The sequence below is a fragment of the Cupressus sempervirens genome, chromosome 5 (assembly GCF_028749045.1).
Source record: "Cupressus sempervirens isolate cs-2001-9-10 chromosome 5, ASM2874904v1, whole genome shotgun sequence".
Taxonomy (NCBI): domain Eukaryota; kingdom Viridiplantae; phylum Streptophyta; class Pinopsida; order Cupressales; family Cupressaceae; genus Cupressus; species Cupressus sempervirens.
Genome location: NC_143122.1, coordinates 863,063,927 through 863,136,015, shown reverse-complemented (window position 1 = coordinate 863,136,015; position 72,089 = coordinate 863,063,927).

The following is a 72,089-nucleotide window of genomic DNA, read 5'->3' as shown; positions in this document are numbered from 1 at the left end:
ACAATAGGCCCAGAATCAACAGAAATTGTATGCTGATCAGCACCGAATAGAGCGCAACTTCGAGGTAGGGGATATGGTTTACTTGAGGCTACAACCATATAGACAGTCATCGCTCAAGAAGAGCGGAGCTGAAAAGTTGAAACCTATATTTTATGGTCCATACAGGGTGATTCGCAAAGTGGGCAAAGTCGCCTATGAGCTTGAGCTTCCAGAAGGCAATCGAGTGCACAATGTGTTTCATGTGTCTAGGCTTAAGAAAGCCATTGGTCAGAGTGTAGTGCCTTCTGCAGATTTACCCCCTTTGGATGAGGAGGGGAAGCTTGTGTTAGTACCTGAGGCTATTCTGGATACCAGAGAGAGGAAGCTTAGAAGCAGGATAGTGAAGGAGTATTTGGTCAGATGGAAAGACCTGCCGGAGGAAGATTCTACATGGGATAGTGAGCAGGTTATTCAGCAGGCTGGACTGAGATTGCTTGAGGACAAACAATTTCAAGGGGGGCGGACTGTAATGTCCCCATTTTAGCAGTTGACCAAGTGTGTGTGCGTTAGCCTTGTTCTACATGGTCCCGAGGGCTAACGAAGGGTTTAATGGGATCTTGGAGTGTTTTGGCCTAGTCATTTCCAGTTTGGGCCAAAACGAAGTTGATTTACTCAGTTTCAGGCATACTTACTATTTTTAGTAAGTCGGCAGGACACAGTGCAGGTCAATTTTGGTGATTGGATTCGATACTCCTCGGTGAGAGCTTTCCGATGAGCTATCACTCGCATTATTCGGAGTTCGATTGCTAATACATTTTAATGCCTGAAGTTTTATTAAAGTAACGTCTAATTTAATTGTAAAATATTAAAGTGTTACTTTAATATTTATTTTATGGTGATGTGTACCCAAGGGAGACATAAGGGGTATTTTAATATATGTTTTATATTACACATCTTTTATCCCACATTGCCCATATGAGTTGAGTGGACCCGTGGGAATAGAATAAAAGGAAGCATCTGTGGCTTCATTAGGCAGGTTGAATATGAGAAGAAATTGGTGTGTGAGTTGCAGCTTTGTTTTCGACGTTTGAGGACGTCTATCCTCTGTTGTAACATTCTAGACGTCATTCCCTTGGGGTTTGGCCTTTGGAATTCTTTCTTATTGGCTTCATTATCAGACAGTTTAGTTGCATTTCCGGCTACAGGCAGATTTGATATTTTGCTCATATCTTCTTCACTACTTGTCCGACGCTTATGCCGCTTGGAGGGAATGGTATTATGAAGGTAGTGGACTGATTGGAGGACAAAGTATTGTAGCAGCAAGTTCGTAAGCATGGGCTGGAGTATTATGACAATATTGCTGAAGTAATTAGTGAGTTGATAAATCTGCTATGTATTTGATTTTATGAATACTGAAAATAACATTTTATTAGCAGCAATTCATTTCCACTTTGCATATCATTGTAGTTGCTTTCTTGTTTATGTTGTATGATACCAATTCCATGCACGAAACACAACAAACAATAAATGTTTGATTTCCGGAATTTTAAGGGGTTTAAAACATTAAACGGAGAAATAAGAAGTTGAATGCAAACTGTTTGACATAATTCCTTTCAGCAATTTGGTTTAGTTTTTTGGGACATCCAGGGGTGCCCATTACAGAGGAAGAGGTTTCATAGATCTTCTATGGAGCCGCCTTCTGGTGACATTGAGACTTATACTTCATTAGCACAAATTTTGGGAGCTAACTTACAGGACATGTGGTTGGTCTTAATGATGTTCATTTGCAGTTTGTTTAATATGGATATCACATATTACTTCAATTGGGATCCAGGTGGAGGTTGGAGTTCATTATGTTACTTAATTGCTTGAGGACAAGCAATTTCAAGGAGGGTGGACTTGTAATGATCCCATCTTTTGGCCTTCACATTCTCCAAAGTCTAAGTGGAGGATAAGAAGAAATTAAATTAATTTCTTATAAAGTCATTCAATTAAAAATTAAATGTGACTTTGTATTTAATTAATTTAATTATTAATTACAAGGGAGTAGCTTCTAGGGTATGTATTAATTATTGGAAGGACGGAAGCCTCTCGATTTAATTAATTATTGCCAGGGAGGAGTTTGTAGAGAATGCATTAATTATTGGAAGGAAGAAGCTTCTAGCCCTTGCAATTAATTAATGTTTTAGTTCCTTCCAGAAGGATGAAGAAAAGGATAAATAAGGCTGAAAGTTTCATTGCTGATCATCGGATGATTATAACTTGCATTTGATAAGAGCTTGGATGTGTGAATCACACTCTTTTTTGGCAATAGGGGACGTTCAATCTCTGTTGTAACATTCTAGACGTCATTCCCTTAAGGTTTGGCCTTTGGAATACATCTCTTTGTACTTGATTGCAGTATTTTTTAGAATTAATATAATTTCAGTAGTTGGTTCAGCTTTTGGGCATTCCTAGGTGTCCATTACAGCTACTTTGCTAATGGCAAGATGCTTAGTTTTTCCGATAGCGAGGCATCGAAAATATCTTTATTTTGGTGCCGACTTCTGGCTGCTTCTACTGGGCCCCTTATCTTGTTTTGACGGTACTTACAAGGTGCACGTGACTGAAAAGTCGGCTATAAAACAAATCCCTGACTGCCGTACCTTCATTTTACGGTCCTGTTTTATAAGCTTTTTGGCATTCGCTACCTCGCTATGTATAAAAAGTGCTCATCCTTTTATTGCGAGGCAACCACAATGGTAGATCTATTCAAATTAGATGATGACGAACTTGAGAGGAAAGGTTACATGAGGGCGCGAGAAAATTTTAAAAGAAAATAGAATATTTGCCCAATTAAAAAAAAAAAGGTTTTGCGTCCGAAAATTACAAAATGAATGAGACAAAGGGTTTTAACGAAATTTTTCAAAGGTTAACAAATCTGGATGACCAAAGACCATAAACTGTATTCAGCATTAATGGATACAATCTGAATTTTTATACCTGGACAAAGGAATTTTATCATGTGAAAATTTAGACCAACAGTGGCTCTGTCTGGGGATGATAAACTACTTGAGTCTATGCAAGAATTCAGAATCTTTGGGAGAGAAAACCACATACTTGGTACAGGGATGACAACTTTTTTAGAGAGCACAGAGCAACACAGAAACAAGAAACAAGAAACCAAACTATACAAAGAGACTACTTACATGGATTTACAGAATATACAGGAAAACCAAGAACCCTAAAACTATTGTTCATGGAAAACAGATACTTTTGAGAAAAGTACCTCTTCAAGAATTGTCCATGAATTGGCAATTCAAGAATAACTCTAGTTAAATCCTTCAAAAAATATGAATCTTCTCCATTTTTATCACAAATGTTATATGGGCCAAGCCAGATTGGGTCAAATTTACCATGCTTTCCTTTATCTTCCAATCTAGCATTCCACATTAGTACCATGTTACCTATTTCAAATTTCCTGTTACTGGCTCTTTTGTCATATAAATGCTTCATTTGTGATTGCTACTTGGCATTTTGAACAACAAATTCTCTCCTTGTTTCTTCTAGTTGCAATATATCATCCATTCTGAGTTGCATTCCATCAATGATATTATCTTCATACAATTGAACAAATCTATACATCTCCTTGAGGTTATTTTGTGGAAATGTAGCCCGTATACCATAGACCAAATCAAATGGGGCACATCCAATGGCTCTTTTCACAGTAACCTTGTCAGTCCACATAGCTAATGGCAACTTTGAATCCCACGCCTTCTTGTTTTCCCCTAGAATTATTTTGATAATTTTTAATATACTCTTATTACTTGATTCTGCCTGGCCATTCCATTGAGGATGATAAGGTGAGGATGTATATTCTGTAATGCCATATTTCCTGTAGAATTCTTTATACTCATAAGATCTAAAACACATAGCATTATCAGTTATTATCTTCTGTGGACAACCAAATCTAGGTATAATATTATTTAAAATGAAGTTGATCACCACTTTGCTTGTTGCATTTTGGTAGGGACTGCCTCAACCCACTAGGTGAAATAATCAGTGGTCACTAGGATCCATGAATGACCACCACTGGATTTATTTGTGATCTCACTTATAAAATCAATTCCCTATTGTTGAAAAGGTGCCTGCACTTCAACTGGTCTTAATGGCAAATTCCCAGAGAATTTTAACTTTCAACTAAACCTTTGACAAGCATCACAAGCTTTTACTAACTCATGAGTATCTTTGAAGAGTGCAGGCCACTAAAAACCAGCTCTCAAGATTTTATGGGTAGTAGTTTTTGCCATATAGTGACCACCACATACACCTTCATGCGTTTCTTTTAGGATCCGTTTAGATTAATTTTCATCTACACACTTCAAAAGTACCCCCTCCATATTCCTCCACCATAATTGACCTTGCACTATAACATACCTTATAGCCTGCAACTTGAGGGATCTTTTCTGGTTATGTGTTAACCCTGATGGAGATTTCATGTTTTGCAAATAATAAATTATGTCTTTGACCCAGTCAGATATCCATATCACAAGGATTCTCCCTGCAACTATCATCAAATTGATTAATTTGGTTTGCCTCTAGATTAGCTTTTGTCATCAACTTAGCCAAACCTTGACCCCTAACTAGTTTAGTAATATGAATATCAATGTTAAACTCTTGTATCCTATTAATCCATCTACACCTCCTACCAGATACCTCATGTTGTGAAAAGATGTCCTTCATAGCAGTAGTAGGAACAAAAGCAATGCTAGTAGCTCCCATTAAGTAACATCTAAAAGCTTTCACCCTTTTACCAGTGCATATGCCTATTTTTCATTGATGTCATACTTGAGCTCTACTGCTTGCAAAGACTTGCTGAAGAATGCAATAGGCTGCTGATAACCTTCTTCATTTTTCTGTAACATTACTGCAACAACAATGTGAAATGAGGCAAAAGAAAATATATGCATTGGTTTGTCATAATCCGGAGCTCTAAGAATAGGGGCATCTTTAATAGCTTGCTTAATTTTTTGAAATGCAATACTAGGTTCACCCTCCCATTTTATCTCGGATCCCTTCTTTAGCATTCTTGATATAGGCCTACTAATCTCTGCAAAATTTGTCACAAATTTCTTAAGAAAATTGATCTGTCCAAAGAATGACTGAATGCCTTTAACACTCTTGGGTTTCTGAATCTTATCTATTGCTTCTACCCTTTCAGGGTCAATCCTTACTCCATGCTTGCCAACTAGATGTCCTAACAATTTTCCTTCAGTGACACCAAAGTTACATTTCCTTAGATTTAAAGATATTCCATATTTAAGGGCTCTGATAAATACCTTTTCTAGGTGCATGCAACGATCATTTTCATCCTTGGAGTAAGCAGTAAGGTCATCTTGATACACAACCAAAAATTTGTCAATAATATCAGCAAAAGCCACATCCATAGCCCTTTGAAAAGTAGCTCCAACATTAGTAAGCCCAAAAGGCATCCTGACATAAACATAAGTACTCCATGAAGTAGTGAAAGTAGTTTTAAACTATTCTGATTCTTTAACAACAACTTGATTATAACTTGAAAACCCATCCATCATTGACATAAGCTCTGAACTAGTGACCCTTTGCAACATGGCTTCCATATTTGGCAATCCATAATTATCTTTTAAGGAAGATATATTGAGATTTCTGAAGTCAACACATAACCTTATGTCTCCATTTTTCTTCCTAACAGAAACTAAATTGGATACCCAAGAAGAATGTCTGATAGGCTTTATGATCCCAACATCTCTTAACTTGATCAATTCTTCTTGCATTTTGGGAGCCAAGGTTGGGTTTATTAGCCTTTGTTTTTGTCTGAAAGGCTTAGCATCTGGTTTCAAAGGGACTTCATGTTGAAAAAGATCTTCCCTATAGGCCTTCAAATCATCATATGACCATGCAAATACGTCTATATTTTCTTAGCAGGTTTATTAGATCTTTCCTAATTTTAGGAGGCAATTTCTTACCAATATATACCTTTTTAGGTGTTTCCTGAGTTCCCAAGTTCACCTCCTCTAAATCCTTGGCACTATATCCATTAGTGTCAATTTGTGACCTATCTTGGTTGTCAAAAACGGTTTCTAAAACAACCAGACCCTTTGGAATTTTATTTGTCTTCAATTGCACAACTTCCTGCCGAAAAACAATATCTTTTCCATCTACATTTTCCACATAGGCTGCACAATCAATTTCTTGTCCTGACAACATATGCTCACAATTCAAAAATCTCAGAATATCCTTATCATCTTCAAACACTTGCCAATTCTGAACATTATCAGGGACAAAAGGTCTAGTTTGAATCTCAATTTTAGACACACTAGCAAATGTGGTATCATCAGGTTTTATTGCTATATTTGCTAGTAAATCTGCCATTTTATTATTTGTCCTATCCTTCTAAATTATTCCAAATGCATCAAAACATTCAACCATGTCCCGCGCTGCATTTCTATACTGTTTCAATCTTTTATTCCTTGACACATAAGCATTTCTTACTTGGGATACCACCGATTCAGAATCTCCTACAACATGTAAACACTTTATCCCATGCTTATGAGCTAATCTAAGACCTGACAATAAAGCCTCATACTTTGCTATATTGTTAGTACAAGGGAAACTTAAAGTAAAAGAAAATTTGTATGTTACCCTTGCTAGAGATATCAACAAAATGCCAACACCAGATCCATCTTTGCAACATGCATCATCAAAAAACATAGTCCATAGATTACCCTTGTCTATTTTTTTGTCAACTTCCACTTCTAACTGAGACTTATGCTTAGATTTCCTCAAAGATAAAACCTCAGCTCTGAATGCATTAATATTTGTATCCACAAAATTTGTCATGTTGTCATCTTCCTCTATCATGTATATACTCTTAGGCTCCCTATTTACTTTTATCAAGTTTCCCTCAATATTAAAAGTAGCAAATGACAAATCACACTGTAGACTCCCACCCATAGAAGCACTCCACTTTCTTGATAACAACATGCAATATTGAGGTGGAATATCAACAACCAATACACTTATAGTAAATTCTTTGTTAGGGCAGGTTGTTAATCTATATGGCAAAGAGTTTATAGTGCCTATGACTGTCACTTCTCTTTTATCCATAGCACAACATCTTCCTTGAGTAGTATCCACCTTTAAGCCTAATCCCTTCATTATTTCAAAAGGCATCACAGTGTTGGAAGCACTAGAATCAATCATGCAATTTTTTAATGTTTTACCATTTACTAAAATGCTCAAGAAAAATGGTTCAACATTTCCCAAACACTGATTTACAGAACTATCCAAAAACATTTGAGGAATTTGAGAGACAACTCCTTCAGCTTCATTGTCCTTTACTTCTTCTTTACTGCTTTCTTTGGAATTGTGATTTTCATTACAATCCTGACTTACCTTTACATCTCTATTTGCCAACCATGCTATAGCTTTATTTCGGTGTTCAGGGATTCTTAGCAATTCAGACAATGGAACCTTAACAGTAATCTAAGACAAAACAACAAGCATATCTATAGAAGAACCAAGAGGATCATCATTAGTCATATTCCTTTTCTCATCTTGTTTATCCAAAATGTTCAGAGCATTTTGATGATTCTTATCATGTTTTGTGATGATCTTTGACACCTTCTCATCTGTTTTTCTGGGGACATTATTTGAAAACTCCATGTCTTTAGGATTTCCTCTCTTTTGTTCCCATCTTCTATTAGTAATTTTAGCCTTCACAGCAGGTGCTTCTTTAGGTTTCACAGTTTCCCCCTTCTTAGTATCAACCCCTTTTATGAAGATACTACCTACCTTATTACTTTCATGTCTCTGAGCCCTGTTTCTAGTCTAAACTTGAGCTATCATATTAGCAGTAATTTGATCAATCTCTTAGAAGGTTTTCTCAGTGTTACTTCTTCCTTTGCATTTACCATGTTACACACATTGTCTTCCAGATCACTCTCATCAGAAAATACTTGCTGTTGTATGACATTTTGAAATTGTCTTTGGTCATACACATCTCTATCATAATCTTTATAGTCAGAATAATGTGATTCAAACATATTGCATCCTACATCATCATTATTTTCTTCCTGCTCATGACAGTTTTCTATTACAACTTGATTTCCTAGGAATGACAATGCCATTGCACAAGATTTAGGAGAATGGGGCAATTGACATGCAAAGCACCATGTAGGTTTAGCAACAAACTCAGGATCATCTACCAAATTTATATATTTTTTTGACAAAGGATCAGGGGTCACGTTATTGTTGTTGTTCTTGGGAAGAGGGACACTAGGCTGACCATCCTTCCAAGTAGTGTTGTAAGGGAAATTTTGTAGCCTGTTTTGTCTATTGAAATTTGATTGATAAGGGGCCCTATTATCAGTGGAGTTCCTATCATTCTTCATCTGAGGAAGATTCAGACCTTTTATAGCATTTAGAATCTGACTCATTTCACTAGGTTCTTTCTTTTTTCCTCCTATGGCTTTATTTTCTTCCTTTCTATTTCCCTTATTCCCAAATAACCTAGGATCATCTCTTTTTCTTTCTAATCTCCCTGAAATCCTCAAATTATTTTCTATATTAATGGCAATCCTGAAAGCATCTCTTAAGGTCCTAGGCTCTTTATCCCTAAGTTGGTATGCCATTTTACCATCAAAAGCATTGAGATAAGTGATCAGACATACATTGTCATCAATTCACATGGCTTGCATTAGCTTGTACATCCTTTTTTGAAATCTAGTGTTAAATTCAGTAACATATTCATTAGGCAACCTCTTGATATTATTGAATTCACTCAAAATATAGCTCTGATTTTTCTTGTCACCATATTGCTCTTTGAAACAATACTCAATATCTTTCCAATCAACAATAGACAATTCAGGAAGTCTCTTGAACCACTCTCTAGCATCTTCAGTTAATGACTGCACAAACAACTTCATAATGACATCTTCAACTTCAACCTCATAATCACTCATCATATCAAGAAAACTCCTTAAATGGTCTTCACAAGAGAGAGCATTATTTCCATCAAATTTAGGCAATTTGTTTCTCATTTCTTGTGGGATAGGATTGGGAAAACCAGGGATTCCATCAAAACATATTTGCCTATAACCTTCTAATTGAACAGGTCTTCTTTGTAAACAAATCTTGGGGTGATTAGCATTGTCTTTCTTAGCATTATTCATACTATTACTAGTGCTAGCATCACCAACAGATTTGTTAAGATCTACTTTTAGTGAAGATGAAGACAAGAAAGAAACGAGTACCTTAGTAGTATTCTGATTTGCATCATTAGATCCATCATCATCTTTAGGCATAGTTGCCGACTGCTTCTTAGTAATTTACTCGAATTTGATCTTATTGTTCATCTCAGCTATAGCAGCCTCACTTTCTGCAATCTCCAATCTCTTGGCTAAAGCATCCCTTTCTTTTCTTCTCTTTTCCAATTCAATATCAGAAAGTGACATGGAATCATGGATTTGAACTGTCTTCACTAGCTCATTGATCTTAATACCAATCTCCTTTTATTTTCCTTTGTCCTTAGCCCCTACAACAGGTTCCACATTTTTTACTCTATTGTAATCAACTTCTAGAGCAGTACAATTCCTAACTTGCTATATTAGAGGTCCCTCTAGATTCATTTTTTGGGTTTCCAACAAATTTTGCTCTTGCCTCTTAAGTTGTTCAACTTGTCCCACAATCTCAGGCTACCAGGCACTAGTTGCTATCTCATTTTTCTTCTTCATAGCAGTGATTCGCCTAAGTAATTCTTGCTTTTCTTCATAAGCCTTCGAGATCTTTTCTTCCCTTTCCTTTTGAAATCTCCTATTTATAGCTTCGTGCTTAGCAAGCTGTGCTTTCAAAATTTCATTCTCATCAGGATTAGGGATAGTGAATTCAGACCCAGATGTTTTCTCATCATTAAAACTTTTAGGTTCTAAGTGTCTAGGTCTGACCCTTTCAGGGGAATAATCTGACACGAAAGGGTTTGTGCTACACTGGAAAAGATTGTTACTAGTCTTATCCTCAAGACCTAATGTATGTGGTTGCACAACCTTTTCCTGACATATCATTTCAGGAGTATTATAGAAATCGTCATCAGACAAAACTAGATGAGATCTCAGACCTTTGGAGAAAGGAACCTTTTCAACTGCAGAATGGTGAATGCCATCTTTCCCTACTAGTTGCTCTTGTGAACAGCTTCCTTTCTGCATTTGATTTTCCTTCACAGCCCAATTCTGTCTTTTTCTAGGAGGGAGATCAGTTTGTAATTTGATTACTGGGTTTTTCCTCACATTTGCCTATGTATTTCTTTTATTTTCCATGGTTTTGGGACAACAAATTTCTTAATCTTGACATTGGTTAAAACCTTTTGAGTCGCCACCCACTCTATCAGAATGGGAAAAAGAACTAAACAAAATGACAAATCCTTCAGTAACAATCTCTGACAAAATGTATACAAATTCCAAATCCATGAGAAACCTCAACATGAAATGCTTACTTCAAACTCTACCCAAGGTAAACACAGATCTTAAATGATATACTGGTTTATGACAACATATAGTGTATTCCCTAGTAAAGTCGCCATCTTTTTGGCTAACTCGAATGCGTAAAACCCAACTGAGAGTAGGACTGAAATATGCAATGAACACTAGTGATTCTTGTCCTTTTAACAATGAATTACTTCACAGCTTCCCCAGTAGAGTCACCATTTTGTTGGCTCCTGATTTAACAGTTTTTGAAAATAACCAAGAAACTAGACCAATGCATCTAAGGCTAGAAAATTCCTATGATGGATGCACTTGATTGTAGTCTTGGGCCAACTATAAGGATAAATCCTTCTTCTTCTTCAGGCTCTGTTTGACCTAGATGGGTGGACCTCAGACTCTTTATATGGTACTAGTGCAAAAGCATACAACTAAATCTGGAAAATAGATAAAATCCCTTAATCTTCTATGTTTATGCAAGCATCCATGGATGAAATAGCTACTTAACAGAGCACATGAATTTGATAAACTAAGTGAGGGAAAGCTCTTTTAATTCTTAAACAGAAAGGAAAGATATTCGATTAAGATTTGTATCTCAGCATAACTCGGGTATGCAACAACAAAGAACGTGCATCCTTCAAGCTGACCAATCCCTTATCCATTGGGCATCAACTAAACCTTAACATGTAGATGCATACCTAAATTATACTAATATATTTAGGCATGTGATCTATCTATTTGACTTGCAAACAGACATCAGTCTTCATAACAACTCTCGTACTTATTATAAAATCCTTCTGGTGCAACCTGCAACCCTATCAGTATAAACAAGCATTTACTTGGCTTCTTTGTTCCAACATCAAATTCATTCTGATATACAACCTTAAGGGATTGCAACTGAATTCAAGACCTTGGTTCTTAAGCACAGAACATTGCAAGTAACGTAAGGAGATGAGAATTAGAATGAAATTGAGAAAGGTGAAACTCTTGTATTAATTTCCTTGAAAACAATACATCATTTGCATATCAAAACTTAGAAAATACACAAAGAATGATTGTGTAATATTGTAATGCCTCAAAAGAAATACAATATGCTGCTCATAACAGAAGAACACTGAGAAAAATGGTATCACAACTATGAGAAAATCTCAGGAAATTGGAACCAAACTGGTCTCACAATCCACCTAAAATCTTCAAAGAATTGGAACCCTTACAATAAACAGAAAAGGAAGATATAAAGGAGAGAAAATCTTTCTGGGTCTCTAATATGAATTTGACATGTGTCCCATTGAAAGAGTCTTCAATCTAGAGTTGTTGAAACTGAACTTCCTCATCTACCTGCACTTTGAAAACCATAAATGATGCCAAAATATTTGATATATCCCCACTTAAAATATGCAAATATCTCATGAAGGAATATCAAGAAATCATCACAATCTGTCCTAAGGCTCCAAAAATTTGATCTCAACATGCTGCATTTGCTTTGCCGTGAAATTCAACACTATGTAGTTGCCAAAAAAAAATTGCTTCAACCACCTCCAAAAATATTCAATTCATCATTACAATTGCTGGAGACGTCAAATCAGATGAAAACATATCTAGATCTGATTGCAATTTCATCTGCAACATTAAATTTGCACCTCTTCTCTGTATAATTCCCATTGCAGCCCTTCGGATCGCTAGATAGAATTTCTCTACCTTGGCTCTGAAACTTCTTTATGCTCTGTTAATTTCTTGCGATTTTATAGTTCAAATAATGGCGAGATCATAGATTATATTTGATTATTGAAATCACATGAATGAGCTCTGCGCCATATCTAACTCTTAGTAATCATTACCTCCAAATTGCAATCAGCTTTAAATTTTATCCATAGATTTTCACCACATTGGGCGGTTCTAAAGCAACAAACTTTATATCCTTAAGAGTGGGGCCACGTGTCTCACTACTGCTTACCTGCATTCCTTAAATTTCTTGCATCTTAAAATAGCGGGTGAGCGCCAATCGTTGATCTTTGAAAACTCCTACGATCACAGAATGAAAATCGGGCTAACTCACTTTTCTTCTTAGCTTGCTGGTAGTCAAACAAATAGAATAACTCCATTTGTACCTTTCCTCTAATGCTGGTGTTTCAAACTGGGCCCACGGATGGCTGAGGACATGTGTCATCAACTCGCTACCTCTCTATACATAATTATTGAGCACCTTTCTATTGCGAGCTACCGATAACCATTGATTTTGCTTTGATCTTGTGGCAGACATCTGATACGACCCTTAAGAGAACAACGGTGGGTCGCTTCCTCGCTAGACTAAACATCGTGCAACTTTTCATAGCGAGATGGCGATGATCGTCGATTTATGTTGATCTGACGATCAGGATCCCTTATATGCTTTATAGATGGGGCATGGGTCCGGGGCATTGATGACGCAAGAAATTTTTGCACTGCTGGCACCGAACAAGACTTTACTTTTAATCCTAGTCACCCTTCCACGTTGCTTGAGGTCCCACCTACTGTTCTTCTCATGGTGCTTCACTACTTTACTAACGACGAGATGTCAAATTTTTCTGATGGCGAGGTAGTGAGCTCCAGTGACTTTAATAAAACTCGACACCGAGAGAATAAAAACCCATCAAATCACCATCGTCCCTACTAACTGCTTCTAAAAATAGCAGTTATTACTCATCATGCCACCTGGACAGACCACGGTTACCGAGAAACTTGGAGGCTACTGTGTCTTTGATTTCATGGCACCTCGCTACTTCGCTAACAACAAGATGCTTATAGAGGATTTGACAGAGTAGTTACAGATAGGTTAGACATTGTTGAACTAGGTTGGGAGGAGGCCAGTGAATCAAAGCAACTGGAAGTAGATTCGAATCAGGATGAAGAAGATGACATAAATCTAAGAACTAGATCTATTCTCACCCATACTGATCAATACAGAGTTGGAGCAATTCATGGCTTAATAGGGTAGGGGGGAAATCTGCGGCTTCAATCAGACCATTAGTCAAAATTTCCATACAACCATTAAATTCGTCGGCTCGCTCAAGGAAAATCGTCTGCAACTTTTCCAGTCTAACACCTAAATTTGTATCACTAATGATAGGTCTCTTGCATTCTAAACTCGAAACATTCCCAAATAAATGTAACACAGATTTCATCTTAAACAAAGAAAGGAAGTCTCAAACTGATTCTATCTTGAAATGTATAGAGACGATGGAACAAAAAGAAAGCTTTTCTGTGTTCTCACCTGCGACTTGCTAAGAAAAATGACCTCATTCCTTGTCCCTTAGTAGCTCCTTCTTGAAATCCTTTTTTTTTGCATAATGAACAAAAAGGATAATCTATGGTCTTTTTAAGGGAAAGAGAACATATATGCGAAAGTACAACCTCATAATGAGGCATTCATAACAAATCAACTGTGACTAGGTTCACATGTTCAAAATCTTTTGACGTGACCTTTTTATTAAATACTTCCCTTTGCGGCTATACTGACAATGATTAACTTCTTCTAATACCCAATCCCTTTTTTTTGGCAAAAGACATCCCACTTTAAATCATGATGATGATTTCCCATGCTTGAAATTAAGGCACTCTTTTAAATTATTACCTCCTAACGTGGTAATTAATGTCTTGTGAAACAGTGGCCTTTTTGCAAACCACAATCAACTTCCGTCAAAAAGCCTTAGTTGTAGAATGACTTTGAACTGGTTTGAACCAAGATTCAAAGGGGTTCGAAGTAGTTCAAAAGAACACTCCGTAGTCTTTGCGCGAATTACTTGCAGGAAAAACGGTCAGCATAGAACCCTTTAATTGAATTTCTTTGAACCACTTTGAACCGAAGTTCAAAGTGGTTCAAAGAGGTTCAGATAAACACAAGGAATGATGGGAAGCTTTTGAGGCTTTGTACAATATTTTCAATGACTGGGAGAACACAAAGTGACGATAGGAAGCTTCAATAATTGGATGGGCAATTTAGGAGAAGTTTAAAATATGGTGACTCACAATATGGTTAATAGGGGCTCTGACTAGGGACTGGGTACACGTGAGTACACAAAGAACTCAAAAAACTAGAAACAAAAACAACACTAGAACCAAAGTAGAAAACTACGGGGAGAGGAAAGAAAATGGAAAACAAAGCCAAAAACAAAAGGTATGTACATGATCAGAACTTTTAAGACATTAGATCCTTGTTAATTTCAAATCTTGCCCATTTTAAGTAAAGGGCAGAATTGTGCCATCTGGGTAATTTAGATGGAAAGTGTTTGGACCAACGACTTCAGAGATGATAAACGACCGTTTCTAGAGGGAGTCAAATTTGCCATGTGCTCCTTTAGGTTCTCTCCTCTTGTCCCACAAAAGAACTTCATGATTTTTTAGGAAACTGCGAGGCTTGGCTCTCATATCAAAAATTTTCTTCACCTTGATTTGATGTTCGGTAATATGATCAACAAATTTTTCCCTCTCTTCTTCTAATTTGTTCAAATACATTATTCTCCTCTCTAGGGAGTCTCGAAAAAAATGATCCTCAATCATAGATTGCAATTTTGAAGCAGATAACTCCAGAGGTAGGGATATCTGAGCACCAATTCCATATACCAGCTCAAATGGAGCCCTACCAATTGCCTGTTTAGGAGTAATACGATTAGCGCACAATGCCTCATATAGCTTTTTGTGTCAATTTTGAGGATTATCGGCTACCACCTTTGTCACTATAGCAAACAAGATTTTGTTACTAGATTTTGGCTGCCCATTCCCTTGAGGAAAATAGTCCGAGGAATGAGATAGGGATACACTATTCTCGTAGAAGAAAAGAGAAATCTCTTTAGATGAAAAATAGGTTGCATTGTCTGAGACTATCTTTTGAGGAACCCCAAACCTGACAAATATATATTCAAATAAGAACTCACAGACCACTTGAGAGTTGTCCTTCTTGGTTGGGATAGCTTCCACCCACTTGGTGAAATAATCAGTGGCTTTTAATATGTATACATGCTTGACACTTGATGGAGGACTTAGAGGTCCAATAAAATTGATACCCCATTGGTGGAAGGGTTCGTTGATCACTACCGGCCTAAGGGGTAAGGCTGCGAGTTGAGGGCACCCAGTGAAAAGTTGACATTTTTCACAATTTTTTACAAACTTGTGTCTTTAAACATACCTGGCCAGTAGAAGCAATTCCTGATGAGTTTAAAAGCAGTCACTATAGATGAGAAATGCCCTCCACATACATCTGAATGATATGCTCTTGACAAATTTTCCTGTTATTTTGCATCTACACATCTCTAAAAAGTTCCATCCATCCCTCCCTCCCCCTCTTATAAAAAATACCATTGGAAATCACATATTTTGTAGCCTTCAAGCTAAGATTCAATTTTTCTTTATAGATAATGTTTGGAGGGCATTAACCATATGTCAAAAAGTATGCTATATTGGAGAACTAGGGGTTTGTTGAACTTACTAACAAAATAGGGGGTGTTTCTTTAGTATTGTCAGGAGATGAATATTTGTTTTTGGCCATCAATTTGCAAAACCTCATCCTCTTACTAAAGAAGTAGGCTTAATGGTTAAATCATATTCCTCAACCTTAGTTACCCATACAACTCTTTTATTTATCCCAATTTCCTATTGAGTTAATATACTTTATATTGCTGTTTCTGACACATAGACAATTGAATGAGAATGCAGAATGTAATACTTGAATTGCTTCAACGCCTTCACCACAGTGAACACATGTTTCTCCATTTGGGTATAGTTTAATTCATGCTTCTTCAAGGGAATGCTCATGAAAGAAATTGGGGCTTCATTGTCTTTATCATCCTTTTGAGTCATAATACTAGATAGAGTATGTTCTGAAGCATAATAGTAAACGATGAAATCTTTTTCAAAATTCGGACTCACTAGCATGGGAGCATTTGAAATGGCTGTTTTAATATCCTCAAAAGCTTTCTCGCCCTCTTCCTACCATCTGAAGGGGTGTTTTTCGCTCATCATACCCAACATATGCCTTACCTTTTCAGAAAATTCAAGAACAAAACTTCTTAAAAAATTGATTTGACCAAAGAAGGACTTCAAATCGCTTCTATTAGTGGGCAACGCTTGTTTTTGTATTGCCTTCACCCTTTCTGGGTCAATCCTTATACCATCTTTAGAGATGATATGTGTGAGCAATTTGCCTTCCTCTACAAAGAATACAAACTTTTTGGGATTGAGGGATATACCATGTTGTCTGGATCGGTCTAGCACCACTTCTAGATCTCTTAAGTGATGTTTCCTCCTCTTAGAGTATATAGTCAAGTCATCAAGATATATTACAATTATTCTATCCCTCAAATCTTTAAAGGAAGGATTCATTGCTCTCTGAAAAGTTGCTCCTGTGTTGATCAGACCAAATGGTATCTGATCGTAAGCAAAAGTGCCCTAAAGAGTAATGAAGGCCGTCTTGTGCTAACCCTTAGGTGCAACGCTAGTCTGGTTGTACCTTGATTACTCGTTGAGCATTGACATAACTTCAGACCTAGCAACGGTCTGCAAAATATGATCCATAGTGGGAAGTGCATAATTGTCCTTGAGATTGGCTTGATTTAGATTTCTAAAATCCACACAAATTCTTATTTCACCATTTTTCTTTCTCACAAGGACAATATTCGCCACCGAAGTTGAGTGATGAATCGGGTATATTATGCGGGCTCTCAACATCTTCTCCACTTCTTTAAAAATAGCCTCAGATACCTTAGGATTATAGTTTCTGAGTTTTTGTCTAAAGGTAGTAGCTTCTAGCTTTAAAGTTATATGATGTACAAACTCTCCATTTCAGAAATTTTTCAAATCTTCATATCCCCAGGCAAAGACATCATGATACTGGGCTAGGAGTTTAGACAATTTATCCTTCTCTTTCTCAGAGCAGGTTCGACCAATGGAAATCCATTTGGCATTTTCTTCACTCCCAATATTTATTTTGTCATGTTCCTTTGCACTTTTATCAGGGCCAATTCTCCTTTTTTTGGCGCTATCATCTTTTCTTTCAAGGAGATGTTCTAAAGACACCAATCCCTTTAGGGTCCGATTACCTTTCCATTGAACAACTTCTCCTGATTCGGTTGATACTTCTCTGACAGGTTTACCCTCATGGTTTGATCCTTCAAAGAAAGTTTCTGAAAAATTTCCAACACATTCGATGAAATCCTTCAAGTGTGCATCACTATCAAAAACCTGCCAGTGATTCACATTATCTAGGACTCTAGATGTATAAATCATTTCAATCCTATAAGTATCACTTTTAACCTCTAGGTGCGGTAACAATAAGGAAGTTGAAACAACTAAGGAGTCAGCTTTAGTATTTTGAGAACGAGGCACAAATTCAATAGAAAAAGCTTCAAAAGATTCAATCTCATCCGAAACCAAATTTCTATAGTGTTTCAGCCTATCATTTTTTACAGAAATTTGTTTCCTTGTTTTACAATGAGTTCAGCATCACCTCTCACCTTCAGTTGCTTCACCTCCTTTGCTTTGGCTTTCTGCAAACCTAGGAGCAATGCTTCATACTCCGTGGTGTTGTTTGTATGATGAAAATATAATTTAAAGGAAAACGAAAATATGTCTCTTGAAGGTGAAATCAGAACAACACTCGCGCCTGACCCTGAATTTGAATAGCTTCCATCAAACTCTAGAGTCCATAGGGGTTCTTCACAATTTTGTTTTTCAATTTCCTCACATTGTTTCTCAGTCAATATAAAATAGTTTCCAAACTAACATTCTTCATATAGAAACTAGGCTTTAGGATTGTTTGAAGGCACGACTATGTATTTATTCTTCGGATTAGGCTCCAGTTTTATCTTTTTCTTCCCTACTGGGATGTAAGCTTTAGACCAGTCCATCTTGATTTCTCCACCCATATCTTTATAGAAAGTCCTACTGAGCAACATTCCATAACTGGCTAGCATGTCAGCTACCAGGATAGTGAGTTTTAGCCTTTTCTTTGGGTAGGCATAAAGAACAACTTGCACGTCTTTCACTTGGCCAACCAGGGGTACTTGTTTCCCATCCATAGAATAACAACGCCCAAAAGTTTGAGTAAGGTTTAGGTTGAGGGCCTTTGCAACAAGAGCTGGCATAATATTATGAGATGCTCTAGAGTCAATGATGCAGTTGCTGTGTTTCTATCCATTTAATAATAAGGATACATAGAAAGGATTGGGTTTCCTCTCTTCTATTTCCCCATCAACATCATTGAGAATTGGTTTTGTATAAGGAGCATTTTTTTTGAATCCTTCAAATATAAAAACAGTTTCACTTGAAGCTTTTGGGTTCTCAATCATATTATCAATAAATTGAGCATTAGTAGCAAAACCTCCCTTTACATATTGGATTAACTTTTCTAATTCCTTAGGATTCAATCTTAGGTATTCAGCTGGAGAAATAGATATAGACGAAGACTTACAAAATTCTACAATATCAAAAGTCGATGTACCAACTATTAATTCCATTCTGGGTAATATTTTGGGCTCTGCATTTTTGTAGAATAAGCTTGTATGTGTTCTTTTACTTTAGCATTTGACGGGTTGGACTAGTTCCTGCATAGGGTTTTTGATTTCTTTGACCCCTGGTCATTACTGTACAAGTAGGGTCTTGAAGTGTCATGAAAACATCACCTCCCCTTTCTGTATTAGGTTCATATTCAAGAAAATAAGTACCTACATTTCTGCTTTCTGCTTTTTCACTTTCAGGTGATTGTTCTGCTACGAGAGCATCTTTCACTAATTGAACACAATTTAACCAATTGGTACAAGTTTGTCCATCATGATCCATGATCATATGAAAAGAACACATCGTTTCTTTTGGGACCTCTTCAATTCGCAACCTTTTTTTGAGGGGCGGTCAGTGTGGGGGCTTTGCCATAATTTTGAGGCTGTTGACGCCTATGAATGTCCTGATAAGGAGGTTGGTAAGGGCCATGAGATTTATTCTGTTGTCTTTTCATCATTTCCACATCATTCATTAACTTCTGCATGATAGGATTTGTAGGAGTAGAGGATGAAGCTGTCCCGAAAGTTTGAACCTCTCTTCTCCATTTGCCAGTAGTAATAAGTGCATCTTCCAATTGAATAGCTAGCCTTTGGGCAGCAGCTAAATTGGCGACTGCATCTTTAATGAGGTGAAAACTTATATCCGGAGGGACAACATTGACAAAGAATATCTTCTGGTTTTCTTTGTTAGGTCTAGATGCTACATGAATTCTTTGAATTAACCTATTGAATTTTGCCACAAATTTTCTCATAGGTTTGTGTATTTCCTTTTTCATTTAACTAAGCTGAAGTAACAAGGAGCACTCATTCTTAGGAGCTTTGAATCTATTTTCGAACATATTTTTCATATAATTCCAACTAGTAATGGAATGTTGGGGTAGGTGATTGAATCAATTAGCGGCAAGATCAGTTAACATTCGAACAAATAGTCTAACAACAATTTCTTGGTTAGGGACGCTTATAATGCCACAAGCTATATGAAAAGCACTCAAGTGATCATCTGTTGAAACTTTACCATCTCCACTAAATTTAGGCAAGATTTCCATGGCACCTTTAGGTAATGCTTTAGGATTGACACCACGTTTTAATGGACCTATATTCTGTCCCCATGGTTGGTCGACAACCATGTTTGGTAATATAACCTGTAGAGGTTGGATATTCAAATGAGAAGGAACAAGAGCTTTCAATGGGAGTAAAGACTACACTAAAGGTGCGAAAGGGGACTGTTTTGGTGGGAAACTGGGCCTGCTACAAGACTTAGTTTTCTTCTTTTTGGGATTATTAAAATCAAGCAGGAAAGTCAAATCCTCTAAAGGTTCAAAGTTTTCGTCTAGGATCCCCTTTTCTCTTTCTCCTCTTGTATATCTCCTAGCAGTCAACTCTACCTCTCACTTCTTTATTTAGGGTCTTGCAGGTGCTTTGGAAAGCCTATTAACCACCGCTTCTTCTTGAACTTCAGACACACCCCTTAATAGTTTAGCCTGCTCTTCTCCTCTTTCTAGGACACTCAACACTTGTCGAAATTGTTGGTTATTTCGATGCAATGTCTAGGCAATTACAGTTAAATCTAAGACTATATTTTCTTGTGTATCTTCAAATCTAAGATTAGGCTACAACATAGAGAACACATCATTATGTGGGAGAACCATCGTAATTCATTACTTTTTCAAAAGTTGGTTCTATTTCACAGGGACTCTCCCTAGCAGAGGCACCAAACATCTGTTAGTGAATAGATTGTCTTTCTAATTACACAATGATAATTTATTCTATACCAAAGACTTGGAAAACACAAAAATGTTCACAATAGTTGAGAAAACTTCCTGTTATTTGTTTTCTCTCTGTATTTATAGGTACAACTTCCTTTATGAGATTTGTCGATGAATTAAAAACCAATTTCACACTTTTTCCAGAAAGCGCATAAGGTACTCTCATATACTACTAGGTAGTGAGGTGATAGTTCATTCGTACAATAAAGATAAAAAGCTCATAGTCTTCACCATAACCACTTATTGAAAAGAAAACAAATGCTACAATGACTTCATAATAACCATTCAAGAAATTTGATCAATGTAAATTGTAGAAGAAACAACAATAGAACTCAAACAATAAATCAAATGTTCACAAAGTAACAGTGATTTAATCACTTTAAACACTAAGTTTTAAAGTGGGATCAAAGATTATATATATATATAGAAACTTCTTTCCTACACACAGTCATTCAAAAAGAAAATATATATATGCTATCTCTCTATGGCTATTCAAAAGGAACTTATTTTAGCAGAGTATTTTCTAGCTTTCTAATTGTAGCCCTTAATCAGTTCAATGCCCTAGCATTTGTAGTCTTTTTACATATCCGAAGGGCCTACATTAAAGCCTAACCATTTTGGTTGAAATAGTTACGGTAAAATAAAAAACAGTTTTAAAACGGTTGCAAAAGACACAATCGGAAGTAACTATCTCGATCAGACATCATCATCAGCCTTTTTCCCCTCGCCCACAATTTGTCTTACTAGCTTCCAGCTACTGAAGGTGTTCATAAATTCCTGCATTGCATGAGAATGGGGGTTCTTCAAACTTAGTAGCTTAGACCTATAGGCATCTTTTTGCATTTTGAATTCTTTGATCTTCAGACACTGCCGCGACATGAGGTTCCTGTTTAAACATAGCATGGATCCAATATTTGCTAGTGTGGTGAAATCACTAGTGATAGTCAATTCATTGTCATTAATCTTTGCAATAACATTATTGAAGCTTTTTGTTAATGCTTCAGAGTCCATGTTGCCATCATCAAACTGTAGAATTCTTGTAGGATTCACTATGTTCATATCCTTAAGAAGCTCCTCATGCATCCCATCAATCTTGTTTTGAATGGATTGCACTTCTTTAATAGCTTTTTTGTAGATTGATTCTTTCCAGCCTATATTATTCTCCATAATGAACAACATACAAGAATCTACAGTTTTCATAGGGTTCTCACCTAGGAATTTGAGCACTCCATACTTTTCAACTTTGGTCACCTAGAACACAACAGCTTGATATCGACTCCATTTGATTTCCCATCATGGAGTAAGTGTTTGAATTTCACCTAAGAGTGTTTCCCCTTTAGGATACATAGTGGTAAAATCTAGGATGAATTTGTTGGCTTCTTTAACAATGGAATTCACCCAATCCCGCATTGCATCCGAAAGAAACTTCCCCTTTTGCACCTGTTTAACTAGTTGTTGGCTATCTAATCAAAAGATTGAGGAGTCTGAACAATTGGTAGAGCCCCGAGATTCATCAGTGAATCTATATAAGCGGCCATGGTCACCACTAAGGCTTTGAGTTCCTTCTCTTTGCTATCTTTCTCCGACTGAGTCAACATATGATCAACAAAAAACTTGAAGAAGTTATTACTTGTATTCTTGTTGATGGTCCCAAGTTCCCAAGGTCATGAATTTAGGTTGATCCGCTCTAAGAGCTTTAATGAATTGCATGTCTTCATTAGGATTGTTAGAGAAACCAAGACCATTGCCTGAATCCCGTCCTTGGGTCAGCATCTTTTTCTTTTGAACTTCTTACTGCATGAGAGCTTCAAACTTGGTTTTAGATCTGGTTCGAGGAGCCATGTTCTATGTATGAGTTGGCATCCTTTGTTGCCTACTAGGAGTCAACACACCAACTGGAATAGTAGATGAAACTTGGATGTCAGAGGTCAGTGGTTCAGAAAAAGAAACCATCTTTAGAGACCGTTCATTGACTACTTTCATGCTCTGCCTCCTTAGCCAATTGTTCGTATGGGTGAGAATAGATCTAGTTCTTAGATTTATGTCATCTTCTTCATCCTGATTCCAATCTACTTCCAGTTGCTTTGACTCACTGGCCTCCTCCAAACCTCGTTCAACAATGTCTAACTCATCTTCAACTACTTCTAGTTGAAATTTCAATTTGAGGGAATTAATTTGTTGAAGTGTTAATTTTGAGTGGTCTCTTTTTAACACTTATTCTTCATCTTTACAATCCTGCCACAAGTCTTCCAAGTGTGGAATTGTGGATGACTGACCCCTCAAACCGAGAACTTGAACCACAAATCTTTTACTATCAAAATCTCTTCTTCCTTGGTAAGACTCAAAACCAAAACTAAGCAAATTATTTCCTATGACTGAGGCATTGACCATGCTGCTACAAGTCAAAGAACCGAGTTTGATAGGGAACACTGACTCCCAATTCTCCTGAGGTAGGTTTTCTTTAATGATAGAAAATAACTGTCTGTAGACTTCAACTAAAACAAAACAGTCAAGTGCATAATGTGGCAACTTGATTGGCTCATCCTGGAACCCACCTACTCTCAAATAGGTGAACTTAGGGAATTGTATGTAATAGCTTCCATAGTTTTGAATGAGTTTATGGGCTTCTGAGGACAATTTGGGCATGGGTGCCTTTATTAGAGCTATATGTACACTTTCTATCAACACATCATGTACTTTTCTAAAATTTTCTAACACTTTGTCTTTTTGAAGTAGAGAACAATATTGATAGACTATTATCTCCTCGCTCCAAATTTCATGCGAAAGGGAAGTAAGGTTACTAACACAAGCAATGCAGTATGTGAGATAAGAGGCCATATAGAAATTTTCCTTAGACTCCTTAGCATGTCTGAGCTGACTTCTTAATGAATTCACAATTATTTCAGCGCAATCCATCCATTGTTGTCCCTTTAAAATGATCTGTACATAACGAAACATGTATTCTTCAAAAAGGAAGACATCGACTGAACCCTTGACTAGGTGTAGAAGTACTATAAGATCATGAATATGAGGTTTTAGATGATCTTTTGTGACTATCTTTGGTAGCCTTTTAACCTCCACCATAATTAGTTTTTGTCCACTTCTTGGCTAGGATGTTATAGTATTTAGTTGGGGTTTCTTGATACTCAGCTAGGGATTGGATGGGAGAAAATGCAATGAATGTGCATTCTGGTAGACGTAACACCGAGGCAATAGTTTCCCTAGAGATTGATAGCATAGGTTCTCCATCTTTGTTTAAGATACTTTTACTCCTCATGTTATAATGATCAATATGGAGTTGGAGCAATTCAGGGCTTAACATGGCAAGAGGGAAAGCTGCAGCTTCAATGAGGGCACTAGTCAAAATTTCCATACAACCATTCAATTCATCGACTCACTCAAGGAAATTCGAATGCAAGTTTTCTAGTCTAACACCTTCTAAATTGGTATCGCTAATGATAGGTCTCTTGCATTCTAAACTCAAAACATTCCCAAAGAAATGTAATGTAGATTTCATCTTAAACAAAGAAAACAATACTCATACTGATTCTATCTTGAAATGTACATAGACAGTAAAACAAAAAGAAGGTTTTTCTATGTTCTCACCTGTGACTTGTTGAGAAAAATGATCTCTTTCCTTGTCCCTTAGTAGCTCCTCCTTTAAATTCTTTTTTTTTTGCATAATGAACAAAAAGGAAAATCTATGCTCTTTTTAAGAGAAGGAGAACATACATGTGAAAGTACAACCTCGTAATGAGGCATTCATAACAAATCAAATGCAGCTAGGTTCTCACGTTCAAAATCTTTTGACGTGACCTTTTTATTAAATACTTCCCTTTGTGGCTGTACTGGCAATGATTAAATTTGTTTAAAACCCAATACCTTTTTTTTAGTGAAAGATCTCCCACTTTAAATCATGATGACGATTTCCCATGCTTGAAATTAAGGCACTCTTTAAAATTATTACCTCCTTATGTGGGAATTAATGCCTTGTGAAACGACAGCATTTTTGCAAACCACAATCATCTTCCATCAAAAAACCTTAGTTGTAGAACAACTTTGAACTGCTTTGAACCAAGATTCAAAAGGGTTTGAAGTAGTTCAAAAGAACACTCCGTAGTTTTTGCACGAATCCCCTGCAAGAAAAATGGTCAGCATAGAACCCTTTAATTGAACTTCTTTGAACTTCTTTGAATTGAGGTTCAAAGTGGTTCAAAGAGGTTTAGACAAACACAAGGAATGATGGGAAGCTTTTGAAGGCTTTGTACAATATTTTCGATGATCGGGAGAACACAAAGTGACAATAGGAAGCTTCAATAAGTAGATGGGCAATTTAGGAAAAGTTTAAAATATGGCGACTCGCAATATGGCTAACAACATTGGAAGTTACTTTTATTGGTGGATGGATGCTAATGCTAATTGCTTGATTGTTGTGACTTCCTATTCTTCCTCTAATGACTATTAACAGGTTGATGATGATTCCTCCCAAGATGATGTTATGTCTCCTATTATTAGTGTGACCTCCTCAACCTCTATGGTTCTTATTGCCCTTCATGTTGTTGGTGTGGCCCACTTTGGCCCCATGGACCTTACTTTGCCTATCGCTCTTATTCTATTCCAACCTTTGGTGGATGACGCGTTGCTTGGTTATCATTTTTTTCTTTATGGCGATAGTCTCACTAAGAAGATTTCCCCTCTTGTTCCCCCTTGTGATGGTGTTCAAAATGATAGTATTGCTTGGACTGTTGTTCATTGATGGACACGAGATCATTCTTCCTCTTACAAAACTCTTCTTGAAGTTGTGAGAAAAATTTCTACCCACCCTTGATGTGGGTTACTAGTTGTTGTAATAGCATTTTTTTGTGTTGTTTGTTGATGCCTTTGTTGGTAGTGGTCTTTTCTTGGTCTATTGTAAGCGATTTGTTTGGTTTTCTTTTGCATAGGGTCAACACTCTTATTTTGTCATTTTTATATAAAAATAAATAACACAACACCAAATTAAAGCTTAAAAAAGAGTAATTCATTACATGGGATGACTTTATGGCCAAAAGGTGGCTTGAGTTGAGCATTCATGATATTTATGGGGCTATACAAGCTATATTTCATTTAACTTTCCAAAGGATGTTAGGTGGAAACCATTTGAATCTAGGTAGATCAAGGTGGAAACCACATGACAATCAGGGGCCTTTTACTGTTGGGCATGTAGAGAGAAATCACAAGGGAAATGTCCTTTGGATGGTGAAAGTTAAAATGAGGAGTGCAACTAACAACAAAGAAAAGTTTTAGGCAGTCTTATTAGGCTTGTAAGAAGGAAAATTGAGCCTGTGATGGATTTCACTTAGATGGTGACTATTAGATAGTAGTCAATGCATTCAAATTGGGTAGATGCCAAATTGGAAATAAACAAAGTGACTAAATTAAATACAAGAGGATATGAAATTTTACAAGGAAGTCATGGGTTCACATGTTTATCATGAGAGAAAATGTGTTGCTCTCACTTTTGTTATTTTGTTCTTGTTTTCAAACACACTAACATAGTATGGATAACAATATTATGATAACTTCTATATATATGTCAGTTTGATATGAAATTTTTGATATCATGACACCTTATGGTTCTACAATCAACATTATACACATATTATTTAGTTTGATTCTATGCTAAAAGATGTCACTACATTTTGAACTATAACTTTCCATCACTTAGATTAAGTTCTTTGAGATCAAGATTCAATTTACATTGTTATTGAATCACATTTTAATTAGACGACATCTTGATAATAGGTTGCAAAATATACATTTTAGTTTGTATATGCTCTTATGTGACAAAGCTTATTGTCGAGTTTTAGTGGATCATAACAAATGTACTAAGCATTGCAATCTTCGGTACATGTTTCCCAAAAAACAACCTCTTAATTATATTGAGAATAAGCCATGAAGGGACAAGCCATGAAGAGACATGTTCCTTCATGGGACATGTCTATTCATTAATCAGATAATTAATATAATAAGAATAATAATTATAGTTAGATATATTATATTAATTTATCTCATATAACAATAAACTTATATGTATATAAATTATATCTCTTATATAATTATATATAGGTTTATCCAGCTGAAGCTATTAAACACCAACACTCTCTCTTGTCTAGGGAGGATAAAAATAAGACATATATTACACCATTGGTAAAATTAGGAAGTCACACATCAAGGAAGTCTTTGATCATAAGACTTCCATTATATGATATCATATAGGTATTGGCCTATCATAATGTTAACACATGACATTCACCAAATACACTTTTGATACCATATTAGATAATATGAGTATTGACATATCAGAACATCAATCAAATGATATTCACCAAGTACCCCGAGTATTGGCCTATAAGAACATCAACTAAATGATATTCACTAAGTACTCATTGCGGTAATGGCCTATCAGAATATCAAGGCAAGATATTCACCAAGTACCTATCATATATCTAACACTCAGTTGTTGATTTATAAGATGAAGCCTTTCATGATCTATTTCAACATTTACACAAAATGTATATCATGATTTAAGTTATTGAGAGATCGTCACCTTTCAATAACTTTTGCAAGTACAAGTGAAAATCATTTTAAAGTCACCATTTTCTCATGATGTACACATGGCATATGTCCATTAAATCATGTAATCACACACATGATACCAAAAGTTTACATGAAGTCAAAACTCCTTGTTGCTAAGTAGGAGATAATTTCCATAGCAAGTCAAATTGTGATATTGCTATCAGGATTTAACTGTGTGATTTTGAGTCAAAATCATTGACCCATGTTTCATGAGTAATGATTCAACATGAATCCATCTCTCATGAGAATAAATGGAACACTTAGCACTCATTGGATCTAGGTGATGCTCACAGGGGTGGAGCACTAGGACTTCCTGGGAGGTCACCCATCCTAGTACTACTCCAGCCTGAGTGTGATTAACTATTGAGTTTCCTCCATGGTCAAACCCAAAGGTTGCAACCCCATTTGCAAAACCTTCACTAGTGTTGTGCGTTATGAAACATGGGTCAATGAGTTTGACTCAAAATCACATAGTTAAATCTTGATAGCAATATCACAATTTGACTTGCTGTGAAAATTATCTCCTACATATCGATTGATGAGCTTAAGGGGCTTTCTAATGAATGGTTCATAAGGCACAACACTTGGTGAAGGTTTTTCAAATGGGGTTGCAAGCTTCAGGTTTAACCATGGAGGAAACTCTGTAGTTAAGCACGCTCAGGCTAGAGTAGCATTGAGATGGGTGACCTCTCGAGAAGTCTCGATGCTTCACCCCTGTGAGCATCACCTAGATCCAATGAGTGCTAAGTGTTGAGCATCAGACTCCCTCTGAACCTAATATCAATCCTCCTTTTCCCACAAGAACATTCTTAAAGGGAATGATCAAGACAAATAGCTCTTATAGTAATAAATATCACTTAATAATTATTCTCAATAATTATATTAATGTATTTAACTATAAGAACATTTAGAAATTTAAGCTATTGGGGTTGCCATTGGTGATTTTTTATATGTGGACTTAGACACTTCGGATATCCTTCATTCGACATATGCTAGATTTCTTGTAGAGATGGATATTTCTAAGGGCCTTCTTAAGAAGGTTTGTTTGGATTCTTCGAGGGGCTCTTGGTCCCTTATTTTGGATTATGAAGGTATTCCTTTTTGCTGTAGGAAGTGTCATAAGACTGGTCACATTGCTGCTCGTTGTGCTACTGTGAAGACTAAATCTAGGCATCCTCCTTCCTGGTGGTTAGGGGCCTCTTCTGAACACTATACGGTGGCAAAGTCTAGTGATGCGCCTCTGGATTCAGCAGTTGTATCCCAGGATGTTTCCTCTACAGTTGTTCTTTCGGTGCCAATGTTTGAGGAGGTTCCTGCTCCTTCTCCTGCCCCATTATTGGATGTTCCTCCTGGTCCTGTTGGGGGCCAGGACCCTTTTCCTTGCCCTAGCCCTGTCCTTTCTATGGGGGGCCAGTTCGCTATGGGCTCTTCTAGGATGAATGTTGGTGTTTTGGATCCCCTTGGGCTTCATTGTTCAGTTTCACTTGGGGATTGGATTGCTGAGGCAACTAAGGTGGAGAATGGTTGGACTGCGGTTAAAAGAAAGAACACTAGACCATCTGCTCCTCCTTTAGATATGAACCTCAGATCATGCAAGGGTGGCTTGAAATCAAAGGGCAAATAGTGATATATCTTGCTTTGTTCCCTTGCTGGATCGTTTCTTTTGGTTGATGATAGGCTTTTTGTCAGCTTGGTTACCCTATGTTTCAAGGGGTGACTAGTTTTGCTTTTGTTTGTTGTATCTTTGTTTTTGAGTTTATTAAATATCTTTAGTCTTGTATAAGGTTTCAAGCACCCTTCAAAATCTGTTTATCTAATAAAAAACATTTAAAAATTTAATTTTAAATAATCATCTATATATAAATGATCCAAATAATTAAATCCTATTTCTAAATGTCATTCGTAAAATACCTTTTCAATATTTAATATCACAATGAAAATGAGGAAATGACCATAATAATGGGAAGGAATTATTACCTTAATACTATTGTAAAGAAAAATTACTCTACCTTTGTACACGTAGTGTTACATCTAGTGTTGTATTCCTATCATATTCCATGATGAATCACCTCATATTAGATATGCTACATTTAATCACTGCTTAATTTGCGGTGAATCTCATTGTGCCCACATGGCAAGTATGATTTGCCGATGAGTGGTCTTCTTTAAATATCCCTTATTCACCATTTCATGGTCAAGTAATTCTCTCCTTTTTTGTAATGACATGGCCTTATACCACCCCTATGTTGGTCATGAAATGTCCAAGTTGATATCTGACTGTGTATCTCATACTTGAGTCATATTAATTTACTCCAAAATGTGTTTAAGAAGCTCTAATGGGTTGACAATTGGCATTGTTTACTAATCATAAAAAAAATTTGAAGGCATAAACAAGACCGACAGGGTTCGATGTATCCTGTCACTCATGAAACCCCAACTTGTTGGCAATGTTTGTGATTAAAGATGCAATGAGAGCCTTTGTAGTCGATTGAGAGCCTTTGTAGTCTTCATTGATGTCAAAGGCGAGTTGAAAGTCTTTGCACCCATGTAGATAACGAAATGTCACTGTAATTGGATACAATGATGTGACACCATTTTCAAGCAAGATTGAGTGCCCATTTGTCACAAGTAAGTTGGAGAACGATTCCTGTGGTAGAAATCACACTCAATACCAATAAATTGGATGTATGTTTCCTCGTTGCTCAACGTTCCTCACACTAAGAAAGATGATTCATTTATGATCTTTAAATCTTCCAACCATATATAATTCTTTTGACTTCCCGTCAAGGTTGTGAGTGCTTATTACTTATCATATATGGTCTAATTTAATATCTAAGAACTCTATAACTTCCTCATTTAACAAAATATATTTCATAATTGCCAATGTTCTTAATCACACTTTATCGTTGCACTTTTGTCGCTGCCTTATTTCCATTTGTCAATATTTCTTCACCCATTTGATTTGTTTCTTATTTTATTAATCCAATGTGCTCTCTTTCCTACAATCTTTCCTTGTTGCTTCCAAATCATTTGAGTTAGCTTCTTGCAAGACTCAATTATAACAACAACATTCCTTTCTCTTTGGATTAGCATCATAATAATCATGCGTACAAATCTTTGCCAAGTTGTATGATGGAAAACCATTCTTCTTAAGAAAAATATCATGGGAAAGCATTTCACATATTTTTCGCAAGGATGACATAACTTTGTCTTACTCCCACATATTTCAGATGTGATAAATTCAAATCTACCAATGACAATGGGAAATCACAAAAACAACGTACAATGATGTGCTAAAGACACTTATCAAGTTTCATGGAGGATAAATAATTCATGTTCTATGGACTCAATACACTCTGAGAAAGCTATTGGAGCGTGAGTGTCTCAGTGGGGCCTCTAATACGTATTAGTGGTGAAGTGGCACACCTGACTCCCACGTTTACTCCATACATTACAGGAGTAAATTCTCTAAAGATGAGGTCTTATTTAGATAGGGAGATCACTCTGTTATTCAAAATTCCTATTACTTCTTTGTAGTCTTTCTCCAACACAAGTCATTGTGATATCGTTTCCTTTCTTCTGCTGTAGCTTTAATGATATGGATTTGATTCCTTATCAGTCTGCAACTATGATGTCTCCTTCTAACAAATTGACTAATTTGATTCTTTCTTGCAAAGGATTGGAGCACTATCATTTTCCTTGCATGTAAGTCAATAAATAAAAGACACGATAAGAAAGGTTCTATTACTTTTTATTGTGATTGTTCCATATAATCATTGGAATTGTATACACCATCTGAATGTAGTCATGAAACTTTTTATTAGAATATAAAGTCCACCAATATAACTGGGGGGTGGATGAGTTATCCAACTATTTTAACAATTATCAACCTTATTAATCCTTAACCATATGAGCAATATAAGCAACAACCGTAACAATATACTCATACACAATAACACCAGATATGTTAACTAGGGAAACCCTTGATCAGAGGGAAAACCTCGGTGTGGATGGTACCCACAAAATGATGTAGTAATATAAATATTCCTTGTTAGAGGATGGACCTTGTTAGGAGTCTATGAAATACATTTAGTACATATCAATCATTGTTAGGAGACTTAGACTCCTTGTTAGGAGATTCCAACTATGTTAGGAGTTGTAGAGGGTAGATGGACCCACTATCCAAATAGCTTCAGGGGAAAGACCAATGAACTCACTGTCCAAACAATTTATGCATTATTCCTTGCAGAATAATAGAAATGGATTGTACTTGTCCTTTATCTTCCTTTGTCTTGTCTATCGGACTGCTCTGCTTCTTATGATCTCGATACCAGATCACCAACTTTGCATCTAATAATCCCTTAGATCACATACTCGTATTTACCAAATGCTTTTCTCTTGTTTGCACACTTCACTTGCTTACTTCTCCAAACAAGGAAAATATCTTTCCTTTATACCATGTCCTCATAAACAATTCCTTGAGTCAGCCTTGAGGCGTATCCATTTAATTATAATAGGACCATATTAAGATAATTAATTATTTCTCAATCACACAATGCTATCGGCTCACAGTCTTTAGAAATTCTCACACATGTGACTCCAGGCTTTGCGCACTCACTACATCACCATCAGGATGTCTATGTTCACTGTATAACTTTGCATATCATGATTCTATCTCTGTTAGGAGATACAATCCATTCATCACAAACTACTTATCAAGTACTTTGTCTTTGTACTGCTCTCAATAAACTACAAAAATCGTCTGCATATCTTTGACTTACTTGATGCGCACTTAACCTCATCATCGGGACACAATGTAGAACACGTCCTTAACTACATGTCTCCTGAACATCAAACCTCTATCCATATGACCTTGATCTCAATCTGCTACTCTACCATTCTTTGCAGAAACCATACTATTTTGTCATCAATGATAAACACGGTCATGAATGCAACATATCAATCATGCTACCAATGTCCACATGCTATGGAAATGCTTAGGATACCCCCCAAGGAATATCGATCAAGACAATAACTCTTGACCAATGCCTTTTGTTTCTCATTAATCATTGGAGATGAAATGATCAACATATAGATCACTATATTGCATTATTATAATATGGTTCATATGGTTCTATGGAGGGATCTCTTCAATCATCTTTAATCCAACCTATAAGTACCATTGTTGTCAATATACTATCATTTTTCACAGTCATAGAATCTGTTGTCTTTTCATTTAGCTGAAGACACACCCAGTTCTGCTGACAAATCATCACAGATTGAATCATCAATGTCTATCCCAAAATCTCAAAATGAATAATACAAAATGATCATGCTCTCTATATTTGAACAATAATACAATCTAACTGAAAACTACATAGACATCAAAATTGCATTCTAGACTTTGTACATGAAGTGATTGACCTTCCCTATTCTAATTGATCTAGCACAAAGAAATTTTTTGAGATTCTCTAAAAACATGACCTCGTTTATCTTGAACAAACACACCAAAGCCGTAAGATTTGACAAAGGCTCGATAAAAGATCTCTTATACCAATGATAATGATCTTATATTCTTTTCTTTGAATGCTGATAAACTAGTGTCCTGATCACAACATTGCTCTAATACCATGTTAGGTTTTAGGGGATTGCTACAAATGTACTAAGCACTGCCATCTTTGGTATGGGCTTTCCAAACAACAATGACCTCTTAATTATGTTGAGAATAAGCCATGAAGAGACATGTCCCGTCATGAAACATGTCTATTCAGTAATCATATAATTAAAATAATAAAAAATTAATCATGGTTATATATATATATATATATATATATATATATATATATATATATATATATATATATATATATATATATATATATATATATATATATATATATATATATATATATATATATATATATATATATATATATATATATATATATAATTTATCTCATATAACAATGAACTTACATCTATATAAATTATATATCTTATATAATTATATATAGTGTTGGAAGAATTATTGTAAAACAAGGTACTGAGAGGGGGGTGGTGGGGAGGGGGTGTCAATCAAGATCTTAAACTTTAACTCCAAAAACCCAAATTACTAAATTCACACCTAATTCATCTCATATCTTAGATCTTACATTAAAGCTATAATGCTAAATAGTAAATGAAATACATCACATCCATGAAGGATTCAACACATAACACAAATGATTTGGTAACCGAAAAGCATTTCAATATGAAGATAAAACTGGGGTGGGGATCAAACTCACACATCTTCATTGTTGCAACAATAAAGTTAAGTTGTTAGAGTTACAATGTTTGATCATAATATATATGAATTACCCTGTGAGGGGTCTACGCTGTTAAAAGCTTCGAGACTAGTAAGTGCTACCTTGTTAAAAAATTTCATAGTTACAATTAAGTAAGGACTTTGTTAGGAGATTTACATAGACCTGTTAGGATCACTCGGTTAAGAGAATTGCCTTGATTCAGAATTGATTTAGTACCTAACCTTAAGTTTTCTTTGCAAGGTGATTTTGGATCTCCTCTATACAATGTCTAATATGATCTCTCAATCTGATATCTCCTTTTAGTCCTTCATTGCTTCGATTGGCCTTCTCTAAACTGATTCTAGACTCAGCCTTTATTGCTATATTCTATCCCTGTTCGCTCCTTCACTTGTGCATTCGTTCACACATACACTTTCTTATCTATCACTTGCACACACTAGTTCTAGGGTTAGCATCTTCCTTAAATAGATGTTTTATGAAATTTCTAGATCTCAAATCAATGGTTTACAACATCTTTTATTGTTTATATTTGATTTTCTGATTGGTTGATCTGAATTCCTTGGGATCATTACCTTCTGTAATGACACATAATCTCCATCTTAACTGTCTCTACAAATATTAAATACCATATGGAAGTCGGCCAAAACATTTTACATAGTTGTTTGTGCAATTATAAACTCATATGACAAAATTGAACTGCTTGACATCTGAATGTGTTGACACTCAATTATTGTGGTAATTCATACTAGCACTCGACGCCTATATGCATAAGTTTATCTATTTTCTTGGAAAAACTATCTTTTCAATTTACTCGGTCTCTACTAAAATAATGTGGCTTACATATACATTCAGTCTTAATTGGGTGCTCAACAATCATTAACTTATTTGGCATATAATGCAAAATAAACAAGTACTTTGTAATGTTTGGCCTTTAATAGATAACTCGGTCGTAGTGATAACCTTTCATCATTGCCTAGTAAATGACTAAGTGTTTGAACACTAATAGACAACATAGGCTTAGAGATCAACAATATAGGTATATCCAATTGAAGCTATTAAATATCAACACTTATAAGGGAACTTTTCTCATTACATTTTTGATGCACCAAGTTGGTGACCATGGAAATAATATTGATGCACTAGGAATACATTTTGGTTACCCTCCTAGTAACTTTTGATTTGTTATGTTTTAAGTGATGTAATCAATACATCACTTAACACTGCATACTGAGTGTTGATCTATGTGACATTTAATGTGATAATTAGAAGCATCAAATGTGATGCCATTTCTTTTTGCATGAAGAATTAAGATATCAAAACAACAATTTGGTTTGTATTATGAAAACCATATCTCTTTCAAGTTAGGAAACACCTGTGTAGGGCATAATATGAAGAGTTGGTTGTTCATAGTTTGAAAGGTTGCCATCATGTTTTTGAAGGTTTGAGTAGTTATAGTTGGGAAGGAAAGAAGTCAAGCTGGTTATGAAGCAATTTTGAATTATGTAGATCACAAATTCAGTAGAGATATTCAACACGAGTACATTCTAGGTGTTGATGTTTCATTCCTCATCTATTTCTCAATCTTTGACCATATTTTTATTTATGGGCGTATACATGGTCATAGTGATATCATGTTCACATTTCTTTGTTATACATATAGGTTTTTAGTGGTTTTTCCACATTTATTTTTGTTGGTCAAACATTTGTTTAAACCAAGTTGCAATTTGTTTATGAGTATGCTTTAATCATTCTTAGAAAACACTTATTGGGTTTGTCATTGTTTAATTGATGTATAAAATAGTTTGATGCATCCCAATTTTTGGATCGACAAATTTCTCATTTGGGCATCACATATTTTGTTACTAAAGTGAGTCTTTCATTGCATCTTCATCATACATCATTGAGGGTTTAAACCCTAGTTACAAGAAGTAAGTTTCTTTTGAAAGTTATAGTTTGTAATTATGCACAACCATGCATACATATTACTGTGACTATTGTGTCAAATACGTTTGATAATTGTGTGTTAATTCATATCATGTCGTTGATTTGTATACAAGTATAGTATTTTTAAATTGGAATAAGAAAAAACAACAATAATACAGACTGGAACAGAAAATTAGAATGACAACAAATAAAGACTATTGCTTCTTCACTAAATAGCTCAATCATCTAATAACAAACAAATTAATAGAAAATAAACAATTTTCCACTTCTCAACAAGGAGTAACAATTGATTACAAGAAGAATGAAACCAATAAGTAGTAAGAGTCTAATATACACAAATTGTATTTTTGATACAAATGATATTTTTGCCACATAAAATTAGTTAAAATGAAAAACAACAACATACCTATTGTATTTGTTAATTTTTTTGGTTGTCATCAATTGATTTGACCTCATCGATGGAAGAGACTTTAAAAACCTCATTAGTTTTGAATATCTCCTTGAAGATTCTAAAAAGTGACATTGTGTTTTTTTTCTAAGGCAAAGGGTTGTAATCTTAAGCTAAGAAAGAAGACCTCCAACCAGCACCTTGATAGCATCATTTTTAGAATCCTTATTGTTTAGGGAGGTAGCTATGAAAGTCATTTGGTTAGAAGGTTGGAGTAGATAAAATGGACTTCAATCTCTCAAGGAGAAATGAGTGTGGCAGGACAACAAGACATCTAATTTTTGAGATACATTTGATAATGGTGAGACAAAAAGAACTTGATATCTTGTTGTGAGTAGAAGAATATCCTAAAAGAACAACTTTTCATGACCACGAGAAATGGAAAAGGGTAGGTAGAGAAATGAATAATTTATTTCATAACTTTTTAATGTGATGGCATGTCCAAAAGAATTGTTTGAAAGTTTCAATCTTTCCACAGAAGGGACATGGCTAAGGAATTTAAGATGTGAGCCAACTCAGAGTTTCACATTCAAAAGCTTCCATGCAGTGAATTGGGACCGAGCATCAACTTTAGTCTTCCAAATTTGATGGCTAAGTTTGTTCCATGTAGACCACTCAAAACATCTTCAAAGAGTGTTAAGGTGGCAAGAAATGAGTGGTTCAGACTGAATTTTTTTATAAAGGATTTCGAGAGCGAATGATCTAAGGTTGTAACCTTTAGGCCAACTCTAATAAAGCACACATGGTAATGAGTGAAGATGAGAATGAGGGAGGTTGGAATTTATGGATTTCTATCACATTCACCCTATCTTTTTAATTTAAATAATATATTGATTTAAGATGGTTGCTTGATTTCCATGCCAAACTTAAAGGATCCAATAGGTCTTTGAAGCTTTATATTCCTTTGTTGAAGAGGTTTTTAGCTTTGTATCTAGGAATTAGAGCAAGATGGCATTTATTTTCTTGGATCAAACAGTTTTACCAATTTGATGAAGTTGCAAAGCTAGAACCATGACTAAATGATTGATCAAATAGAGATAAATTGTGGGAAACATGTTGGCAAGCTTTCCATATGCAATAGAATGGAGTTGAACCATGGGTTTTAAAGTAACGTGCTAAAAGTATCTTGTCACACCATTAGAAATCACCCCAATATTTTTCCGCAGTAGCTATTTGAATACGATATCCAGCCAAGAGTTTCCAAGGTGAGTTTTCATCCAAAGCTTAGTTGATCCATTTTGTTGAGAGGAAAATCCTTTGAGTGAAAGGGTAAGTGATGACCAATCCACCTTTCCCTTTTGAGATACGTGATGTATCCAAGATATAGAAAACACAACTTTTTTAATTCCCCATTTGGACTAGATAAAAGTTTGAATGAGATGCATTAAATTTTGTAGTAGGATATTGAAGGCAACCAACATGAAGATATATAAACATAACTATCCAAATGAACTTTATTGGCCAACTGAATATGTCCAAGCATAGATAAAATTTGATTTGTCCATGATAACTTTTTTCTTTAAAATTGTTGAAGAACCACTTCTACATATCTTTCAATGACACTCCTATGTCAAGGTATCTAGTGATAGTACCATGTTTAATTTATTTCCACTCTTTTGGAATCCAATGAGGATGAGAATTGGGATGTGTCATCCATAATTCCATTTTGCGCACTAAAATTTTGGAGCCCAAGAAAACACAAAACAAATCAATGATATCCAACAAATTGGTAGCATCATCAACAATGTTTTGAATGAAAATCATGCTATCATAAAAAAAAAGAGAGTAAAGGGTAGCTAAATTATTCTGAAGAGAGACACTATGAATAAAGTGGTTTATTGAGAATAGTGTTAAAGGTTTCCGAAGACATCAACTAAGAAGATGTAAATAAATGGGGGATGACAACAACCTTATTGAATGGATTTTCAAAGTGGAAAGTGGGGGGAGAGATTTTTGTTAATGGCCAATCTTGCATTAGCATTCATGAACAACATTTGTACATGAGTTGGTAAGTTGGTAAGCTATCAGAGTTGGAGATAAGCACAACAGAAATGCTGACAAATATCGTTTGAGTGGCCTGGCTTTTTTGGGTAGTCTTTGTTTTTTGGTGTCTCTCCCTAGCTTTACTTATGTTTCTATCTTTGTTTAGGGTGATGTTCTTTCTTTTTGCTTTCTAGCTCTGTTTGAGGCCTTAAGTATTCTATATTTGACTGTACTTTGTTTTGTTCGAGTTTCAGGGCCCTTTTAAAGCCTATTTTCATTAATAAAAAACATTTGTACATGAGCACACAAATTATTGATGAAGAATTTTAAGGATGAATGACCATCTTATGCAATCAAATGCCATATCAAAATCTAGTTTAAGAACCAAATCATCCTAGGCTCTTTGTTGAGCCCATTCTCTATAATTTCCCAAGAAAGTACCAAGTCATCTGGAATCAATTTGTCCCCAAGGAAACTATTTGCTCAAACCTAACTATCTCTGAGGATATGGTTTTGATTCTTTTGGATAAGACTTTATCTATGATCTTATAAGAAGTATTTAATAATGTTATGGGGTGCCATTGATTCACTATGTCTTCTTCCTTCCCTTTAGGTATAATTTTTTATGAGTCCTTGATTGCTATTAACCCCTAGACACCCATTTTCAATGCCTTTTACATAAACATTATAGAAGTTTTCCTTAATATGTGGTTAAAGAGCACAATAAAATTCAACTAGTATACCATCCACTCCTAGGATATTTTCTAATGCTAGGATATACATAGCGTCCTCTATCTCATCCAAGGTAAGCTAAGATAAGATAAGATAAGATAAGATAATAATATTAATGTCCAACAAAAGACCAGAAAGAGGTCTATGGGACTGAAAGATAACAACAAAGAAGGACAAAAACCAGCAGGAGCACGCAAAGGTGTCCGAAGAGAAGCAACAAAACGCAACAAAAAGCACTATGATGCTTTCATGGGTACAAAAAATCAGTCATAGCATGAAACATGTGCCGATGCATAGAAATATTATACTGTCTCCGACCATTCCCAGAAAAGTGTCACTGGTGCATATAAGCAGAACGAGATCTGACATGTCTAGAAGGCTCATCAAGCCGAATAGAGCTAGAGGGCCTTTTCACACCACGCAAGGGGGATAAAGGTGTAAAAAAAGCAGTAATGAGCTGAGTAGATGAGTGTGGGTGTAGAAGTGGAGTCCAAATCATACCATACCGGAGCATAGTAGCCTCATGAAGATACAGTGCAAGGCATCTCTGATCATAGTAGCTGAAGAAATCATAGAGAGAGAAACACTCTCTGAACAAACAAAATTGCTAAATTCTTGTTGAGTCTTGTGAGGGATGCATTCAGTGACACTCTCTTCTAGGATAGGAATCAAAGGGTCATTGGCATATCTAGGATATGAATTAAGGGGTCATTGACATACTCATTAATACATAGTTATTTGTAGTGATCATATTTTTTTTTTTATAGTCATCTCAGGGTTGGTATGTGGGATGCCAAACTCATAATTAATGGCTGCAATACACTTTTTTGTTATGTTTATGTTGAAGAAAATGAAAGAGAAATTTGGTACTATTATCCCCTTTTTTAAGCCACTAGAAATGAACTCTCAATTGAGCTTCACTTGTAAGTATCCATCTTACATAGCTGGTTTACAATATGAACAATATATTGTTGAAGAGTTATGTTATGTGGATTGCTGATTAGGAGCTTTCTTGCATGAATAATTTGTCACTTTAGTGATTTATTGTCTTCTACATTTAGTTATTTCTCTCCTACCATACTCACAAAGAAAGAAAGTATAATTAGATATAGATGTTCTTTCCCACTAGTCGATCCATCTACGATTTTGCAGCGTGGGTTCAACATTCTAAATAGTAAAGAGACCATCAATGTAATACTAATTTTGAGAATATGAGACATTCAATTTGAATGGGAGATCATTTGGTAGAGCTAAACCTTTAGTCCAAGGCAAGATAATTAAAATAGGCAGATGATCTAAAAGTGTAGTAGCAAAATCGAGATAGACTAGGTGTCTTGCTAATGAAGGGAGAATAAGGAGGTCTAGAGAGATGTAGAATCTATCTAATCAACCCATTTCATGCATAAATCCTTCATGATAATTTGTCCACATACACCAATGGGGTCTGTGCATGTTTATTTTTTCCATAATAGGATCATACACACCTAAGGACTTTGGGAAAGCGTTCAAGTCTCTTTGCATGTTTATTTTTCCCATAATAGGTTCATAAATACCTAAGGAGTTTTGGGAAAAGAGTCAAAGTCTCGAATTGTGATTGTGAAAGTTGAGAATTTCTTTTCTAGCTAATGCCATAATGATACTTTATGATGTTTAAGTTACCATAGGGTACCCTTTCAACTACAAGTAAGTGGGATAGAAACTACTTCCACAAAATAGAAGTCAAGGAGGGACCCACAGAAAAGAATGGTAACCTAGACACAACAATGATTAGAATATGTTCTTTTTGCAACAATTGACTTGGAAAGACAAGGTGTGATGTAGGGAGCTCCCCTTAATACCATAAACTCTTTACAGAAACATAAAAACAACAGAAAATGTGAGAACAAAATATGGACTTCTTATTTGCACCACAAATGCGGAATTACAAAATTCATAAGTACAATATGCTAACCCACATGCATGCCTTCCTAACAACAATCTACAAGACAAGCTACCGACTATTACCTAGAGCTGTCCTGGACAATGTTTGGGCCTTTCTTAAATAGGTAGTTTTATGCTGCCCGAGAAGGTTCTAGATGCTCAAACTTAATACCTAGGGCTGATAGATCTTAACAATACACATAGAGTCGACCAAATACATTTTTGACAAATTATTTTAGAAATTTCAATAACCCAAGTTCTGAAGGCCATAACTCATGAACCATTGCCCCGATTGGCTATTATAACCACTTTTTGGAAATGCCAACTCATGATCTACATGCATGAAACTATGCTAGCGCCCTTCTATCAAGTTTTTAGACCTCATTTGGGCAATCTAACGCCTCCAATGGCGAGTCTGAAGATTTTTCTACAAATTTTTCCACCAAAAATCTGCAATAACTTCTCCGATACTTAAGCTAGAACAATGAGATTTTAATGGTAGGCTTATATCTCTAAAATGAACCTTCCTATATAAAATGAGAACATTCTGAGCTTATATGACAAACTTACTAAAAATAGAAAGTTTCTATAAATAGTAGCCACCTTGTCTACTAGCCCTTATTAAAATAGAAAAGACTAAAAATAAAATATTTTTGGGTGATGCAAGGTTACCCTTACACCCACGATGCTCCTGCATCAAGGTGCAAGATCCAAAACAATCCCTTCACTATCTTCATTGTGATTATTGTGAAAAGAAATCCTCTTTCCACATAGTAGAAAGATTAGTGTTGTTATTATTGTGAAAAGAAATCCTCTTTCCACATAGTATAAAGATTAGTGTTGTGATTATTGTGAAAAAAAATCCTCTTTCCACTTAGTAGAAAGATTAGCGTTAAGATTAGTGTGGCTAAATTTTACTTCTTGAAGCATGGGAACATCAATGTGATTTGTCTAAATTGATCTCTATTTGAAACTTACACGATGAGATGGTCAATTCCCTCACATTGCAAGATTGTATTCAATAGTTCATTAGGATTCAAGGATATCCTCATCTATGAGGATCATATGGGATTGATTAGAAGAAAAGAGAGTTTGGGGATCAAGAGGGTCATTGATAGGAGGTCTTTCTTGAGACGAGGAATGTGAATGCATCTTGAAGGGGTTTAATAAAGTGGATTTTTTGACGCTATTTGGATGAGAGGAGGATGCAAGGTTTTTTCAAAGAGGGTTTGGGAGAAGGGGAAGTTGGGGATGGATAGAAGTAGATTGGGGATAAAAATTAGGGGGCTAAGAATTGGGTAGGGAGGGGGAGGTTGATTCTTTTCATTTTTTTGAAGCCTATTTTTTGACTACAAGATTTCTTTGAATGAACCATTACCGAAAATTAGGGAGGAAGAGAAAGGACTTCATAGGTAGTTTGGGAGACATGAAGTGAGGGTTGTCAGAGTGGTATGGGGTTTTAGAGAAGAGTTGAGAACTAAAAATTGAACCTTGAGGTTGATGGAGTTTGCAATGGGGGCAATCACGAATAAGGTATCATTTCTTTCTACAATAGAAACAAGTATTTGACTTGTTAAGATAAACACCTGTGAACTCAAAACCAGGGCTTAAAAGTTTTATCGATTCTAGGAGAGGCTTAGTTAAGTCCATTTCAATATAGACTTGGGGATGAAATTTAAAGCTATCTTATTTATCAGTGTTAGACTTTCAACACATAAATCTTCCAACTTGAGCTTCTGTGTCTTTCAAAAATGGTTAGAAAGCTAAATTCGATAAAGGAAACTCTACCCACATTAGGTACTTGGATTTTGAAATTTCTTTTGGATGAAAGTCTATGTCCTAAGCCTATATGCAACATGTTTGTCCACATATAATCAAAGATCTATAGTGGAGGGCTTCTTTATCATGGTTGAAGTTCACATATCTGCAAGCCACATATCTCCTTTCGAGACCTCTTAAATATTCTTACCTATCCCTATTGTTTGCAATTTATACAACCCCATTTGAGTAGGTTTTGTTAGTTTGAAATTCCCTTTAGAAAAAAAGAATGATTGATATGGATTTGAAGTCTTAAATTACATATACAATATTATTTGAAAATTCAAAGGAACTGGTCCTACCTCTAGACATGTTAGAAGGTTGGCCATCTACCTTGTTTGTCTCTTTGGGTATTTCCTGTTGACTATTTGTCAAGTTTGAGTTTGCAATTTTGGGTGCAAACTGTGAATCAAAAGAATGTGTATTTTTTTGAAAAAGGGAAGGCATGGTTTTCATAGGTGACCATTTTTGGGGAAATGAACTTGCTATCCTTTAACATTCTTTTTCCATGAGCCCTTTTTCATTATCGTTACACAAGGGTTACTGACTGAGACCTAGTTGGGGAAGTTGTGAGTGGCTAAGTTTTTCCCTTTGCCATTAATGGTTGTAGAGTTGGGGAAGAGACTCAATAACCACCTAGGCTAACTTCACACATGAAGATCTCCTAAACTATAAGTCAAATAATGCCATTTTAGTTGGTGTACCTTCCTAGGTGACTCAAGAGATTAAAGATAAGGTTTCAATTTTTAGAAATTTATAAATCTCTCTGTAGAGGTCAACGAGTGCAAAGTTGTTGAAAATTTCCATTTAAAAATACTCACCTAGTACTTGTTTTGTTCCCCCTCTAATGGCCATTGAAGAAAGAATCTAAAAAACACTAGTACTTGTGGTAAAATACCCAAGTAGTTGTTATGAAATGTCCCAATAGTGGTGTATAAATGGATCAATCACCAACCAAAAAAGATAAAAAATGATCAACTATTAGTACATGTGTGACTGACTATTAGGGATATTTATGACATCTACTCTATCATGGTTTTTGCATGCCCTAATGACTGCTAGGTCTCTTCCTCTAGATTAGATGGGGTGCAACACTATCTTTCATATTTATTTTTTTCATTTCTAGGGGTTCTCTAGTTTCTTGCTCACTTTGATCATGATAGGTATAGTTTGAAATGATGTCTTTTTTTTTGTATATTTTGGGTCAACCCCATCTTTTTTAATGTCCAAATTTGCACGTAGGTTTTCGTAAGAGACAAATCCTTTTTTTCATCAAGTATAACTCAATGGTCCATAGGCCAAAATTCTCTTCTTTAATATTTTTATTATTTTTAAAGCATCTAATGGGATTCTCCTTGTCATTAGTGTTGTGCTATGTTGACTAGAGGTCTCCTCACAAGTGGAAACTCTAGTTCCTATCTTTCTTGTTCAAGTGCCTTCTTTACCTAGTGCTGCTCCTAGTTGGTCTTTATTTCTAGTTATGTAAGATATTTGTCTTGGCGGCCTAATATTTCCTTGTGTAGACATTCCTATCTATGCTTAGTCGACATGAGTTGGAATTTCTCACCCTTTGGGTAAGTTTTGACTACCTCTTTTTTTCTTCAAACCATCCTTGATTATGGTTTACAATGTAAATGTGGTTGAAAATGTTGATTTATGTTGGAAATATGAGATAGGACATGTTATTGAGAGGGGAGGGGTGAATTAGTAACCAATAAAACTTAATCTTAACTCATCAATTAATCCTTCATGTGTATTATGATCTAATTGCATGCATGAAAAATGAAAGCATGAAAACATTCATAACACTTTGACACATAATATGGTGACCCAAAAACCTTCCAAATAGAAAGTAAAATTGGGGTGGGAATGATACCCACAAACTTTAATACAGTAGTATATTGGCTTGTTAAGGCTTACAATGATCACTTCTGATGATCTGCCTTGTTAGGAGCAATAAAGACTACTAGGTCCACCTTGCAAAAGGATTTACAAACATACAATGAAGTATGCACTCAGTGAAGAGATTTGCAAAAGACTGTTACGTCTACCTAGTGAAAGGATGTAAGTGTTCCACTTATTAGGAAGAACCAGTGGCTGATCTCTGATCTGCAACCTTGATTTGTTGAATGAGATTCCCTTTGAGTGTAATGATAACCTTGTTGTGATAGATAAATCTTTGCGTCTCCTTATATTGCTATAGCCTTTTTACTTCACACTTCTGCTTCTTAATACATATTCTTTCATACTTCAGTATCTCTTTGGATGTGATACAATAAATTACATATATACCAATCTAATCTACAATTCATCAAAGTCAACTACAATACAAGTTTCACCAAAATACACAAATTTGGCCCAACTGCTAGTACTCAGGTTTTGAAGACAAACTCAGTGAGGTTCTAATACTAGGCAACCATTTTCAATGCTCAACATCATCATGCACTTGGTAGATGCAGAAGCTCAGTTCATACCATCACTTCTAAGTAGTCTAAACTCGGTCAACACTAGTGACTTGGTGAACACTGCAAAACTCAACATGTAAACTAAATCACTCGGTTGACACTGCATAGCTCAGTCAACACTATCTCTACGAGCTTGGTATAAATTGAATCACTTGGTTAACACTGTATAGCTCAGTCAACACTAGATTCACATTGCTGATGCTGCAAACTTGGTAAGCATAGAATAACTCAATTTGCACTGAGAAACTCGGTAAACATTATGAAGCTCAATTTACACTGATAATCACCATCCTGGAAGATACTGTTCAGTGCAAACTGAATATTGTTCCTAGAAGTTGGTAGCAACTGTAGAACTCGATAGAGCCTGAATTATTTGGTTAACATTGTTAATTGTACAATAAGCTTGGTAGCTACTAGCTATCTGATTAAGTGTGTGTGTCACTAATAAACAAACTTGACTAAAATGTCAACAATCCCCTACTTTGGCATTAGTGACAAAATCATTTATCAATCAAAATTGAATTCTCAAAAAGTTCAAAACAATCTTTAGTCTCCATCTTTTGTCTTCAACCTGATAACATACTCTATTTTTGAAATTTTTCAAAATTGCTTTTTGTAAGAGATGTTTATTTGAATATCTGTACATGTATATGTATACTATTATGATACTTTCCCATACATATATATTCAATATACTTTACATGTTATATACATTTTCTCATCTTCTCCCCTTTATTGCATCTTTTCATATACTTTCCTTCTATATCGCCTCTTCTCCCCCTTTACAATATGCTTTACATGTTATATACATCTTCTCCCCCTTTTTGACATAAATGCCAAAGGTGTATGCTACATGACAATGCCAAAATGTGACAAGAAGTCAAAATATACTTTTAGAATTAGTGGCATTGTCTTGTCCCAATTTTTTTGCAACACCTTGCTTGCATGCAATGCAATCTAAACTTTTGCTGATAATTTCATCATGTGATTAGCAATGGATAAGTTTTTATCATGGATGAGAGTTTTAGCATGTGCAATGTGTTTCTGCAATGCATCCATGTTCAGAAGAATCATGCCTTGTATTTCTACAAGTGTAGCCCTTATCTTGGCTTCTTGCCTTAGTAATTTTGCGTGCATATTAGTCAAAAATTTGATGTTTGTATAGTGAGTAGAACTGTAGCTTGGGTCAAGTGACAACTGGTGTGCACTTGCCTTCAGATCTTCATCTATTTTGGAGAGTTTATCTTTTATTTCCAATGTGAAGATAGATGTATCACAGAGTTTATCAAATAGAGAAGTGACATTATTGGCAAAGGTTTCTAATGAGCTTAGAATAGTAGATAAGTGTACTTGATATATTGCAATCTTTTGTGCTACTAGCTCCAATACTTTATTCTCAAATTTCTTCTCTGCTCTTTGCAACAATTTCTCTTGTCCATTCAAATCTTCATTAAATTTTTGGACCACTTCTGCTAATTGAGTGGAAATAGGTTGAGAAGTATCAACTTTAGAGCTAAATGCATTTGCAAGAATGTTCTTTACATCTTCTATCACTTGATGCTCTCTGTTTCTCTCCTCTCTAAGCCTATGTTGCTTAGCTTTCTTTTGCAATAGTTCTCCTGCTATATGCATTTGATTAGGATTTAGAGTAGAGATATCCTAATTCAGGATAACTATATCTTCATCAAGATCAATGTCTTCTTCCTTATCTTTTCCTTTGCTAGATACTTTAGAACTTGGTTGAGGCTTGCTCTCAACTGTCTTTGTACTAACTATTTGCATACTCGATATAGTGACAATAGTGGAAATGGAAGGACTGGCTACAATAGTAGATATTGTACTAATTGAAGGAATACCTTGTTGTTGAGTGACCACAACTAATGAAGAAGGAAGCACTGACTGCTCAGTAGATGAAGTACTGGTCACTTCTGTCAATAAAGTCCTAAGCTGAATAGGTACCAAGATTGGTTGAGTGTTTGGATTTGTAGTGCTTGACACAACTAGTTTGATAGTAGCTTTCTCTAAGCTTGATGTCTTTAATGCTTCACTTAGAGAGTAAGGAAGTGATGCTATAACCACTACTGCAATCTTTTAAGGGTCAGTTTCCTCAATGCTCTAAATCTGAGGGAGATCCCCCTCGGTGGCTTCCTATTCTTGTTCCTCATCAAATGTTTCTTCCTCATCATATTTATCCTCTTCTTCCTTGTTATCTTCATCATCATCTTCTTTATCACTGGCATTAACAACAAAATCACTTTTCTTATGAAGATTATATATATTCTTTCATGAATTGGTGGCATTCCTTACCACATGTTCAATATCATCGACTAGTATCAAGCGGGTGTTAAATTTCAAAGTAAGTTTCATTTCATTCTGCTTGATGGACTCTTTTGTTTCTTTGTCATTGAGACTCAACATGAGTTGTCTTAGAGTCTGCTGATATATGTCATTTGCAGTTTGTTTGGCATGTTCCCGTCTTGGCTTTATTTTCGCCATTAGTTCATTTGGAATCTACTGCACAACTTGGTCTAGTGAATACTTCCATTTACCTAGTTTAGACATAACAATGTCTTCAATTTTTTGTCTTTCTTGTGCATTCCTAGTCTCGTATCTCAATGATTTAAGGTTTGCCACGCCAGCTCTAGCATCAATTTCTTTCAATTTCTCTTGAAATGTAGGTGGAGGCCATTTGAAAATTCCTTTGATTCTTCACCCAATTTCAGTTTCTTTCTAGATGTTCTTCTTGTAAACACTATAGTAGATGACTTGGTAGGTTTGGTTATGATAATAACCTTACCTTTCTTCTTGACTGGCTCTTCTTCTTCAGATTTTGCTTGATTGCCTCATCTTCTGCATCATCTTCTTCTATTCCATCTCCTTTACCTTTTTTCAACAAGAGAGTAGAACTAGCTTGTTTTCCTTTGTTGACTACCTGAGGAAGCTTTATCTCTAGTTCTATTCTAGCTTTGGCTTCATCATATGTGCCAAAATATGTGGCCTTTGGATCCACAGGTGCATTTAACAATGCCTTAATAATATATCTGGTGTCATCAATATTGACATCATAACCTAGTAGCTTGACCCATACTACTCTTAGTTTGACTGCTTGTATATACACTTTTTCACAATCTACCATAAAACAAATATCATCCTTGTAATCTTCAACAAGTTTCTTTGAGATCCTGAGTCTGTTATTCATCTTATCCTTGAATGCAACAAAATAGTTATCCATGATACTGACATAATTTTCTCCCATTTATGCGATGTACACATTGATTTGATAAAGAACAAGCACATCTTTTCTCCATACAAGTGTACCTTTTGAAGGGAAAAACTTTTGCACAAAGAAGAATAAACAAGTTAAAAGTGAATTGAACTTACAAGGGTTATTCTTTGATGACCTTATGCTCTCCATGTTTTTGTTGAATTGGTTCAACATCAACTCGGCAAGGTCGAAGAATATGTCGTCTTAGACCACTTTGAAAGCAAGATCCACTGCTTCACATGATACACTATAGAGTCATCTGGAGCTATATATCTTGTGTGTAATTACATGAATTCCAAACTTTAGCTCCATATCAGTAACACAATAATCTTCATACCTCTTGCATCCCATTTGGTAAGGGTTTTCTTCTCTAGTTCTACTCGATTTAGGGTTTTGGTGGTTTTTGCCTTCACCAACATTGGGAGCCCTATGATTTGATGAATCATTTTCTTCATTATGGGAATAGGTTGCTTCAACCATAACTGCCTGTTGTGCACATGGCTAAGGATAAACCTTACCCACTTAATATAAAAATCTTAGGGCATGTGAGGAATGTGGGTTAAACCCTTGGTTTCCAAGTGTTGATGCTTAGGTTTTAACACACCATTCACACACAAATTTTCCAAAGTCTCATTTATTTCTAGGGTTCCTATATCTTGAATTGTACAATGAAAATGTGAGCAAATATCATTAACCAAAAGTACCTTAGATGGAATTTGAGACTAAGGTCTAGTTGGATCAAGAGTTTCTACAATAGCCTAATTGAACTTGAAATCTAGTGCCTTCCATTCAATGCCTCGAACGAACATCTTGAACCCCTTCCTGATTTTGTTGCTGGAGGATGCCATCATTTGGTAGGGTTTATGAAAACATAGAAAACTTAAACAATAAATCACATAGATCACTCATATGCACAAAAATTGCTATTCGCATATAGCTCTTGAAAATTTATGGTGACAAATGAATTTGATTTCCCCTATTTTAACAAATTCAACTTTCCAATCGCCATAAATGCTTGGTATGTTCACTTGGTTGATGATAGACTATCTTTTAGTTGGCTTGAATTAATTACTCAGTAGGAACATTCATGACTTAGTGTCCACACAACAACTTAGTTACTCCTGACCTTGCTCAATAGGGTCTTGTAACCTGACCTAACTCAGTAAGGTCCAGAATTTCTTTAGACGCTCGATGATCCCTTTGCATCTTAAATGCTAATATGGATCTTTCTTGCTTGCTGATTGGAACTGATGTAGGATGTCTGCTTTAGAATTTTAGTTCGAGTTATCCTTGTGAGAGATCAAGTAGAAGTGCTTAAGTCACCCAATTCTTGAGTGACATTTGCTTCATTGCTCAGACTTGCATTCTCAGAAGATTTTGGAATCCAGTGCTACTCATCTGATTTCTTATGTTATTAGCCTTGGCTTTCTTTTTATTTTCAATTCTTCCAATGTTCATATAATTCTTGGCAAGGTGTCCAAGTTTTGTAGAAATAAAGCATCTCCTAGTGGTGTCTCTTATCCTCATGTGTTGTTTTACACAATTTATTCCAATGTGTCCAAATTCTCCACAATAGGGACATCTGCACCAAGTGTTGTAGTCCCAACCAAATATAGCTTTAACAATCTATTCTATTGGATTCAATATTTTGGTTTTGCATTCAGAAGATTTGTGCCCATGTTTCTTGCATTTGTGATATTTGTCTTTAAATTTAGGTTTCTCTTTGCATTTATTAGCTCTATGACCATGCTTATTGCAATTGTAGCATTTTCCATAGAATTTAGCTTTACCATTACTCCAACATTTGTTTGATGTATGACCTAGCTTACCATAGTGATTGTAAGTAGGTCTTTGATTTCTTTGAGCTCAATGCTTGGAGATTCACCTTCTTCCTTATATCCAATTCCTGCTTTGCCTTTTTATTTGTATTGGATTTGCTCATTCAATTGATCCATGTCTACTTTTGATTTCATCATCCTCTCATTGGTTTTCTTTTCAATGTTTACATCATTCTATAATCTTTCATTTCCTGATCTTAGATTCATGATTTCTTCATTTGCATTAGTAAGCTAATCAATGAAGTCTGCTTGTTGAAGAGATAGATGCTGAATTTCATTATTCTTTCCTTCTAACTCTTGTTTTATCTTATTTCTCTCTTCCATGACTTCACACAATCTTACTGACTGAATTTCTTGTTCCCTTTTCAACTTTCTTACTTCTTCTTGAAGTGTATCATTCTTTTCTAATAGTTCTATAATTGCATCATTAGCTTCATATGAATTACTTTCTAAATGGATATCTTCAATTCTTTCTTCAATGTAGAGTTTGTCATTCATCTGTACTACAAGATCTTTTCTTCTTTTTAGGGATTAAGAAAGTTGCTCCTTTTCTTTCTTAAGTTATCCATAGCCAATTCCAAATCTAGCTTTTCACTACCAATAGCCTTATTAAGTTTGAATACCTCCATTGCCTCTAATCTTTGCTCAAGTTGTTAAACTTCTTTTGTGAGAACCACAAAGCTCTGACACTAATTTTTGAAAATATGAGATAGACTAAGTTACTGAGACGGGAGGGGTGAATCAGTAACCAATAAATTAAATCTAAACTCATTAATTGATCCTTCATGTGTATTCTAATCTAATTGCATGCATAAAAAATTGAAAGCATTAACACATTCATAACACTTTGACACATAATATGGTGACCTAGAAACCTTCCAAATAGCAAGTAAAATTGGGGTGGGGATGATACCCACAAGCTTTAGTACTACAGTATAAAGTTGGCTTGGTAAGGCTTACAATGATCACTTCTGAAGATCTACCCTATTAGGATCAATGAGGACTGCTAGGTCCACCTTGCAAAAGGATTTACAAACATATAATGAAGTATGCACTCAGTGAAGAGATTTACAAAAGATTGTTAGGTCTACCTTGTGAAAGGATTTAACTGTTCCACCTATTAGGATGAACTAGTGGCTAATATTTGATCTTCAACCTTGATTTGCTGAATGAGATTCCCTTTGAGTGTAATGATCATCTTGCTATGATAGATAAATCTTTGCTACTCCTTATACTATTGTGGCCTTTTTACTTCACACTTCTGTTTCTTAATACATATTCTTTCATACTTCAATATCTCTTTGGATGTGATACAATACATTATATATATACCAATCCAATTTACAATTCATCAAAGTCAACTACAATACAAGTTTCACCAAAATACACAAAGTCGGCCCAACTACTGGTACTTAGGTTCTGAAGACAAACTCAATGAGGTTCTGATACTTGGCGACCATTGTCAAGCATTTGGCATCGTCATGCATTCGGTAGATGTAGAAGCTCGGTTCATACTAGTCACTTCCAAGTAGTTTGAACTCAGTTAGCACTAGTGACTTGGTGGATACTATGAAACTTGACATATAAACCCAATCACTTGGTTGACACTATTTAGCTCGATCAACACTAGATTCACATTGTTGATACTGCGAACTCGGTAAGCATTGGAGAAGTTGGTTTGCACTAAGAAACTCGGTAAACATTATGAAGCTCAATTTACACTGATAATCACCATCTTGGTAGATACTGCTTAGTGCAAATTGAATATTATTCTTGGAAGTTGGTAGTAATTGTAGAACTCCGTAGAGCCTGAATTACTTGGTTAACACTATTAACTATATAATAAGCTTGGTAGTTGCTAGCTATCTGATTAGGTGTGTGTGTGTGTGTGTGTCACTAATAAACAAACTTGACTAAAATGTCAACCGATTTATACTACTATAAAGGTCTTTTGTTATCATGTTTCCAATGTTTATATCTCTTTGCCCAACTTACAAACTAAGGTGTAGGATCCTTGAAAGCCCCTTGTATTGTTAAGATGGAGCTTTTCTCCTATGAAAATACCAATGATTCTATGTGACCTATCTCTTCATCATTGAGAAGAGTATGCATAGATGGATTTATATAAACAAGTAATTTTTTATGTCACCTCCTCTTTTCTAATGCTATAAACATGAACATTTTGGTATAATTCTCTATTCCAATGTTTATTGTATATTTTTTGGCATTTAAAGTATCTTTAATGCTTGATTATTAGAACTTTAGACTCTAGTTCTAGTGCTAAAACTTCAAAAGGTCAAAACAAGCTTAATAAGAATAAAATTGATTTTCTTTTATATTAAAGTAAAAATAGTTTTAAAGGGACATAAAACCCTTTACATCAAGATTACAAAAGATATATCAATAAAACGCACCTAGCCAAAAAGGAACAAACAACACAGGAGAAACCAATAGGCTCCTACAACCTAGAATAAAAGCCACACAAAAAACACCATCAAGTAGCCAAAAACCAATGAGAGGGCCAAAAGAAACCCTATCCCAAGCTCCTCGGCCTAACAAAAAGCGATCAAGATTTACCTTTAGTACTACCATTGGGAGTGAATAGTCATTTCAAAAGAGGGCATGGATGTCTTAACTTTGTTACCCTCAATAATAATCCATTCCTCTTCCACTTTTGGTTCCTCTTAATGCCAAGCCATCAAACCATACAATAGACATTTAATGTGAACTCTTAAATTTTTAATTTACAAATTTTGAAAACCTTTTCTCATGAATAATGGAAAATATTTACTACAAGAATTATGTGATCGATGTATGAAAAACTAAGTTAAACTTAGTTGTATTTTTTATTATTTGATTCTCATTCAACTAGAATTTTCTTACTTACAAAAAAAATCTTCAAGAATTAATAAAAATGCTTGAGAACATATTCAAAGATCTATAATAAAAGTTAAGGAATTCACTTCATAAGCTTAATATGAAGTGCAATAAGAATTGCAAAATTTTAAGTGTGGGGAGATGACAAGACCATAAATTATCTCATCTTTAGCTAAATTTAAATCATCTATTCTTTTTAATAAATTGGTGTTAAAGAGGATTTGAATAATGCTTGAAAGTTAATTAACTTGTTTGAGTTATAATATAAATTAGACATTAAGATTATTTTTTATTACTCAAGTGATTTAAATTATATATAATAAATTTTCATGTGTTTGTAAGATGCTACAATGCAAGTGAATATAATATTGAATAACTCATGTCAAGAAGAAGGCTCTAAATGCATTTTTTTATAGTGATCTTTAGAGACACTTGTAGTAGAGAGCTCCAAGGGCACCAGTAGAAATTAAATTTAGAGTCTTTAGGACAATTTAAAGACATTGTCAGAAGATAAAGAAGATTGCTTCAAATATTTTGTGCATTCCAAAAATCTTGCAATGTTCATTCATTCATAGATTGATGAAATGATAACCTTTGTAGCGAATATTCATCAATTAGTGAATAGCACTTATTAGGGACATAGATTTTGGAAAAAAACTTTTGCACTTTTGGGATGGCCATTTTTCCTGCATTTTATAAAAATTGGATCCGATGCACATGCTTATCGCCAATAGCGATACAAAAATATTTGTATTTTAGTGATAACTTTGCCAATAGAATACAATCTTTTCACATGGAAAATTAAATATTTTTGCCCACAATTTAAAAAACTTGTCGTAATAGATGACCATATATGCCATTATGTGGTCAATACTAAAGGTTAGGGAACAAGTTAAGTATATATTCTTTACACATGTCTCTATTCCAAAGACTTTATATGGAACTTTTTGTCCTTTTAGATTTTCGCCCAAAATACGTTTAATAGTGGACATGTGTCTCTATTTCGGAGCTTCATGCAAAATCTTGTGTCCTTGAAAATTTTGACTTGAAATAGAATTTAAGCCATGTTGATATAGGATCATCTAATAGTTACAGAAAATTAGGTTTATATATGTAAGAGGATATAAAATTAAGTAAGACACCTTACTAAATTATTAAAATTTATTTGAGCTTTTAGAGGCATTGCCCCTTGACCCTGCCCTGTACTATAACATGAAGCACATTAGGGGTGTTGCCCCTAAACTCTACATGGGGTGATGCCCCTTGACCCCCATTCAATAATTTGGAGGCAAATTACAATGATAAAAGTGGGAAAAACTTACCCTTCAAATCTAATAATTAATTAGACTCCATAATAAAAGATTTGCTAGGAGTTTATAGAATTTTCATACGATTGAAAAAAAATCACTAGTACAAATAATATATATTTTCCTTTCAAATTAAAAAAGAAATTGTAGTAGAAATTAATTTTTCCCATCCGAAATAGTAGGATTCACTAGGAATTTTCACTTTTTCGAGGGAAGGGATTTTTTATAGTTTTCTGTTATTGATGGATTAAGTATCTATTTCATGAAATGTATAGAGATCTCTTACATCACATTGTCCACTTAAGTTGAATTAAAGTATTACTATGTCTTTTAATGAGAATGACAATTTATTCTTGACATTCAATATATTTTTCAATTAAAACTAAGAAAAAATCCTTCATTTTCTGTGGAACACTAATGCATTTCCTATAATAAAGGTGGATAGAAAAATATCAATATTTCTCCTTATAGGTATGTACATATCATTAATTAGACAACATCTTTAAATGATCTCTTGTATTTATTGGGAATCATTAACATTCTCAACTATTGCCACAAGTTGTAACAAATATCCTTTGCATTTGTTGTCAAGTGCTTTTAAAAGTTATATTGAGTCAACAAAAAAAATTAATTCTTTTTGAGTCTTAATGCATTTTTTGGATTCCTAATTAGAATTAAGCATGTCCCTCCCATTACTTAATATAAGAGCAAATGAACATTTGTTAAATAGTTTTGTGGACAATATATATAAGGATCACAAACTATATTTTTGTTGTTCAATATATATCCATATTATTTACTAATATGTTTCATTTGTATATTAGACTTTACTTTCATATTTCATAAAAAAACACTACCTTCATTTTGAATGCCAAGGTAAAATGGATAAAATTGTACATGACCACTTAAAACTTACCTATTTCATGTTCTTGATAAAAAAAAAAAAATTCATTTACCAAGTTCTACTTATGGCCTTAGAAAATATTATTGATCTCCACCACCTAAGTAGGTATGTCTTTCCATCCTCACCTCATACTAGATGACATTATTTTAGTTTCTCTGCATAGATGAATCCACTTCAACTATTTATGTATTGGTCTTTAGAACAATAAGAAATGTGCACACATAACCACTCACCCACCCATTTATATTGTAAGTTTGTATGCTTAACAATCAAGGTAAAATACTCCCAACTTTCTATTTAAGTCTTCCTAGTTTGAGAAATGGACATACCACCTATTTTGAATTAAAATTTGATTGGCCCTAACAAACTCCCTATATTTGATCATGTGGTAATTATTTTTGGTCCACAAAAACATAGATCCATATTATGCATCCACATAGTCACGTGGATGGACCAAAAAATCCAAATCTTCATCCTACCTGGTAAACATATCATTTAATATATCCAACAAATCTATGCAAGGTTGAAGACTAAAGGTGTGCTTCATTTGTAGAAAAGTTCTAAAAAACAAGTCCGAGGGAGAAATAATTAATGAAGACCTCTTAATTAAGGTTTTCCATTTTAAGGTATAGGAATTTCCATTTTTTAATAGAGGTTAAATAAAGGTATGTTCTTACAAAGGTGAAGGGGGTCTAATGGAGGTTCTTTAAAACTAATTTTATTATATCATGAACGAAGACACGCATGTAAAATAACATTAAAATGAAAGTTCTTTATTCAAAACTTCTTACATAAACCTTACGTGGAACTTGAAATTTTTGTTTGATGATTTCAATAAAAAATATTAACTTAAGAACAAGTTTTGATAATTAACAATATGTTGCACCATATGATATTGTTAGAGTAAATGATTAGTTTAATTTTATTTATTAAATTACCTTTACTCCCTACTTAAGAGTTCACTTTATGCACATGCATGTCTATTTAATAATTAAATAATAATTATTAAATGTCATTTACCTCTTAGGGTTTCCCTTTTAGGGTTTTACAACCTCCTTTATTAGGACTGACCCATTGTATTTTTTCATTCATTCTTTTCTGTCTAATAATATATTCTTGTATGTTTTCAAAGCCAAGCCCTTGCCTTCTCTTGTCTTTTTAATTCTCTATGATAGGTTCTTGCATTCAAGTGTTCTACTGGATATGTGGATTTGTTCTCATTAAATCCTTTAGATATTATACAATGATATCCTTTATAGTAAGCATTTTATGAGCATACTTAATCATATTTTAACAAGTATCATTCTTTTATGACTTCTAATGAACATAATTTTTTTTATCTAACATAAAGGCTACTTGTAATTCTGTGCTTTTGGATTTTTGATTGTGAATCTTTTTTGGCTCAAAAAAGATTCAAACAATCAAAATTCTAGAAGCACAAAATTACCATGATGGATTGTGGAAATGCATTTATAATTATAAAGAGAACTGTTGAATATGTGAAAAAATAGAAAATAGGCAAAATGTTTTCGAAACAATGCACACACCCTCTGCATTTTTGTCCTCATTTAACGATAATTTATATTCTTTATGGGAAAATATTTGCCTAAATTATAAATATTCTTAATGAAAAATTAATGATAAATAAAATTTAAAAAAAAATTTATGGCATGCTTATATGTCAATGTTGATTATGTTTATTTAACAAATTATAAATTGATATAGTTTCTGATCCAATTGAGACCATTAATCATTTAAAAAAGACAATAAAGTATAAGAAATAAATAACTAAAAAGTAAACTAGCTTATTTAAAAAATAAAAAATAAATTTAGAATGTACAAACAAATTCTTAAGGCAAATTGCTTACATTGTCTTCGAATTATCAACTTTCTATAAGTGATATATTATGAAATTTGACAAAAATACTAGTTTTAGTGTCCTACTTAGGCCAAAAAGTGGAACACACCTTTATATTTCCGTCCAACAACATAGTTAGGTGACGATTTGAGTTCATCAGTAGAGATCATTGATTGAGGATGAAATACATAGACCAAGGAAATATCGTATTTGTTTTATTAATTTTATTTGTATATATCAGAACCCATTGGGTCTAGTTTACATTGTTTCTTTATTAAACAAAATTCGCTCACACAAGAAGAAATCACAACCACTTGAAACATTATACCACCCATTAAGGTTGTAGGTCCAGATAGGAACCCTTACACCTTCCTCTAAACTAATGAATGATAATACACTTTTGTAATTATATAGTAAAAGGTTGTGCTACATAAAAAAGTTAATTAGAATAATGAAGGCTTCAACTATTGCCATTGCATGATAGGGAATGAATAATATCTACGGTTGTGTACAATTAGTGTACCAAGATGCTAGGGTTTCTCACTAAAAAGATATATTTAATAGTTACTTAAGCTATACATGTCTTCCTAACTCAGACACCAAAAAAATAAAGAGAAGTGCATGTGACATGTATAAGACTTAGACATTTCTAATAACTAGGCTATTATGAATGTGAAATAATAAGTCTTAACAAAATCATATAAGTAAATTAAAACATGGGCAAGTGCTACTTTCTAGGGTATAAATGACATTGTTTAGCAAATAAAGAATAAATATTGAATGTTAATTCTCTTAAATAATTTATGAATAGAGAAGATCATATTGAAGCATTAAAAAAGTAGATAAAAAGTTTGTAATAGGTTTATAGTGCAGAACTCATAGTTCTTGTTGTGATCATAAGAATTATTAGAATGAGGTGAAAATATATATAAAGCATAGCAATGGAATAGACATGATTGTAGAAAAAAAATAGTATTACAAAATAGATAATTTTTCACCTTACAATATAAGAAGAAAATGAACCACCTTCATAATACATGTCATCATCATGTATAAAAGGAAGTAGTTCACATAAATCACTACCCTTAGAATCATAAAATAATCATCAAAGGGATGTGATTTTAAGGGTGCAAAAGTAGTTTTATAATTGTATATGGAAAGGGAAAAGCTTAACATAAAAATGTTTTATAATCTATCTATTTATGCTCTTCTTTTTTCCTTTAATTTTCTTTGATCTCTTCCCATCTACATATGTTTTCTACATTGGTTATTGGGTTGATTTAGACTATTTTGTAAACTTGGTTGGCAAATTGTAGATTGCAATTTTTTAGTTATTAACCCCCCCTTTCTTGAAGATGGATATTGTTCCATGGGTTGAAAAATTCTCTTTGATCTACATTTAGATTTATGGTTCCCAAATTCTATTCTTTTAGAGACCCATACTTTATAATTTTAAACTATCATTAATATAATATTTTGGATTTTATCCAAAAAAGAAGTAATAAGGAACCTAAAGGAGGATATGCTAGATATTCATACAAATAACTATCACATTGAACATGGAACATTGTCAATATAAAAAGGATGACATACCACCAATGATTAACAAATATGAGTTTTGAAACATGAAAACACATTATAATCCTCACTATGTGAACAAAGTTAACCCCAAGAGAAAGGCTTAATGATAATTTATCTTAACAATAATACATTATAAAATGGAGAATGGATATTAAATATACAGATATCAAATAATGATTTTTTGAACCATAAAAAATAAAATAGTCACGATATAAATGGTGGATCTAAGACCTAATTAGGTTTAAAAATAAAAAAGACAATTAAATATTAGTTCATGCCTAATAAAGAAAGATACAACCTCACATAATTTTAAGCTTATATATGAAAAATAAATACTACTTAATTCATTTAATGAATAAATAAAAAATATTTCTAGAATTGATAGTACCTCTAAAGTAAATAAGAATCACTAACGTTGGTACTTAGCCCATATATTGTGAAACATATTACTAATTGATTTACTAATGTGTCAAAATCGTTAGAAATTGATCACTTCAAAAGAGGAAAAATTGATGTTAGTTGTTTTGTTTCACTTCTACCCATGTGAGACCAATGTTTGTACTTATGTATCAAAAAATTATATACATATTTGAAATTGATAGATTTTGATATTGGTATCTTGCTTAACATGTCTAGAACCCATGTCCAAAATGGGTGGAGTCACCACATTTCCAATAAGCATTCTAGGCTATGATTATTATTCTTTGGTCAAATCATATTCCCAACCCAACGATTTGGAATGTTTATTGATTTTTACACTATAAAAATAATGTAATATGCCTATAATGTTGATGTTATGCACTTATGATGATATCAATTTTAGTGAAGATCTCATATTTTCTATAAATGAATCTTAAATGACTAAAAAATGAAGTAGCAATTTCAAATTAATGTAATTCCCTACCATGAAATTCAAATAAAGTTGTTCTTTAGTGAAAATTATAATGAATAGTTGGAACTATGTGTTAGATAACAAAGAGAGGAGTCGGGGAGTGATTCAATTATGATCAGTTATCCTACAGTCCCTTGAAACACTTTAGTACCAAATCAAACTTCATTAGTATCAACAACATTGGCTTGGCGATCTCATTCAACTTTACAATTAACACTTATAATAATTTCAATCTAGATTGTTCATTTACTATTCCTTTTATTACAGAATGTGAGTAATAGAATTGTTATGTTACCTACTTGTTATCAATCATTTAGTGAGTAGAAGTAAAAAATAAATATGATGAAAATCAACTTGCAACACAACAAAAGCATACATTTGACACCAAGATTTTTAACGTAGAAACCCTGTAAAGGGAAAAACCACCTAGGAATGACAACCCAACCATTTTCACTCTTTTAAAGTGAGCTCTAGTAGGAGCCAACCTTGTTGAAGGTTTTACATACACATTATTAATGCAACCTAGTTAGAGGATTTATACCAAAAGATCATCTAAACCTTGTCATTCCTTGATCTTATCTAAAGAGTGGCCCACTCTAAAGGAATTATAAACACTACTAATCGATGTTACTATATAGGATCTTATAGACTTTTTAGGTCCACTTAGTTAAGAGATTTTTTTGCTACAATGGTAAGAAAGTAAAAATACAAATTGATCTATTAGGTTTAGCACTACATTTCTTGTTTAGATCTCTGTTCTACTTAGTCTCATCCTTATCTCTTTACTAGATGATTCACACCTTTGCCTTAACTCTGTTTTGGTCTTTTTCTTTTCTTTACTCAGTTCACCTTGCTTCTTTCAACCTCAACAACTTCACACTTCGATCTCCTTTATTAGCATTCAAGACCACATTCTTTTGACAACCAAAAAATTCCTCAACTACTACTAAAATAATAGTCTCATTGCTTCTAGAATCTTTTGAATTTTTCTGCTTTACCATAATCATTGTTATTAGGTTCATTCTATTTAGTCACTTAGAAAATATATTTTTCATATTTAACTTTGTGCTCATCCTTATCCTTCTTCAATCTCCATCATCAGATCTTCGTTGTATTTTTCTAGCCATAGATCTTGTAACAGTCTTTGACTCACGCCTTTGAACTTCACAAACATTCTTTATTTCCACCAAAAGTTGGTGTTAGATTCCATATTAAAAAACTTGTTCTTCTTACTGATACTCAATGAGCATAACATTTCACTCTGTTAATGTATCACTTAGTCAATAATGAACTTACTTAACTAATTCTAAATTTTTTACTTTCCTTAGCCAATTGCTTAGTGAACACAATCTTACTTCTTTCACCTTTTCACTTGGTGTAGTTTGTATAGCTGATTACGTTGCAATATTACATTGTTGTAAAACAATCAAACTAACATTGTATTATCACTGTTTGACTCATTCAAGTGCCCATTGAATACCATACTTATCAACTCTGTCATCAACATACTTTATTTAAATCCTCTTCATCAATCAAATGATATAAAAATCTATTGAGTTAGCATAATGTTAGCCAACTAAGACTTTGACACCAATGATAACATAACAAATGATATGAATCTTTTACATACATTCATAACATTCTTAGTGTTGGAATTCTTTATATTAACTAAGATGGTGGTGGGGGAGGGCGGAGGCAGGTGTGAATCAGTGATCCAAGGTCTAGATGTACAAATGAACCTTTCCACAACTTAGCGAACCCATATCCATAAAACATATTCATGTATGCATCCACTATATCATACAATTTCTCAAATTTTGTAGGTTACTGTCAAACCAACTTTGTAGAAATGTAAGAATTAAATGTAATAGATTCAATAACACATTTGTCATAATGATTTTATGTGGACCAATTTGGAATAAACCACCAGTAACATGCTACTCATTCTCACTCTTTTGAAGTAATGTCTTATGAAAGGCCAACCCTATTAAAGGTTACAATACACACTATTAAGTGTGATTTGATTAGAGGATTTCAATCACCTTGTTAAGAGTGAGCCTTGTTAGAGGACTTTAGATAATTCACTTGGAATGCCACTCATTTAAAGGATTTACAAATGATTGCTAGGTCAACCTTAATCCAAAGGATTTACCTTAGACTAATACAATGATTAGAAAGTAACAGTAAGGCTTGATTTGATAACAAATTACAACTCACTTGCAGATTATAGATCTCTATTTCAATCCTCCATTCTGCTTGGCTTTCATACACTTCAGCTCTTATAGCTTGTTCACCCTTCATGCATTCATACTCTTAAACCTTCTTGGTTTGCTTGCTAATATCAGTCTCTTCTGTTCGGTCTCTGAATGCAGTAATACCTTAGACCTCTTGTCTAACTTATTTCTTGAACATTGACCAACCTTGCTTCTAACTAGCCATCCCTATAAATAGAAAATTAAGATCTTTTAGTGTTCAACGTCTATCGTCCATTTTAGGGTTAGGTATGATTAGGTAGGATTCAATCAATCTACCTATCTTTTCATTTTAGTCCTTTTAGAAGCTTCTTCTTTAATCCTCTTTGAATTCATCTCAAAATGGTTTACCATGAATTCTATGCCACCAACTCATCATAGTTATCTTCTACACGCTTCTCAAAATTAAAGAAAACAAAATAGTCAGCTCAGATTCATGAATCTATGATTTAGCATGAATACTGGCACTCGATATCAATATGCTGTCACTTAGCTTCCATACTGTTCTACCACTCATCTTCAACTAGATCATTTGGCAAACACTAAGGTTTACTGATGCTCAACATCAACTAAAATTTACTCGGTTGCACTGTATCACTTAACATACACTGAACTTTGACTTTTCTTAGCTCCGACTAATTTTTTGCTTGGCTTACACTAACTTTTCTCGACATCTATTGTCCACTTGGCCAATTTTGGCAGACTCAATTCTTCTTACTTTTTCTTCTAGACTTTGTCAGTGTATCCAAACTTTGCAACCTTAAGTAGATAATGAATGCACTATATTATCACTGTCTTAACTAATCTCTATACTTCTTTTTCATATCATAACTCAACCTTTTATCTAGGTGCTATTGTTATCTCATTTGATCAAATCCTCCTCATCAATCAAACATATGATAGTACTCAAATCAACTAAGCAATGATTTTACCAGCAAGTAGCAGGTTTGACATTAGTGACAAAACAATGATTGAAACACATTCTCATACTTGTATCAATCTGTTTTCAACACTCAGTTACATCATCAATTGGGGCTAAAAATATCCCCATTTAGCATTGATGCTATAACATAACATATGGTTTATATTACAAAACATTACATAATTTAATCGAATGTAACCATTGACAACAATACAAATTTTCAGCTCTCTGACACGGTTTAGGTTCTTTTAGATGTACTTAGGTTGTATCTTCAGCAACACTAATCTTCAATATTTCACCCTCTTAGGATATAATCTTTTTTAGTTTAGTAGAAACATTATTCATGTCTTTTATTCCTTTAGAATTACTCTCCCTTTGCATAACATTTGTTTGATCCTCTTCATCTTCATCCCTTCAAAAAAATTGTTTTCCTTTACTTAATCACTTTTTACTAGTTCTCTACTTGTTCATTCCCTCCTAGTTCATTATCTCCCCTTTATTGGATCTCTCCCCATTTGACAAAAATGCCAAAGATAAATATAAGTTCCAATGTGAAAATTATAAAACCTTGTAGTTGTCCTTGTACCTTGCATGCACTATTTACATTGGTTTCATTATAGCCATCTTCAAAACTTTAGAAAACTCTTAAAGAGTGAACTCTTGCATCAAATCCATAAATATATTCATGTTTATCTATGAATTCATGTAGCTTGCATCTTCACTTAGTAAATTTTGAATAGGGGTAGGACCCCCAGTTTACTTCTTATACTGTCGAAAGCATCCTTAGGAAATAACTTAGTAACTATGTCTACAATTTGTTCTTTAGACTTTACATATTCAAGGCTAACTTATTTCTATTGTACTTTCTCCCTAAAGTAGTGATACTTGATAGATATGTGCTTTGTCTTTGCATGCATCACTAGGTTATTTAATATATTTATGCAATAGTGTTATTGTTGGTCATTTTTGCCTTCCCACCAAAATTGCCAGATTTGAACTCAAACATAGTAACATTCACATATTTGAAAACTTAAATAAAATGGGGACACAATACCTTATACTAAAACCTTAGGTTATATTTTAATTCCTAAGTGACTACACACTTTAATATTTCTATGGGCCTGCAACTTCCTCATCGTTAGATATTTTCATGATCTACAGTCGTTGCAATGTCACTATGTAGAGATGCAATGGAGTTATTTCATATGACATAGTGATGGCTTGAGGCATGAATTTTGGTGGAACCTTTCTTGTCAAAGCAGTTGGGTAGTTGTTAGAACATGTTGGCAGTTTTTTGGTTTCTCATTGGCTAAGTAATGACTTTACAAGGTGTGGGTTAGTTCCTTCAGTACATTTTACTTGACATTAGATCAAGGATCATCCATGGCTGTCGCTTTGTCACCTTGCAGAGTTACAACGTAGTTATTACATGGGAAAAATTCACTCAGGAACTAAGAACTCAAACACAAGCATAACTGTAGACCAGAAAGAGAGAGTATGATCAGTATGATGATATATTCATTTAATATGCATTGAGAATACACTAGGACTGCCTATATATAAAGGCCTTTGAGATACATCTAGAATGCCTCGAAATCAGCTACATGATAAGTCATACAACCAGGCACATGTCCACCAAATATGGGTTATCCTCTATTAAGCACAAAAGTAAGTGTGATGATGAGAAGATAAGCCTACAATGGTGTAGCACACAAATTTATGTTGTAGACAACATGTGCTAAAAAGAGAGTGAAAATAACTATGTTGTCTACATGACAACTCAGTGAGTGATGCAAACTCTAGCATTGTAGACACTATGTACTGAATTAGAGTTGCTTACTTCTATGTTGTCAACATGACAACTCATGAGAGTACACAAACTCCTAAGTGTCTCACCTAAATAAATAATAAAATAATGCATTAACCTAAGTAAACTTAAGTAAAGTGTAAATAGTAAATACTTATTTACACCAACACCCCCTCTTAAGTGCAACTTAGGAGAATGTCCTTAAGCTTACGAAAACTAGGATGAAGTGCATGATGGGTCCCAACTACTAAGCCATGTTAGGTAGCCATGTACATAATGAAATGCAATCTCTCATAAAGCGAAGAAAGAGGGAAAACCTCATGGGAAAAACCCTCCCCCAAAAAGAGAGATGAAAAATACATACAATGGAGTAATCAAGACTCCCCCATTATGACATACATCTAGTATATACATAAAAGAAAAATGAGAAGAGGAAGAGAGATAGAATAGGCTCTCCCCCAAAGAAGAATGCCTACCACTGACTAGTTCGATGAAGAAGCTAATCCAAGACTGCAGAATGGTGTTCCTCCCCTTAGGAAGGAATAAGGCCATGAGTACAAATGAGATGCTTTTGCTGTGTGTGGAAAGAATTCCATGGATAAGTGATGTCTTTGAAACTTGCTCAACTGGCTGAAGAACTTGTCTCAAAGAACTATCTATTTGCTCAATTGATGAAGAAGCCCTCTGTAATTGCTAATCATAAGTATCCACAATCACTTCAACTTGGGATGACCGATCATGTAGAGAATGAACAAGAGGGTCAGATGGAGCCCTCATGAAAACTGAAGAAGGTGCTGTTGCATCAAGAAGAAGAGGCAGATTATCAATATTGTCCCTCAAATCTGTCATTGAAGCTAGACCTGGAAGACTAGACGTACCCAGCTATGTTGGACCTATAATTGTGGTGATATATGCATGTGGACTGGACTAATGTAGTCACCTCTCACTGCAAATGTCGATAGAACCCCACATGTTTGAATCTATTGAAGCAATATCACTGGTGTAACTATTAGTTTCCACATGATATGATGTGTGGAGAGAATTAGAGGATAAGCTAGGTGAACTTTCCTCAAAGTGTGCATCCTTCTCTATAAAAATCTGATGTGTCTTTGGATCCATGAGTTTATATGCCTTCGCATCATCTTCATAACCAATGAAAGTACAAGGCCAAGGTGAATGTGCCTTGCATCCCTTGGAAGATATCTTTGCCCATGCAGGACACCGAAGACTCTAAGGTGACTCACAACTAGTTTTCTACCGCACCATGCCTCAAAAGGAGTTTTTCCATCTAAGGCATTATGAGGAGACCTGTTAAATATGGAAGTAGCACTGCTAATGGCTTCAACTTCAAGTGTTGAATCAAGAGAATTAGATTTTATCATGCAACTTGCCATGGATTTGAGAGTCCTAATCCTTAGCACTGCAACATCTGTCTTATGCAGACCAAATGTTGGTGGATTCTGAAGATCAATTCCCTCATGTTTGATAAAGTTCTTAAGTCTTCTATCCACACATCTGTTCTCATTGTCCACCCATAGAAATTTGATGGCTTTCCTTGATTTGTGTTCAACATGACTCTTGAAGGCTTGAAGCTTATCAACCACTTCATTCTTATGATGAAGGAAGTATACCCATGTGAATCGTCAAAAGTCATAAAAAATGTAAGATGTCGCAGTCTTGGCTAACTGAAGTCACTGCAAAAGGACCTACTAAAACCATGTGAACCAACCAAAGAACCACTAGTGCTCTAGAAGACTTCCCTTTATCATACTTCTTCTCAAGATGCATGTCCATTGAACATGAGGAATAGTCACCCTTAGAAAAGTTGATGTTTTGTAGACCTTTAACCATATATTTTGAGCAAAGTTGCTGAAGATGGTGGAAGGCAAGATGACCAAACCGCTCATGCCATAGTTTGACTTGTGAAGTAGAGTAAGTCAACAAGGCTTGAGAAGGAGACTTAGGCATAATGTGGGAGAATGAATAAAGCCTCTTGTCATGATTAAATTTTTCCACTACAGCCAATGAATCACCTCTTAGACTTCACACCATCACTAAATCTGGAAGGAACTCAACTTTGTGACCATCTCCAAGGTGAGTGATTTGGTAAACTGAGAGGAGATTGGAGCTAAGGTTTAGAACATAGAGAACATATTTTAATTCCCCATTGTCCATTTCCACATGTCCTTTTCCTTCAACTTCCATTTTAGTATCATCTCCCATGAAGATGTGCAGTACCTTTGACTACTTCAATGAAGAAAAGTCTCCCTTTGAAGAACCCATATGATAGGAGGCACCAAAGTCAAGTATCCATTCCGAAGAAGAACTTGAATTTGCCATAAGTGCTTGCCCTTTTCCCTTTGAAGAGGTTGGAGTTGAATCTTTGGAAGTACCTGGCACTTGAATCTTGTTCTTCCTGAGTAGGTTTTCTAACTCATCAATTCTTTTAGTCTTGTAGTGATGCTCATCATGATTTGACTTTTTGCAGTATGCACAAAGAAATTTGTCCTTTTCATTACTTCCCTTCTTATTGGAAGAAGAATTGCCTTGCTATCCAGAGGATTGTTGTGTCTCAGATTGTGATTTCTGCTTCCACTACTTTTTCTTATTGCTTTTCCCTACTTGACTTGATTGGTGCTCATCACTATCCACCAAGACATTGGTCTTTGATGTCACGAGAAGTCCTAAATCCATCAAGTGAGATTGTTCAATAATCAACATCTTTGTGAATGCATCAAATGTAGGCTTCTGGTAAGTAGTTCCCATAATCAACCTGTGAGTATTAGAAATCAAAACAAACAAAGCATACTCTGAAGGTAGCCTCTTCAAGATGTGATGAATCAACTTTTCATCCTTCATGGGTTTTCCACAATCTTTAAGTAGTGCTCTATACTCATTGGCTTTGTTGATGTAATCCTAAATCGTGTCAAAGTTCTTTGGATCCAAGAGAAGTAGATCATCCTCAATCTAAAATCCCTATTCTTCATCCACCTTACCATATAATGATTCAAGTTTGTGCCATGCAGGTTTGAATTATGTACAACTGGAAAAGTGAAAGAAGAGATCTCTATGTACACAAATCTTTATAATTCCTAAAGCTTGTTGGTCTTGCTTTTTTCCATTCAATGAATTCTTTAGCATTAGTAGGTTTGGTAATTGTACCATCAACATAAAGACTATAACCTTTTTCCATTAATCTACTCCATGCAATATCTTTCCATGTAGAATAATTTTGTGAAGTTAGAGGTGGACATTTAAAGGAACCCATGATGTAGAAAATGAAAAGAGCATAGAAGAGAGACACAAAAATACACTACACATGGGCCTCCTTTTCACTCAATCAAAAGACCCCCACAAAAAAGATGCTTTTGACAGTTTATAAGTAGTGCATGTACAATGGGCCACTTGTCAAAATGAACAAAGTGGACTTTCTAATTTTGCTTTTACAACTACCTTTTGATGCCCAAATTTGTCACTAAGCATTGTAGCTTAGGTGTACAACAATTCTAAAAAATAATCGAAGCTTTACAATGTAGAAAAAGCCCTAGTTCTAAAAGTTGTTGGCATAAAGTTATTTTCCATTAGTGACAACACTCATCTCACAGTTCTAACTGAGCATCAAGTAATACAGTTCAGACTGAGTGATGGCAACACAGTTCAAACCGAGCACTGAAGACACAGTTCAAATCGAGCGTCGAAGATACAGTCCAAACCGAGCATCGAAGACACAGTTCTAACCGAGTGAAGAAGGACTTAGTGTTAACCGAGTGAAGATGCACTTAGTGTTAATCGAGTGAAGATGCACTTAGTATCAACCGAGTGAGGAAGGACTCAGTGATAACTGAGCTCAGGAGGTTAACGAAGAAGTTAGTTTCTACCGAGTGACACTATATCTATCGAGTCACCAATGGTTACCGAGTTCCAGGCAACGTTGTATGACTAGTATGAACCAAGCCCCTACCTCTACCGAGTGCATGACGATGTCGAGTAACGTAGTGGATACCGCGTATCAGAAGGTCATCAAGTCTATCTGAAGAACCTGAGTTTATTTTACTATTTGGCCGACTCAGTTATATTTTGTTTACTTGTGTTTGGCTGACCTTGCATGAATAATTATTGGTATGGTATATATATGTAATGTATTATATCATTCAACATATAGCTACAAGGAAGATATAGAATATTGCACAAAGAGGGACATAAGATATGATATGCGAATTCATCAGCAGTAAAGAACACTTAGCAAGGTCTACAAGGAGCAGAAATGATTTCATCAATCACAGAAGGTGATCTACAATAAAAGAATCCAGTCAAGTTGTAAGTTGATCTGTTGGTTCATCCTAATAGGTGAATCATTCTTGTAAATCCTTTAATAAGGTAGACTTAACCGTCTTTATTCAAATCTCCTAACCGAGTGCATACTTGTAAAGTATGTTTGTAAATCCTCTAACGAGGTGGATCTAGCAATCCTCTGTGCTCCTAACAGGGTAGATCACCAGAAGTGATCATTGTAAGCCTTAATTGGCCAACTTCATACTGCACTAATGAAGCTTTGTGGGTATCATCCCCACCCCAGTTTTACTTTCTATTTTGGAAGGTTTCTGGGTCACCAAATCTCTGTGCATATATGGTTTAAATGTTTAATAGTTCTTTTATGCAGTAGGCTAGATGAGTGAATGTTGTATATGGTTATTCTGATTTGACTTAAAAGTTTTATTGTTACTGATTCACCCCTCCCCTCTCAGTAACCTATTATATCTTGAATATTTCCAAAAAAAGTGAGAATTTTGTCCACACAACCCTAGAATCTGACTACAGATATGAAAAGTAGACAAAATATAACACACTTGGAAAAAAAATGGAACTTGAAAAGGTGAACAGATGAGCCTGTATGAAGCATTTGAAGTTGCAAAATGTAGGATTATGTAGGTACAGTCACCAAAAAATGTAATTTCTAAAAAATCCTTGCACCAAAACTAGAAAACAACATCGCCACTTGAAAGTTCAGGAAATTCTACCCAATTTCAAAAAAATTACACCTAAATCGGAGTTCGAATGACCAAGTTATGGGCTTGCAATATTAGGCTACCAAAGCAAAAAGCAATATGGAGAGGGGTCTAGCAGAAAAATTGGCATCTTAAATTTGATGGTCAAATGATTGTCATACCAGTTGAAAAATGACTAGTTATGATGGTCAGACAACCATCAAATTTAACTTAGTTATTTGTTGACATCAGCAAAAACATATGCACTAGGGTGATGTGGCAGGTGACTGGACTGTCCATATGGTACATACTATACATATGTACTGGTGTGGCTGCATGTCAAGAGGACATGTGGTAGAAGGAGAGGGGTCCACAAAGCTAGTTGGCAGCTTACATAAGCACTGTGTGGCTTTGGTAGATTCCACGTGTTTGCATGGCCTTTACTGTCAAATGGAGGACATGCTTAATTTGTGCCATGTGGTAGAGTCATTCCTCATGGCCGAAGTTGAACACAATTGCGTGCATAGTGAGCAGATGCTACAGTCGGCCAGAAAAGTGTTTGCAGGGTTGAAAAAAGAAAGATAATAGTTGGGAGCAAGGAAATGGACAACACCAAAAAAGGTAGTCACGGGGCTAGAAAAACAAAAATATGTGATCAAAGAATGTTATAAGGCAGCACCGAAACCGTTGCCAGAATTCCAAGTGCTGGTCAGAGTTCAAAAAATGGTCGCTAGTTTTGTTGGGATTAAGTCCACATTGTCGCGGCGAGGGTCTATTTAGTGTTTAAAAAAAAAAGACTCCCACTCACATAAACAAATGTGAAGCCGACTGGTGGGGGATGTTGAGGAGATCTACTGTTGGTCGGCCTACTATGCCAAAATTTGATTTAGCTAGTGAATGTGGTATGGCCTTTGACTGTGATTTGCTAGTACTTTAATAATACGCCAAATGAGATATTCCTCTACGTAGGGTTGGGATCTAACATCTTAGTTCCTACAATTTTTTTTCTCTACTACGTGCCTAGAGGGAAATTTTTTTTTGAAAAAATACATTCGAAAATGCAGAGAATTTAAAATGCAAATCCAAAAAAATAATCAAATAGATCTATAAATGACCATACCCAAACTGCGAATTGGGGCCTCTAGGTAGCAATTTGTTAAATTTTTTTGCATAATGGTCGACTTGGGGATAAGGTAGCTGAGTTTATAGTCGATCTTCACCGAATCAGCATTCTAGATGCAATGGAAAGGTCAGATATGGCTCTAGATGCTCTCAATTTTTGTAGTACTCTGGATTTAGGGTGAGGTGCTAAAGTAATAATGGCTTCAAATGGCTATGTGATGAGAAAATCTCCAATCTCTGATACCATGTAAAAATTTTCCTTAGGGAAAAATTCTCCCAAGAATTAAGAACACAAGCACAAGCACAATTGTAGACCAGAAAGAGAGAGTATGATCAGAATGACGATATATTTATTTAATATGCATTGAGAGTACACTAGGAGTGCCTATATATAAAAGCCTCTGAGATACATCTACAATGCCTTAGAATTAGCTACATGATAAGTCATACAACTAGGCACATGTCCACCAGATATGGGTTATCCTCCATTAAGCACAAAAGTAAGTGCGATGATGAGAGGATAAGCCTATAATGGTGTAGCACGCAAATTTATGTTGTAGACAACATGTGCTAAAAAGGGAGTGCAAATAACTGTATTGTCTACATGACAACTTAGTGAATGATGCAAACTCCAGTGTTGTAGACACCATGTGTTGAATTAGAGTTGCGTACTTCTTTGTTGTCAACATGACAACTCATGAGAGTACATAAACTCCTAAGTGTCTCACCTAAATAAATAATCAAATAATGCAATATAATAAAATAATACATTAACCTAAGTAAACTTAAGTAAAGTGTAAATAGTAAATACTTATTTACACCAACACTCATTGGCTAAGTAATGGATTTACAAGGTGTGGGCCAGTGCCTTTAGTGAATTTTACTTGCCGTTAGATCAAGGATCATCCACGGTTGTCACTTTCTCACCTTGCAGAGTTACAATGTAGTTATTTCATGTGACATATCAATGATTTACCATTTGGATTATGGGTCTTATTTTTGTTGGCAGGCCGCAAAAGTGAGAACTTATCAAATAGGTTGGCATACAAATGAGTTCTAATTGGTTTGGATCTTGGCATGGTCAGTGAATTGGTTGCATGTTTTTAGGCCATCAGATGGAGGAAGATCAACATCTCTCATTATGTCGCTATGGGAAAATTATTGATCTTTAGTTATAGTAACAACAGGGATTTTCCATGTGTCCTGATGGGCCTAGTTTGAAAGGAAGTCGCAATTAAGTTAGCATCATAGTTAAGGTTGATAGTATTACAGGTCAACGATTAAGTTAAGAAGGTGGCATGGTTAGTTGCCCAATGAGACAGTCAAATTAATGAAGACCTTGTGAAGTGGAAAAAGGAAATAATGTTATTGGTCCACATGGATCATCTTGGTTGTAGGACTTTTTTTGACTATTGACCTTGCTAATTTGTAAGCCATAAACGAAGGAAAATTGGGTTTTCTTGCACGACCCAATCTTTTTGAT